Source organism: Euwallacea similis, unplaced genomic scaffold (genome assembly GCF_039881205.1).
Source record: "Euwallacea similis isolate ESF13 unplaced genomic scaffold, ESF131.1 scaffold_49, whole genome shotgun sequence".
Taxonomy (NCBI): domain Eukaryota; kingdom Metazoa; phylum Arthropoda; class Insecta; order Coleoptera; family Curculionidae; genus Euwallacea; species Euwallacea similis.
Genome location: NW_027098674.1, coordinates 149,550 through 221,638, shown reverse-complemented (window position 1 = coordinate 221,638; position 72,089 = coordinate 149,550). Strand labels below are relative to the sequence as shown.

General features: G+C 37.8%; 2 protein-coding genes and 1 long non-coding RNA gene across 3 annotated transcripts; 2 read left to right on the top strand and 1 right to left on the bottom strand.

Moving 5' to 3' along the window:
- The first annotated feature begins 33,943 nt into the window (after window positions 1–33,943).
- On the top strand, window positions 33,944–34,495 carry LOC136418940 (uncharacterized). Its single transcript, XM_066405144.1, has one exon. It carries the CDS (start codon window positions 33,944–33,946, stop codon window positions 34,493–34,495), a length of 552 nt encoding a protein of 183 aa, XP_066261241.1.
- Window positions 34,496–40,346: 5,851 nt separating this feature from the next.
- LOC136418939 (uncharacterized) lies at window positions 40,347–40,874 on the top strand. Its single transcript, XM_066405143.1, has 2 exons — window positions 40,347–40,372; window positions 40,418–40,874. The coding sequence occupies exons 1-2, from the start codon at window positions 40,347–40,349 to the stop codon at window positions 40,872–40,874; spliced, it is 483 nt and encodes a 160-aa protein (XP_066261240.1).
- A 23,074-nt stretch (window positions 40,875–63,948) lies between these two features.
- On the bottom strand, window positions 63,949–69,597 carry LOC136418949 (uncharacterized). Its single transcript, XR_010753012.1, has 5 exons — window positions 69,492–69,597; window positions 69,102–69,429; window positions 68,986–69,045; window positions 65,034–65,122; window positions 63,949–64,977 (listed from the first exon to the last, which is right to left on the bottom strand). It is a non-coding gene; the product is annotated as an uncharacterized lncRNA (long non-coding RNA).
- Between the last annotated feature and the right edge of the window lie 2,492 nt (window positions 69,598–72,089).

Here is a 72,089-nt window from a genome sequence, read left to right as displayed (position 1 = left end):
ACTGACGAAAGTAAATTCAATTTGTTCAATTCAGATGGACGAACAATGGTGTGGAGAAAATCAAATTCAGAGTACGAATTAAAAAATTTAAAAGGAACCGTAAAGCATAGAGGTGGTTCCGTCATGGTGTGGGGTTGTATGTCCGCAAATGGTGTTGGTGATTTGGTTTTTATTGAAGGAATCATGGACAAAACATATTACCTAAATATTTTACGAAATCACTTGGCATCAAGTGCTACAAAATTAGAGTTACAACATAATTATTATTTCCAGCAAGATAATGATCCAAAACACACGGCTCATATTGTGAAAGAATGGATCTTATATAATACGCCACATACCTTGGCAACACCACCCCAAAGTCCCGATATCAATCCTATAGAACATTTATGGTCAGAAATGAAAAGAAGATTAAAAAACTACGAAATTGATAGCAAAAAAACATTAAAAGTAAAACTTTTGGATATTTGGAATAAAATTGAACCAACATATACGAAAAAATTAGTTAGTAGCATGCCTAATCGGCTTAAAAGTATTATAAAATCACGGGGAGGTCCAACAAAATATTAAATAATAGAAAATAAACTGATCTTTTAGTATAGTTTTAGTAGGTACGAATACTCTTGTGGGTGTGATTTTGTTACTTATTATACTTAAAATTATATTTTGTTAATAATACTGTTTATCTTCAATAAAGTTTATAGGAATTGGGCTTTTTACACGCCCATAAAATATTTCTACTAAAAAAAAATTGTTGAAAATTACTTATAAAAAAGTATTTTTATTTTTAAATCTGGAATCAATAGGGTACGAATACTCATGAGACTCACTGTATATCGGCAGCTATCTGCCAACTTATCGACAACTACCTCTAAGATCGCACGGTCGTCGTCCGTGTAGGTGACGTCTTCTTTGCTCCCAGAACACTGGAAGTAGGTGTGCCCCAAGAAGCGGTCTTATCACCACACCTATACACAGTGTATACGAGTGACATTCCTAGAACGGCTAAGACTGCACTAGTACTCTATGTTGACGATACGGCCATTCTCTCCAAACATCAGAAGAAAATGGTCGTACAAAAAGAATCAGCAGCGTGCATTGAACGACTTGCAAAAATGATTAGTTACTTGGTGGATCCAAGTTAATCCAACAAAGTGACAGGCCATACTGTTGGGGAAACTGCGCGATGAGGTACCAGATCTTTTAGAGATCGACGGCATCAAGGTGACGTGGCAGGACTCAGTTCAATATTTGGGAGTAATACTGGATAAAGGACTGATCTGGGGCCCCCACGTAAGGGAAACCGCTGCAAAAGTCAAGGGGGCAATGGCTTCGCTATACCCTCTGTTCAACAGAAGAAGCCACATATCTGTCGATGATAAACTGCGGTTAATAAAGTCCATCATGCGGCTGATCTTCACATACGGATCGACAGCTTGGAGGCATGCTGCGGAATTTCATCTTAGACGGATACTATCAGCTGAAAGCATTTACCTCCGAATGGCGGTGAGTGCGCCAAGATTCATTAGTAACGAAGTAATTTGTTCTGATCTAAATTAGCAGTCAGTACGTGACTTCATGAGAATCAAAGCCGATAAAACCTTTAAAAAGGCAGAAGTACATCTAGACGAATTACTGAAGGCACTGGTGAATTATTCGCCAAAACCCGAAATAAGTCAGTCACGGAAGCGGCCGTGGCACTAGCTGCAGAACTCACAGACGACACAAGTATCCGCCTAGAGAACTAAAGGCCCAAAAACCCGAAAGATAGGTCAAGCCGCAGCTATTAAATTGGGAGCTGTGAGATATTTAAAAAAAGAGAAAGCGAGTCCCAACGACGACTGCCACGGATAGATCAAGGATTTATAAGCACCGGATCCGGAATCCTCAGAAAATACGGGGTTTGTTAGTGGGTAAAAATCCCACACAGGTTGGAGTACAAGCTTCAGTACCTCTTACCGAGAAGATTTATTTTCTCCAGGATAGCGTCTCCAAAAAAAGAGCACTAAGCTAACGTTAATAACATTAACAGGAAGAAACTGGGAAATGTCTTAAACGAACAGAACAAGAGAAGCCCGGAGTACACCGGTAGGTCTGGAACAAGGTTTTGACTCGATATATGGGTATTGAAGAGGGCCAGTAGCGAGGACGGAGAGTATGTGAGGTTTTACACACTCAAAGAAAAATGGTTTGTTGTTATAATAGGTAGAAAGGATAAGATAGGCATAAGATAATGTAAAGTGAACTAGAAAGTACAAAGTTATACCACTATGCCAATACTTAAGGTCCCTGCATGGATCTTTGAAGAATAAGAGGCACGGGAGATATAAGTAACTTGGGCCGAAACTTCCATTCAAAGGTGGAAGATTGCCATAGTTGGCTGCTCATCAATCTACACATTTAGCCCTTATAAAAGGTATATTTAATAGGTAACATGGCACAAGCTTGGAGTTGGAAAAACCTAACCTACCAACAAAAGGTAATTATATGGGTGGAGTGCTTTATTTATTGCCTTCCAGAAAAAAGAACATTGTTTGCGTATATCTACAGGGAAATAATAGAAGGAAACAGGATACTTGTTAGATTTGCTTCGACGAGGAAGGGGTCATAGATGCATATTGAAGTTTGGATTATTGCAATTGAGGAGTTTGTTATGAAATTGATTTTTTACAACAAGGTAAGTTTCCATCAATTTAGGAGGAATAGGAATTTGTTTCGGGTTTCTATGTTTTACGAGTTTAATCATGATACTCTATTAGGAATTTGCTAGGTATTTTCTGGTAGCAAGAAGACATTTCACAATTTTATAAAAAAGAAGTAAAAAATTGTGGAAATAATAAAAAGTGAGGTAAGAATAGATTACATATGACTTTAAAGATTAGGTATTATTCTGGAATTGAACATAAGAATACTTATTGGGAACATCATACTACTGTACACGGTTACTTTATATTGAATTTGTAACTCAATGTAATAGTTTGTTTCCTTTTACAAGTACAGTACAGTGCAAGTTTTTGCAAGTCACAGTGCAGTATCTACCATTTTACAAATGAATATTGGGAATCGCATATTCATTAAATTAGTGGATACTATAATGAATAGGATCATCAATAAGGAATATTTAATAGTTCAAGAACATAAACTTTATAGATTAATTTTTAAGAACAAGTAGATATATTTTTGTAAATATCGACATTTTAATTTTTTAAGAGATTTTTATTTCCAAAGTGGAAAGGTACTATTTTTTCGACATAGATATTGTATAAAATAAAATTGTAAAGCCAAAGTCAGTTGTATTTCTGTTAAGAAATTTTCTCGGAAATTGTACATTTATAGCAAGTAAAAAGAAGGTTAGAGGCCCTTTTAAAATAATTTCCTTTTTAGGAAATAAATTAATATTACTACAAGATTGAGTACAAGTAGGGATACAAAGCTTGAAAAGAACTTGTGATGAGAATGAGAAATGTATCAGATAAGATCCAAAGCTTTAAGGAAGAAGAAAATGAAAACAACATTGTGGGGCATTTATAAAGTAAGGAAATGGGAAGGATTAGGAGTAGATGCACAAGAAAAGGAGATATACAGGGGAGGATAAACAGGAATGCAACGTCGTCATTTACTACACACAAGAAAGGAAGGTAATTCAGTTAGCCATATAAGAGAAGAGATAATTTTCCTAGTATATTATTTATGTACTTTTCTTTATTAACCAAGTAAGGATCATTGTTGATTTCAACAATAAGTGTAAAGAAGAATATAAATTTTAGAGGAAACTAAGAGAACCTTTTAGAAGAAACAAGAGGAGGATCCCTATAAATTAACGTTACTTATATTAATAAACATATCGAGTACAGTTTATGAGAAACACATTAGGAACGATAGAACAACGGAGGTTACTTTATATTTCTTTGTATTTTATCAGTAGAGAATGGTTTATACAGGGTGTTTAAAAATAAAGGGTTTAGGAATGGAGGGTGTGATTCCTTGGCCCATTATAAGAAAAAAGTTCCTATTAACGTGGGTCCGCAAATGCACCGTTTTCGAGATACAAGGTATCAAAAAACAGGTTTATTTTGAGTTTAATAACGATATCTCACGAACCGTTTGCAATACCGATCTCAGATTATGTACACATGTTAACAGTATTATTAGCTACATTTCGAGTGCTAATTAAATTTTTTCTATATGTCAGGGACGGACATTTTATAGTTGCGTGATATTCTTTTAACCAAGCCAGGAAAATTTGTTCTTTTATTATCTAGCATGCATTATACACTGACAATTGATGGAAATAAATCAGAAATAAGAACTTATTACAATAAAACAAAAGGCGGCGTTGATACTTTAGATCAACTTGTACATGAGTACTTGGTAAAAAGAAAATCCAACAGAGGGCCGTTTGCATTTTTTATGAATGGTATTGACTGCTGTGGGTAACTTCCTTTATAATTTGAACAAAAACTTATCCAAAATAGAATGAAAATAAAAAGCACAAGAGAAAACTGTTTTTGACTGAAATTGCAGAAAATTTAGTAAAACCGCATATTCTTAGGCGAACAAATCAAAAACACAGCATGTCTGTCGAAAATGTTATGGGCCATGTGTTGAATGAACGAGAATCTGTAGAAGCAAACTCTGCAAGTTATATGAATTCCGATCTTGCAAAGAAACGGAGATGTCACATTTGTCCCTCTAAGAAATCAAGACTCCAAAAACATTTTTGTTGCAAATGCAATAAATAGTTGAATTAAAATAATTAATGCTTGTTAAAGGTTTTTTAAAGTTAAAAGTATACGAGTTATTTATTTCCAATTATAAATGGTATGAGTCTGTTGGACACATAATATCCGTTTGTGTTATGAACTTTAGGTGACTAGAGTAGGGTTAATATTAATAATACTTTTAGAATTATTACATGGAAATCTGTCAGAAGTGTTTGCAGTTACTATAGTTTACAGACGCTCATAATGTATACTGCGTGACATAGAAAAGAGAATACCCCGTAAAAAATTATTTGATTTAAATAATTTTTGGTGGGCATGTTTGTTTATATGAATAGTAAAAACGATCAAAATTTAATTCTTATTTATCAATGCATTTACGAGTTATTAGGAATTGTAGGTTTTTTTTACTATAAAAATTCCAATAAAATATCAACAGTATGAGTGCAAAATATCATTTATTGGTGCATAATGTGCTTAGAAAGTGCTTAGAGATATATTTAGATGCAGAATACAGCGAAATTTTCATCAATAGAGCGAGTTTGAGAGAGGTCGAATAATGGGTCTACGAGAGGCTGGTCTGCCATTTAGAGAAATTGCCACTATATTGAATCGTAGTGTAAACACTATAGTAAAATGTTGTCAGGCATGGTTCCAAGAAGGGCAAACAGGTAGAAGGACTGGACGATCCCGAAGAACTACAGAACGCCACGATCGCCGCCTTCGAATTATGGCTCTAAGAGATACAGAGATACTAAAAAAAGATTGTAAAATATTTAAAGAGGTAATAGTATGGACTAAAATAAGCAAAAAACTCTTAGTAAACATGGGTCCGCAAAATAACGGTTTCGGAGATATGGAAGGTTATTCTTTTTGGCAAGACATTTCTAATTACTTATTACTTATTTATTATCTACTGTTAGGGAGGTTTTATTTAATTAAACGTACGCACGTGTTCTGAACAACTTTATTTCGCCCTTTTCGGGAATCGAATGACCCATCATACCCAAGATGCATCAGGGTCACCCCCGAGTGCATCTGTTTATCTTTAAAAGAATTAACATACATCATTCCACCTTCTTCCCACGCTCGCAACCCTCAATCATTCTATTCACACTTATGTTAGGACAAACTGATAGGTGAATCGTTTTCTGCATTTTACGTTCCAGCCAAGATGATAAACAGACTCTCTATCTTTACGATTATTGATTTATTCTAATTTAATATAGGGGTAAACAATAAGGGATATAGTATAGTATATGTCGGGGTAATATTAGAAACGTTTTCCATGTTTAACATTATAATAATTTAAGAAAGCAAAAGTAGAAAGGCAAACTAACGAATTCACTACTACTCGATCGCTCTTCTGCCCTTCTATCTCTTCATTGCTTGTTCTTTTTTTCTTCTTAACTTTCCCCGATCGGGTGGTTCTTAAGACCCAAGGGGAGTACCTGCTAATCCCTGTTTGCCATGGACAAATCCCGTACGTGGGCACTTAATTATGTCGGTAGTAGTGACCTCGTTTGACAATGCTTTATCTTCAAGATGGCTTTGTCAGCCTGCCCCTCATCTATTATCGGTTCTAATGGTACAATTCTAACTTAAGAACTAATAAATCTCCGACATATACTTAATTATGAGAACTAGGTATAACACTACAAATAACAAAAAAAGCCTCTTACAAAAACAAAAAATACGGATACATAAGGTGTTCAAAGTGCCCTCCTTCCATTTCCAAGCAAACCCGACATCTTTGTCTGAAGAATATTCGAACCCTTTCTAAAACTCCCTAATTGACTAGGATTTGTTGGCATTTTTTATTAATCTGTAGCTGCAGCTCCTCGAGGCTATTTATAGGAGTACCATAGACCAATGTTTTCAAATATCCCCAAAAAAAGAAATCTAGGGGGTTTAAATCAGGTGATCTTGCAGGCCATAATACAGGTCCGTCCCGTCCTACCTATCTACGTGGAAAAGTTTGGTCTAAATGCTTTCTAACGGCAATCGAAAAATGAGTTGGAGTACCATCATTCTGAAATCACATTTGTTGCCTTTGATCTAAAGGAATGTCGTCAAAAAGATCACCCATTGTGTTTTGCAGAAAGTTTAAGTAAGCAGCGTCTGTTAATCAGTTTGGTAAAATAACAGGACCTAGAAACCTGTCGCCTGCAATACCCATCTAAATGTTTAATAAAAAACGTATCTGATGTCCAGATTCCATTAGAGCATGGGGATTTTCGTCGGCCCAAACATGTGTATTGTGAAAATTAACAACTCCATTTCGTGTGAATCCGACTTCATCAATAAAAAGAATGTTGGCAAGAAAACGGGGGTCTTCAGCATCACTGCGTAGAAACCAGCGGCAAAAAACCAAACGCACTTAGTGACCAAGTGGAATTAAGGTCTGTACTCGTTGTACATGGTAGGTTTTCCAAACAAGAGGAACACTAATTCCTACCGCAACTGATATTCTTCTCACACTCGTTCCTGAATTATGTTCTATCCGTGCTAAAATTTTTTCTTCTACTCTAGGAGTAGATACTGACCTTGATATTCCAGATAAATAGCATTTTTTGTTCAATGAACCAGTATCACACAATCTTTGATGAATTGTTCCAAACATACGATGTAAAGGAATCTGGCGATTTGGATAAGCTTCATCATAAAGATGTCACGCTTTGGTAGCAATACCATTAACATGACCATACATGAAATGAATGTCGGTTAATTCTGCGTTAGAGTAAACAGCCATAGCAAACGAAAACTTGTACACTGACAACAATCAAATACTTAATGTGTATACCATGATAAGAAAATGCAAGTTTTTGCAATATAAAAAAAATTGGGTAAAAAAAGAATAATTTGTTTGTTTATAAATAAATTTCTTTTCCATTTCCTACTGTTCCTATCTTGTGTTACCCCTCACCTTAAATCATCGTCAAAATCGACTGCAGTGGTGCAGAGAACGGATACAGTGGAATCTGGAATGGGATAATATAGTGTTTAGTAACGAATCCAGATTCTGTTTGGGTATGCATGATGGTCGGGCAAGAGTAAGAAGAAGACGGGGTGAAAGATGGGATCTGTTTATTTATGATTCATGGTACCAAAATGTTGATTAGACGTGGTCTAATTCTTGATACGTCTAGTTAGCAATGGACTGAATGCTTGCGAAGGACCATCCTGAGTTCACGGTCTCAGAGACACCGTGTTCGTGCAAATGAAGAAAACAAAAACCCTTTTTAACGGTAACTAAGGTTTATTGTTCACCAGCAATTTCGAGTAATTTAGCAAAGGAGTAACAACTTTTCGTGACTAGTTAACTAGTGTACTAATTAACCGTGTATAGGAACCGTGAGTAAAGTAATCGCGTACGAGTAACGTGCAACGTACGAAATTAAGAGTCGACGGAGACGCACAAGAAGAGGGCGATTTTTCTTCTTGCAAAATCTTAAATACTAAAGTTAATGGTAAGCGTAAATAGGCGTACCAGAAACCAGGAGGTCATCATCGGTACTTATTCTAGATCTGTCCTTGTAACTTGCCTAATTTTAACAATATAATTGGGTTTTATTGGAGGGCGGGTAAGACCAGTCGAGATCGTGTCTAAATTCTAGTACGCACAAAAGGTCGGCGAGAAGTTTTATTACATAGTTAGTCTAAGTTCAAACAAAATGCGTACCAACATCTGGTCATACAGGCAACGTGGCAAAAAAAACGAGTAATGTTCATAGGCGTAGCACGCGGGTTCCTTACATACTAGTCACAGATTTAATACTAGGCTTATGAAGAATACAACTTATCGAACTAATAGATTAAATCAATTATCGGATATTCTATCCTTTACACAAGCCCTAACAGGATCCTCAGTTTAAAATAAAGAGGCATGTCCATCAGACTGTTGAAGCAATGGTTTGGGGTGCTGTTGTATATGGTAGCAGGTTACCTTTACTTTTCGCTAGAGGCAGTATGACAGCCCAACGATACATCAAAGAAGTCCTGGAACCTCATCTCGTACCTTATTTGGAAACTTTTGTTAATCCAGTTTTCCAGCAAGTCAATGCACGGCCATATGTGGCTAGAGTGATTATGGATTTCTTTGAACAAAATGCAATCAATTTGCTATCTTGGCCACCTCGATCTCCAAACCTCTCACCAATTAAACATGTATGGGGTATTGTAGGTAGGAGATTGCATAATTTACCCCATCCCCCGCAAACCCTAGCGGCGCTGTGTCATGCTGTCCAGTTAGCCTGGAATGCGATCTCCCAAGACGACATCAATCACCTCGTTAGATTCACGCCTAGACGTGTACAGGAATGTATAAGATACCGCGGAGGACCGACAAATTATACTTTTTTTTTATTTTTGAAAATTAAATTTGTTCGATTTTTTAATGAAGTATTTGTTTTAACGTAAGAAACATGCCCACCAAAAATTATTGAAATCAAATCATTTCTACGAGATGTTCTCTTTTCTATGTCATGCAGTGTATTTTCTTCATTTACAAAGACTTGATAAGGACGGAAGGACAGGAAAAAATGAATGATACAAATTTTTTTCCAAATTTTTTATGAATAGTTAAATGTAGTTTCTGATGGTCTGAGACTTCCATCTTAAGGTGTTGCTGCAGATTCCACCGAACTGGCACCGGAACTTCTTCCTGAGTCACTATAAGAACAAAATGAACAATTGAATTAGTACAGAAATTCTCAACTTTATAAAATGTAACAATAATTTCTCACCTGCTCGTTATTACTTCAGAAATTTGAGCAACAAACTGTTCCTTGGTTTTAGGACTTGCAAATTGCAGAGTGAGTCTCGGTATTTGGAGAAAAGTTCATTCTAATAGTACAGTATTAACACCAACCTTATCATTATAAGTAATGATACGACTTTGGGTCAACAATAGATCTATCAACTCTGAAGCTTAAGATAAGGTCATCACTTTATTGTTAGTAATTTCTACATCCACGGCATAATAACCTTGCCCAATGTTAGCATACACGTTGAAATGAACGATCACCAAAATTTTGTTCTTCCGACGCTGCTTATAAAGTTGACACAATTCCTCCCCATGCAGGTAGCATCTAGAAAATATGAAAACAGACAAAACAGTCAGCATTTCCCCTTTATATGCAACAAACCGATAACCATGTTCATGCAATAATTTAAATTGGTAATTCAAGATTCTTTAACTTTAACATCTTACTCCATAGGCTTACTATTATTGTAATGTCCACTGGTTAAGAAACGTATTAATTGAATACTATTTTAAATTGATTTCAAATAATGCTCGTACACAGTTTGGAAAATAATAAAACAAACATTGCTCTAAATTGATTTTTCTGTTCAACCGAAGATTCTGGAGTGTCCAATTTCTCAACCAATTCATTCATTATATCTATATACTGTTTTAAAAGTAAGTTTATTATTATTTAATACTAAAATATTAGGTATCTATATGAATTTTACTAAACTACTGAAGACCAAATGCTACTAACGCAGTTCTGAGTTAATATTACTTATTTACCAAGTAATGCTAGCTTAACACGATGTCCATTAAGAATACATGTAACTTGAGAAAAAATGGAAACATTTGGGAACAATCGGGAACAATTGAGAATAAAAATATTACAATTAAATTATAATTATATATATTAATAATTCTGAAAGAACAAGTGCTAAATGCACTAAATCTGAATGATCAAGTTCTGTAAATAGGGTAATTGATATAAATTAAAAATGAATGAAGAAGAAGATAAGTGGTAATAGAATATTTAAACCATCAAAGAGGCAGCAATTTGATTTACAAATATTAAAGAATAGCTACAAATCTTTTTCACAAGACACTAAAATTAATGTACCAAAGAATAATAACGAAATTACACAAATAAAAAATCGTAATTATGCAATTGAATACATATTTAAACTAATTAAAGATTATTCAAGTCTCTTAATGAATGACATTTTTTCAGCGACTCTTGAAATTTAACTTTTTTTAAAAATAATTTTAGTTTTTTTAACTGCACACGTTGTGCTTGCTCCAGAGGAGATATGTAAATTTAAAGTAAACCGTCCACAATTATCTCGGGGTGGTAAATTAACAACTTCTTTTTGATTATAGGATATATTATTAACTTTTAAATATTTTACTATAGTTTTATGATTAACTTTATATTTTTCACAAAAGGAATTAATAGAATTAGATAAAAAATTATAAGATGTTAAAAGTTTAATAAATTTATCAGGTGTAATCGGCCTTGACGGTTTTTTAAATTTATTTAAATTATTTTTTAAATTATTGTAAAGTATTATACTATGGGGGTATTGAATCGTAATGTGAGGTATTGTTGTATTGAATTGTATTAAAGCAGCGAATTATGGTAATATAGCATGGTATTGAGGAATGGTCCCGTGGCGAATAGTAAAGTATTGTGTTGAATGGCATCGCGTGGTAATGTTTAAAAAATAAATCTAATTAAATGGAAAAACAAATCAAATGATTTACCCCCAGTGAGATTGAATTAATAGGATTTGATAATTTAATAACCAATGTACTTGAATTACAAGAATTAAACAAAGAATCGGGATATAATATTCAAACTATCAATACTGGTGTTAAAAACCTAAAACGTCTCCCAAATTCATATAAAGATGATAATAACATTTCTTAGAACATTGAATACGCGATTACTAAAGAAATATATAAATACTCCAATTTTAGAAATCAAGAAATAATTGATGAATTATTAGCCAGAGAACAGAAATATAAAAAAATTATAACAAAACAAACATCTAAACACAATGATGAAAGTGGTATAGGCGAAATGAACAAAATGTTTAGTACAATAATAATAGAAACAAAAGACAATAAGAAGATAAGTAGGTATATGAATAAAACTTTAAAGGACATAAAATTTCAAGATGGTTTTAAACCTATTTTTGAGAAGATTCGAATATTCTAAATAAGAATTATTAGAAATGAAAATTAGTAAAAAAGGTCCAACATTTAAAGATATTGAAAAAAATGTAAATAGTTAATATTCCTGAAGGGAAAAATATTATCAATGGAAAAATAAAATGAGATAATTTTACCCCATCATTAATTCTAAAATTTAAATGAGATTACTTACCATTTAAATATTTAAATATAGCCGACATTGCTACCAATTATCTAAGTTTATTTTATAGCCTACGCAAATAATTGTGATATTTTCATACAACAAAGTGTCAAGGTATTTAATTCAATTTTAAATGAATCAAGTTGTTTCAACCCAGATTAATGAGTATCTGAAGGACCTAAATGCATGTGCTGAATTTCAAAGAAGAGTGAAAGATCTATATAGATCAGAATATTCTGCAACCAATGAATTTGAAAGAATTATAATTAGAAATATGAATGCTCAATTTAAAGAAAATAAAAATAAAATTATAACTTTAACTAAATTAGGTTTATTGAAAATATCTTTTCCTAAATAAATGGATGATATTCGGTGCTCTATTTGTTTACTATTTAAATATCCAGATGAATTTTATAAGTACAAAAATCCTGATAGAAGATGTAAATAATGTAAAATCTATACAAATTGTAAGTATTTGCTATGTGCATGTGGTAGATATTCTACTAAAACGCAATATCAAAGACACTTGCAATCAAATTTACATAAAAAGGGAATAGGTGTTTATTGAAATAATTTTTTTAATAATAAATTGGTTGTCTTAAAATGGAAGAACGTTTAAATGAATATGCATTAAAAGATTTATATATTTTTGTTAAAAAATAGGTATAAAATATGTGAAGAGTTATATTAAAGATGAGTTAATAGGAGAAATTATAAAACAGTTTGAAAAGAAGAAAAAGGAAAGAGAAAATAAGAAAGTAAATTTTTCCATTTGATCAAGATTTAATAGCAGAACCAAGGAAAGGAAGAATAATGAAGAAAAAATACAAAGAACGTGGTGAATGTATTAGAAAAGATCAAACGCTATTACATAAATGAAATAAACTTAAACTACCAGAGTTATATAATATTGCTAAAGAATAAGGATACAATACATTACAAGATAAAAAAAAGCTGAGCTGATAAAACAGATCATCAGGCAACATGAAAAACATAAAAAAAGAAGAAGAAAACAAAATATTGAATTATTTATTTGATGACATACATATAGTTGTACCCCCCAAAAAAAAAGAATAAAACAAATAAATGTAATATTTGTGAAAATTATATTAAAGAAACTAGGCTACAGCTTTATAAAACAAAACATTATTCTGAACTTGATTTTATTTTAGTTGGAGTTTAGTTTTTTAAAGGTAGGTTATTAACTTATCAACATAACAATAAAGAAGGTAATACTGACATATCTTATTATATAGACTCGATTAAAGATAAAGCGAATAATCTTATTAAAAACGCTTTAGATATATATAATAATATTAAAATTAATTTATAGTTGTAATGTGATTTTAAAACTTTAGAACAAGAAATGACACACAAGTTTCAACTACCTAATGTGATAATAAGAAGAGAACATGATTTAATTAATTACTGGGATGTTTAAAGAGATTTATTTATGTTCAGATGTGATGAATTAGAAGCTAAAGGATCAGGCTGGGCTCTAAGCAGAATAGATAATTTAAGAATTAATATTAACAAATATAAACCGTTAAGTAGTAGTTAATATATATTGCACTACCAAAATGGATAGAAGATAAGAAAGCATGTATCAATATAAATAATAAAGATAATGAATATTTTCGATATTCAGTTTCATGTGCGTTAAAAACACCAAAATAAAAATCCACAAAGATGAGCACAATACCTCAAACCAGAATACAAAGATTTATTACATTTTAATGGAATTGAATTACCAATTAAAATTCAAGACATTCTTAAATTTTAAACATAGAATAAAATTAATATCATAGTATTCAGTTCTGAAGATACTGCGTTCTATCCATAATATCACAATAAAAAACAAGAATATGATAAAAATATTGATCTACTTTTGTTGGGAAAAACTCAACATAAATTATCTCAAAGTTTATTGAACCCTATAAACTAGGTATCAATAAAAATAGGCCACTTCTCGTCCTAATGTTATGTGCCGAACAACATTCACAGTAACTAAAAAACGGACATTTGGGTTACTGCACATTTGGTCCGTGACAAAAATAATAGCAATAAGAAATCTTGTAATTTCGAAATTGCACCCCTTGTAAAACAAGGCCAAGAAGTCGAGGGGGCCACAAGAATGGGATTGGTTAAAAAGCAGAACCCTCCCGCCAATATAAGGCCAGGGGGTGTCCCCTTGGTGGTTCCAAGAAGGAAAACCCCCAAGAATCACTCTCTTCCTAAAGAACTCGTCGACTACAAAACATCCAGTGCTGAACTCCGTATTTTTATCGCTCTGTACCAGATCTTGTGCAATCCGCGATTCGCTCTTAAGTGTGACTCTTGTTCATTGTCTCTGTGCTAAATCTAGTTTAACTCGTGTTTAGTTCTGTATTCGTAATTCTTGTATTTTATGCTCTCGTAAATCTATACGAGAACTATCATAGTGATTACAGTTAGTGTTAATTGGAGCGACGGTGTTTTTCTGACCTTTAGAACCTTGAAACCTCTTCAATTAATAACGGTAAACCGTCTGGTCTTTTAATCCTCTAAAGAAATCACGCCAGAGTAAGTGGATTACAACGTGGGTGCCTATTGAGGTGGTCATTATTGTTAGGCAGGATCTCAAGAAGCTCCTGGCCCAAGCAACTTTATTTTCAAAATCATTATTGTTAGATTAAAAGTTTAAGTCGATTATTAAATAACAAATTAGAAATTGATAGATATAACAAATATTTCTGTAGAAAATGTTTAAATTATTGTGCTAGAACTGAAAATGCTGTTAAAAAAAACCAAGTAATACGTAATAATAATGAAACCTGTTTGTCTGTTATACCTACATATAAAATAGAAAATGAAATAGAAATTAAATTAACAATATCGTTTAAAAATATTCAGAGGATGCTTAGACACCCGTATTGAATTTATTGTGATTTTGAATCAATCTTAAAGCCAATTCAGACATGTGAACCAAATCTAGAAAAATCATATACTCAGAAGACTCAGCTACATATTCCTTGCAATTATGGACTTTGTATAAAGAGTGTCTATGGAAATATCCAAAATCCGTTAGAAATTTATAGAGGAGAAAATGCTGATAAAAGATTTAAAGAACGAATCACAGAACATGCGAAAATAATAATATATAAATTATTAAAGGAAAATAAAATTATGACAGATGTAGATCTAAAAGGTTATAGAAAAGCAAAGGAATGCTATCTATGCAAAAAAGATTTTACTGTAAAAACCCAAAAGTCAAGCAGCATGATCACTATACAGGCAAATATGAATTTGTAACATGTACAAACTACAACTTGAAATACAAACAACCACTCTTCATTCCATTTCTATTTCATAATTTGAGTTGATATCATTGTCATTTGTTTATTAAGATTCTCGGTGAGGGCAAACGTAATCTGAAGCTAATTCCAGATAATGAAGAGAAATACATTTCATTCAGTAAAGTTTTAAGAATGGACGACGGTAGTTATATTGAATTAAGATTTATAGATTCATTCAGGTCCTAGCAAGTAGTTTAGACACATTGTCATCTAACTTAGAACATGGACAGGTGAGAGAAACGAAGAAATACTATAGCAATACACAGTTACAAGCATTATTCAGAAAGCAAGTGTCAAAGATAATTAGAAAAGGCATATATTGTTATGAATATATGGACTCATTTGAAATATTTGAAGAAACTTCTCTTCCTCCAATAGATAAATTTTACTCCTCACTAACGAAAGAAAATATAAGTTGATCAGAGTATGATCATGTTTTAACAGTCTCAAAATATTTTGGAATTAAGAATCTAGATGAATGGCATGATCTATATCTAAAATTAGATGATTAGAAGTATAGTGACGTCAGTCTTGACTTATTAACAGATTATGAGATGTATTTGTTTTTCGAAAAAGGAATTCGTGGTGGAATATCTTAATGCAGTAATAGATACGCGCTAGTGAAGCCAGAAATACAAATTAATGGTGAAAAAATTTTTGACTTTACTCAAATTCATTATATTGATTGTAATAACCTTTATGGCCATTTATTATATCAGAAATTACCTTAAAAGGATTTTCAATGGGTGATCACTGATGAATTATATGTATATGTCGGAGAATTATTAGTCCTTAAGTTAGAATTGTACCATTAGAATCGATAATAGATGAGGGGCAGGCTGATAAAGCCATCTTGAAGATAAAGCATTGTCAAACGAGGTCACTACTACCGACATAATTAAATACCCACGTGCGGGATTTGTCTATGGGAAACAGGGACTAACAGGTACTCCCTTTGGGTCTTAAGGACCACTCGAGCAGGGAGAGTTAAGAAAAGAACCGAGAACAAATAGTTAAGAGATAGAAGGGCAGAAGAGCGGTCGAGTATATTAGTGTCAAATTCATTAACCAGGGGATAAGCAGCCTATTTATTTCTGCGCTATGGCGATGTTAGCATAACATTTTTTAATCTTAACTGCTGTAGTGAATAGTGTATTTTATATACATAAACCTAATAACAGTGAAACAGTGTTTATATGTTTTGATAAGTTCAACAACACATGGTCTATGGCATGGAATCGAATGGACCTAGTAAACGGAAAAAAATTCCATCTTTTTCCATTTCCTTCCCAAAGAATGTGACTTAGTACAAAATACAGATTATTTACCCTAACCGGACTCATGGAGACTCAGATTGGAGGAATATATCGATAATCGAGCCCCCCAGAAAATTATCATGTCAGGAGAATAGTTTACAAAATTATAATGTCACAAAGTCTTTCATAATAGGACATAGGACTAAAGAAATATTATTACTTTGGTACAATGCTGCAATTATGTCATTTCTAGTAGCTGTAGATTTGCATAGATATTTAAGAGAAAGGATAAATAAATAAATAAATATATATATATACACACACACACACACACACAATCTTTATTTCGTTAGAAACAAGCTATCGACCGATTGGTCTTTCTGCCTATGTTACAATATCTGTAATATATACTATCGGCCACAAAAGTGGTCGACCACGCTAAGGTTCAAAATCGCTTGACGCGTATTCCGAGCGAAGGCGCCTTACCAGTTCACAAACAATGATCCACAACAAAAACGTTGCGTCGAGCGAATAAATTTAGGATTTTACATTTAATATCAAGTTTGCAAGGATATTTTCAAGCTGCTAATTTCAAATAAATCAATTCGGTTAGTACTTGTACGAAAACATCACTATATAAACATTGAATTTTGTAAATTGCAAAAGTTGATATGACTATATAATTGTTTAAGATGAAAACTAAAAAAGTACATGTTAAATTCAATTATAAGCAAGACCAAAAATTTGCAAAACACTGTAGTACAACTTACTAAACTTCAAGACTATTATTAACAATAATATTTTGCTGGGAATTAGGAATTAACTAGTCCGACTGTTTCCTACCTCTCACTTAACAATCAAGTGATTTCTATGTCGCAAAAGTTCTTTAGACAAAAGATGATATAAACGGCGTTTTTCGTAATGCGTACGTTAAAAGGAAAAATTTCAAGACACATTTTTTTCGGAAATACAGTACGATCGAGAGAAAATAAACTTAAAATTTATATAAGTAAATAACTAAATTAAAAAATAAACAATTCTAATAGCGGGTTACTCTCCCCCATTGGCGTCGATGACGTCTTGTAGCCTCCGGCTCATTGAACCCACAAGGTTTTGACACAAGGGTGAACCTCTAACCCCATTTCATATTTGGTTGCAATATGCCACCAAATCTTTGGTAGTACGTTCATTGTTATTGTGCCACCTTTGAACCATTAGGCCATATAAATTTTCTATGGGGTTTAGGTCTGGTGAATATGCAGGCCAGGGAAGATTATTTATGTCTGGATGCTCGTGATACCAGTCCTTCACGATGTTTGCGTGATATATCCTACAGTTGTCATCAACATAATTGATGACAGGCATTTCTGCCACAGGATACAAAATACGAACAGAAGGAAGTATAACTTCGTCGAGCATCCGAACGTACTCAATAGAATTCGAACTTGTTTCAAAACTTATCAGTTCACCGGGACCATCAGCAGACATCCACCTATAGAAGTTAACCCGTATTCGGCCGGACCTTCTGTTCGATACAATATAGCATTCATCGTACCGAGCAATATGAGGTCGCCATAAATGTAGCCTGCCGTTTTCGCTTGACAAAAAAGTTTTTTCGTCAGCAAAAATAGCATTTGCCCAATCGAAATTTAAATACTCTTGAGCAAATGCTAAGTGGGCCTGTTTATGTTGCTCTGTCAGAGCAAGTTTCGTTGCTGGTCGCCGATTATGAAGACCCTCTTTATGAAGAGTCCTTCCGATGGTCTCCATACTTACATCCCAACGTACAGCGTACTGGAATGTTCGTCGGAAACCACATTCCCGAAAATCGGCGACTAGTTCCTGCCGCTGGTCGTCCGACAACTTAGGGGATCTACCAGGTCTGGGTCGCTCGTCTACGTGATCCTCGACCCCATGACAGGTGATCCAGCGACGGACTGTCTCCCTCTGAAACGAGATCAAAACTGCACGGGCACAAAAATTTTAAAAACCTCTCAAATTTGGGCTTCTGAAAAGCAATTCTTTTTATAGAGAGTGTTCCAAATTCGATGTGTTATTATTGCTATCTCTTAAACGGGAAGAGTGACAGGGTCGATTAAATTGGAAGAAATGTGCCAAATTTAATACTCTTCTAAGAACCGAAAACAATGTTGCCGAATTATTTTTAGTTTCTGAGTTAATGTGAAAAAACTAAAATTAGGTCGAATTTAATTTTCTAAATGAATCGATAACTAAAGGTTTTTCATCAAAACGTTTGATACCAGAACTTCGTAGTTTTCTTATGTCTACAAACCAGTAAATTTCAAAATTTTAAATGTTCCTTAGCTTTTGAGATAATGACAACAACTTGAGTTTTGCAAATATGGACCTGTACATGGTTTGGCGATTTTTAAAAGTTCTTAATAACCTCATTACAACGATGTATCACAAGATAGAATTTTTTATGTTTTAGTTTAAAAAAAGTAATTCTGCATTTTTCTCTCAATAAGCTAGGCCGGTCTTGGAGAGCCAAATAAATAATGCAATTATTATGCCTCAAAAATATTATGCAGGCAAATAAATTATCAATCAAGCCACAGAAAATGAATAATAAATTAGTATTATAATAACATTAACTGGCCAGCACGGTCCTCGGATATAATCCCTATGGATCTCTCCATATGGCGTTTTATCAAAGATAGGGTCTATCAAACAATACCACTGAATGTGGAGGAACTTACACAAGCTAGGCCGGTCTTGGAGTGCGAAGTAAAAAATGCAATTATTATGTCTCAAAAATGTTATGCAGGCAAATAAATTATCAATCAAGCCACAGAAAATGAATAATAAATTAGTATTATAATAACATTAACTGGCCAGCACGGTCCTCGGATATAATCCCTATGGATCTCTCCATATGGCGTTTTATCAAAGATAGGGTCTATCAAACAATACCACTGAATGTGGAGGAACTTACCCAAAAATTCAAACTGTTTGTCAAAAACTAACTCCTCGTATGTAAGAAAATATCCAAAAAAAGTTATAAAAAATGCTCGATACTGTCTTCTTCATAACGAAGGTCATTTTGAACACTTATAATCAGTAAAAAATTATATTGACAATGACTGTTGATTGTATTAGAGTTATTCAGTTCTCCATTTGTTCATTAAAGAATGTTTAGTTTCATTTTAAATTAAGAGTTGGATTATTATTTTTGTTATCGTTGAATAATTTATAATCGTATAGGTTGATTGACAATTCATTTGCCTGCATAACATTTTTGAGACATAATAATTGCATTTTTTACTTCGCACTCCAAGACCGGCCTAGCTTGTGTAAGTTCCTCCACATTCAGTGGTATTGTTTGATAGACCCTATCTTTGATAAAACGCCATATGGAGAGATCCATAGGGATTATATCCGAGGACCGTGCTGGCCAGTTAATGTTATTATAATACTAATTTATTATTCATTTTCTGTGGCTTGATTGATAATTTATTTGCCTGCATAATATTTTTGAGGCATAATAATTGCATTATTTATTTGGCTCTCCAAGACCGGCCTAGCTTATTGAGAGAAAAATGCAGAATTACTTTTTTTAAACTAAAACATAAAAAATTCTATCTTGTGATACATCGTTGTAATGAGGTTATTAAGAACTTTTAAAAATCGCCAAACCATGTACAGGTCCATATTTGCAAAACTCAAGTTGTTGTCATTATCTCAAAAGCTAAGGAACATTTAAAATTTTGAAATTTACTGGTTTGTAGACATAAGAAAACTACGAAGTTCTGGTATCAAACGTTTTGATGAAAAACCTTTAGTTATCGATTCATTTAGAAAATTAAATTCGACCTAATTTTAGTTTTTTCACATTAACTCAGAAACTAAAAATAATTCGGCAACATTGTTTTCGGTTCTTAGAAGAGTATTAAATTTGGCACATTTCTTCCAATTTAATCGACCCTGTCACTCTTCCCGTTTAAGAGATAGCAATAATAACACATCGAATTTGGAACACTCTCTATAAAAAGAATTGCTTTTCAGAAGCCCAAATTTGAGAGGTTTTTAAAATTTTTGTGCCCGTGCAGTTTTGATCTCGTTTCAGAGGGAGACAGTCCGTCGCTGGATCACCTGTCATGGGGTCGAGGATCACGTAGACGAGCGACCCAGACCTGGTAGATCCCCTAAGTTGTCGGACGACCAGCGGCAGGAACTAGTCGCCGATTTTCGGGAATGTGGTTTCCGACGAACATTCCAGTACGCTGTACGTTGGGATGTAAGTATGGAGACCATCGGAAGGACTCTTCATAAAGAGGGTCTTCATAATCGGCGACCAGCAACGAAACTTGCTCTGACAGAGCAACATAAACAGGCCCACTTAGCATTTGCTCAAGAGTATTTAAATTTCGATTGGGCAAATGCTATTTTTGCTGACGAAAAAACTTTTTTGTCAAGCGAAAACGGCAGGCTACATTTATGGCGACCTCATATTGCTCGGTACGATGAATGCTATATTGTATCGAACAGAAGGTCCGGCCGAATACGGGTTAACTTCTATAGGTGGATGTCTGCTGATGGTCCCGGTGAACTGATAAGTTTTGAAACAAGTTCGAATTCTATTGAGTACGTTCGGATGCTCGACGAAGTTATACTTCCTTCTGTTCGTATTTTGTATCCTGTGGCAGAAATGCCTGTCATCAACATAATTGATGACAACTGTAGGATATATCACGCAAACATCGTGAAGGACTGGTATCACGAGCATCCAGACATAAATAATCTTCCCTGGCCTGCATATTCACCAGACCTAAACCCCATAGAAAATTTATATGGCCTAATGGTTCAAAGGTGGCACAATAACAATGAACGTACTACCAAAGATTTGGTGGCATATTGCAACCAAATATGAAATGGGGTTAGAGGTTCACCCTTGTGTCAAAACCTTGTGGGTTCAATGAGCCGGAGGCTACAAGACGTCATCGACGCCAATGGGGGAGAGTAACCCGCTATTAGAATTGTTTATTTTTTAATTTAGTTATTTACTTATATAAATTTTAAGTTTATTTTCTCTCGATCGTACTGTATTTCCGAAAAAAATGTGTCTTGAAATTTTTCCTTTTAACGTACGCATTACAAAAAACGCCGTTTATATCATCTTTTGTCTAAAGAACTTTTGCGACATAGAAATCACTTGATTGTTAAGTGAGAGGTAGGAAACAGTCGGACTAGTTAATTCCTAATTCCCAGCAAAATATTATTGTTAATAATAGTCTTAAAGTTTAGTAAGTTGTACTACAGTGTTTTGCAAATTTTTGGTCTTGCTTATAATTGAATTTAACATGTACTTTTTTAGTTTTCATCTTAAACAATTATATAGTCATATCAACTTTTGCAATTTACAAAATTCAATGTTTATATAGTGATGTTTTCATACAATTACTAACCGAATTGATTTATTTGAAATTAGCAGCTTGAAAATATCCTTGCAAACTTGATATTAAATGTAAAATTCTAAATTTATTCGCTAGACACAACGTTTTTGTTGTGGATCATTGTTTGTGAACTGGTAAGGCGCCTTCGCTCGGAATACGTGTCAAGCGATTTTGAACCTTAGCGTGGTCGACCACTTTTGTGGCCGATAGTACATGAGATAGCTTTCTTATAGTTTCTTCATGGAGTGCACTTGAGACGCCGTTGGCCTAGGCTCATCTATTTACGTTCCCCCTTTATTTATGAATACAATTTTTACGCGGGCTAAGAAATGCATCCTCCTCTACTAGGTCTTCATCGATCAAAATCTTACTATCTATGTATATCTAAATCGATCAGTAACAGTTCCTTCCTCAAAAAGTGTCTTAAACACTTTTTGAAGTGTTATTTTGCTATAATTATATACTAGTTAAGGATATAAATCGTTACGGTGGTGAGGCCCGCTCGTTTAATAGCAGCAATGTTCTCATATGAACTCAAATTTGATTAATTAAAATTTCGCAAAAAAAGGAAAACATCTAACTTCTCTCTAAAATTCGCTCTGAAACTTTTAATCCACGTCCATACCTTCAATAAAGCAACGTTGGTTTGTTTGACAAAATTCACAAATTTAGCGAAGCTACAATACAGGCCTTCTGGGTCACATATACTTAAGGGCTTCAATTTAAATTATTCGACAAGGGGAATACAACAAATGCTTTTCTCCCATCACAGCCTAATAGCTAGTGACGTATGGGACCATTAAGCGCTAATGGGTTAAGTGTACATTTTGTTTTCGAAAGAATATACTTGTGAATAATTATGAAATGTTGAGACGGTTAAAAATTTGTAAACTACGTCCATCCCAATTTCCTCGTAGGAACTTAGCAAAGTGTCACAAAATACAGTCTGCTTCATGATAATAATAGTAGTGATGATAATAATAATACTATTTAATAATAATGATAATCATATGGATAATGATAAGGATAATGGTAATAATAATAACGTCAATAAGAAAGGAGACTACAAACCAAAATCGAAGAACTTCAGCGAAGAATAGGCCAGCTATTAGAGTGTGTAGCTGGAAGAATATTCTGAAGGTTACAAAAAAAAGTGAAAAGTATACTGCAACATGCACGTATCCACTCAAAATAAACCTGAACAACGTCACTGCACAGCAATGTTTGAACATACTTAAATAAAGGCTCTCTGTGCTTTCAGGTAGGCTGCGTAGATATAAAACCAGCAACAAAAAAAAAGAGAACATGCTATTCAAGCGAATAGAAAATATTTCTAAGAAATCTCGAAAAGGACGGGGAAAAACCTGGGAAATGCCTTTCTAGGAGCGATATCTACCAATATGAGAGGGACCAGCTGTCCACGCCGATTTCATGCGGAATCCAATCTGTATAGGTGAATGAGGAAAAGATGGTATATCAGGATTGTAAGGAAATGCCGAGCACCTCACTTTAAACAGTTCCTGAGATATCGTCAAAAGACTGAAAAAAAAAACTTTATTTTTAACATCCTGTATCTTGAAAACGATGCGTTTGTAGATTCATGTCACTAGGAACTTTTTTTTTTGCAATGAGCTAAGGAGTCACACCCTTCATTTACGGACACATTTTTTGAAACACACTGTATAATAAATTAGTTTACTTAGATGGCCACAATCTATTTTATGTTTTGGTTACATTATTAAATTTACATATGGAAGTACGAGGTAAGTTGTAGGTGCTTGGAGTAAAACCGACTTCTGCTGATCTGCGTGCTAATTTATTATCTTTTGAAAGTACATCTATCGCTACTATTACTATTTAGTAGCATCTAAAGCGTGGTATGCATATATTTATTTTTGATTTGAAAATTTGAAGAAGTAACGTTTCCATCATGTATTGGAGACAATCCGTCGTGTCTCAACACATACCTACGCCCACTGTATTATCAATTACGTCAAAATGAGCATCACATATGAATATGTAGTCTTAAGTATCTAAAAATGAGTGAGTTCCATGGGGACCGTACTTACATCAATAAGATCAGTAGATGAAAACTTACAGAGATAAGGGATTCTATCGACATCTTACTAAATGGACCAATTGCGAAAGCAAGAGGTTTCTGAACTCTCATGGTAAAAATCAGAACCATGAATTTGATTTTAGGAGTTTCGTCTGGCCAATTGCTTTCCCAGACTGAATGGGACAATTTCTGACTCTAAAATCAAATAAGAGCAGAGGCTTTTATGAATTCTCGATGATATGTGCTTACCAGAATTAACAGTTCATCGGCATGGTAATAATACAAAGAAAGCCTTAACAACATGCTTATTGAGAAAATGGTTATAGATGTGACTAACATGAAATTAATTTCATTCTAATTAAAAGATAAAGTTAGAGATTATTGTGATGAGAAGGGAAGTTACCAACCCCTGAGACTTGCGTGATAGCGGAGGCAATTTGCATTGAGCTCTGGATAAAATCAAACACCATAGGGTAGGCCATGTTCTTGTTGTGACTGTTAACATATCTAAAAAAGTGGCAATCATCCAAAACTGGGTTAAAGAACGTGTTTGTGACTTACTGAATAATATTCTCATGTCTGACAATGAGGTGTTTAAAAAATAAAAAACCAGCCAATTCCTCATCCTCAATGGCGTTCAAAGTTTGATATTTCCGTTTAAAATCCTGAAAATTCCTGAACAAATGATCTAGCTTTCTTAGCTGTCTGCAAGGATAGAGAATTAAACTAATCATGAGAATATCGATGACCATTACAGAATTAGCTCAAACTAAAGCATCTATAGATTGAAAAATATACGCCATCTAAAACTGATAATATTTTACTTGTTCATATGAGCATGCAATTCAATTGACCTTGTAATGCTCTTGTGCATCAAAAGGAAACCAAGAGGATAGAGGCAATTCTCTTACAATCCGGGTTACATTTCCATATGTTTCTTCAACAGTTCCAACCATAATGGGTTTTAGAAAGTATAACAAACATACGATAAACACGTTGTAAATGTAAATCCTATACTTCCAATTGACGTCTTCAATGTTCTTTTTATCAAGTTTTTGAATCTTAAATTTTGGAATATTATATCATGAAAACTAAACCATCGCTAACCCTACCAATTCATCATCAATAGGGTCTTCGTTTACCTCATCTTCAATAATTGTCTCAATAATTTTCTTGAAACTGGGACTTATTAGTATTATCAATTTTTTACTGATAGTGACAGTGTATAGTAAGGTAATACATAGGTTCAAAGACATCAGATCTTTTTTAATGGGGTTTTCGTTCAGAATCAAGAATAGTTGTATGTATTGTGTGACTATGAATCCGGCCCAATAAGCAAGTATTATGTTGGAATAAAGGTAATAAGCGCTTCGCATCTTTTTGTTTTCTGGAAACATAAACTCCGACGGGAAAATTCCCAACATAGAGCATCCTTTTACGGCTATTCTCAAGTTTTCGCATTTGGGATATATCTAAAAAAAGTTTTTGGGATAGGTAACTAATATCTAAAGAGATTTTTTATAATTAACAGGATTTTTAAGATTGACTTACGATCATATTTTTTGGTAGCTGTATCTGTAGTTATCACCCGGCAGATGCAAATATGTAACTGCCAACAAAGTGGGATAATCAAACTGCGGCGCAAATCATACAGGTAATATAATATTGTATTGTATACAGCATGTCCATTATTCGTATCTTAAAGGAATTTAGTGTTAGTTTAAATGCTCAAAATAGTAAGTAAAGTAGATTCAAATGCCAGATATTTTTTGGAAACGATTTCTTCTATGTTAGTATAATTCAAAGATCGTTTGCAATAACTTCTACCATATGGTATGTGGTAATTACATAACAAAGGCACGTACGGTAATGCATTTTTTTAATAAATATAAAGTAAGTTATATCATGGGATACCTAATGGAACTTACTAGATGCACCGGCGCCAGATAGACGCGTCAGTATTATTTCGCAGACATAAACAACAGACAGCATAGGGAAGTTTCTCGATGTATTGTCCTAACTAGAACGCATAATGTATTTTTCCTAAGCTAAGCATTTATTTTATATAAAGTAGTTAATTAAGAGAAAGGATTATTATTATTATTCTGGTTGTTAGTATAGAAGGTCATTAAGAAGTTTTTGTAATAAATTCGGTCTGTGAAAGTTTGTGTTTTTTTAAAAAGGCTCTATCGCAATATCAAGAACTAGTATCATAGCTGTCCACGCAGTTTCTAGTATAAATAATTTACATATTGATGAAAACCAATTTAATTAAAATTTAGGTACTAATGTACGCTAATGGAATCTAATAAGAATGTTGGCAAATGCTGTAGTGAAACGGCAATTTCATTTGCAACAAAAACCAAAACTTTCCCAAACAATTTATCCCTTTTACCTTTATTTTAACTTATGCGCTTGCATAATGTGGTTTTCTTCCCGAAGAAAAAACCTTCGCTCAAGGGGTGCCTCCAACTGGCGCCTATCTGCAAGACTGTGAATGAAGTTCAACAGCTATAAAAGTTCCCGAGAAGACCTAAATACCCCACCTTCCACCGACTTTCCTTTGGAGGATACCAAAGTGGTAGCCCTCACCCAACCCATCTAAGAAAAGGATTTTTCTGTAGTCATATTGAACTATATTATTTTCCTCTATAACTTTTTTGGGAAAATACTTGAAATAAACAAAATTCATTCACACTGTTAAGGTATTTTGAGTCTCCGTAGAGAACAAGAAACATACACTTCTACAGAGCAGTGAGAATTTTATTGAGTAGGTCCTTATGGTACGAGTGGGAAAAGTGAACTAACTTACAAAAACTAAAAAACCAGGCCAATGCAATTGACCTGCCAACTAAGGTTCTTAGAATTAGACAATATACATGTGCAAGCAATAAGAAAGAACTTTCACCAAGAACTACCCCAGTCTGACATCATTAATAAAGGATTACCAGATGAGTTAGCATATGGCCCTTCTTAGAAAGAACCCATAAAATCTCTAAATTCTTGCAACATGAACAAAAACAAGCAGAAACAAAACATTCAAAGTACAAGCAGTGTCGCATCATAATTTCAACACACACTATTGATAATCACAAGAGATTACGAAGAATCTCAGATCAGGCTCATATTGGTTTCGTGTTTCATGGCACATATTAGACAATCGTGAAGGGAAGGAAAGAAACAGATATAGGATTTGCATCCTTTTAAAAATTTCGCAACTTGAGAAAAATATTCATTGGTAAGGCGACAGTTATTTGCGACATACTGTATAATCGTCTGACGATAATAAATTATAGCATTGTCCTTTTATTTAGTTAATATTTTAATTCTTACATATATATAATTATATACAAATTATATTGGTATGTAAGTAAATGCCTAGTTACTAATTCATGACTCTATTATAACTTTAGTCTATAATTACTATTACTTTGGTCACATTGCAACAATAGGTTTTCATCCTTGATAAGAAAATCTATTCGATTTTGATATCTATATATTTTATAATTTAATTTACTTATATTGTATTAATGACTGACCTCGGAACACAACTATTCCTTGAAACCAAGGGACACTTAATGGCAATACAAAATCACATTGTGCCGACCCAGAACTATCTGAAACAAGTCATTCGGAACGTAACGGTGACAAACGATGAATGCAGATATGGACGTAATACATCTGAAACTATTTAACACACTACCGGAGGCTATCAAGTGTTTGCAGAAATGAAGTATAAGGAGCGACAGGCCTTACACACATTACATCGGTAAGTAGCTGGTAAGCTGGGGCTTCTTCAAGTGGGCAGGATCCCCTACTATAAATACGTACTGGAGTCTGTTTTGGAGAGTGAAAGCTATAGGCTGTACTGGGACCATACAGTTCTTACAGACCGCATGGTAGGTCACAATAGACCAGACATAATACTTGTGAATAAGACTCTTAGACATGCCGTCCTGATTTACGTAGTCATCTCGAACAACAATCTATGGACAAAGCAAAATGAAAAAATCCATAAATAAAAAGATTTGCAGGAGTAGATCGGGGAACAATGAAGAATGTCGACATATATTTCCGAAAAAAAATCTGACTAATCTGAAAGATCTGGGAGTTGGCAAAAATTTAACGCTATGCAGAGGGTGGTGCTCTTAGCAACAGCGCGTACTGTGCACATATTTTTAGAAAAGAAGGCACGGCACAGTCCCATCTAAGACCTACTATCACCATGCAAGCCCTATCTTATATTAATCATCCTTTTGATAGTTATGGTATCTGGGACGAGGCAATTCCCTCCCTGCCTTCGCGCGTAAGGGGAATGAAAAAGCATATTCTTGTAACATGATAGTTAAAAATAATTCATTAATTTCAATTTATAATTTAATAATATACAGGGTATTTAAAAACTGCGCGACACTATTTCAGATAAGTATTTTCTAGTGCAAAATAAAAAAAATAGTTCATATAAACATGGGTCCTATCTCAATCAGCGGCGGAGTTACAGGGTGTCAAAGTGTAAGAAAATATTAGGTTTTTTGTTATTTTGATTAACCTATTACAGATAGAATTTTTAAATTTTATACGCGTACTAGGTAATGGGTGCTGCTTAAAACAAGACTAAATTACCTACAACTACTATAGAGGGTATTGCATTTTCTGAGGTCTTGCTCCATAAAATCCTTTAGAAAAATTTGCTACTACGTCGCTGACGTATTCTAATATTTTTCTTTAATTCTCTAATCTATTACCTAAATTTTATCTCTCTTGAGTTTTGGTCGAATTATGTTCAGTTTCTTCATAAATTAATTATTTACTGAACTTTTACCTAGTATGCGTATAAAATTTAAAAGCTCTATCTGTAATAGGTCAAGCATAATAAAAAAAAACCTACTATTTTCTTACACTTTAACACCTTGCAACTCCGCCACTGATTAAGATAGGACCTATGTTCATATGAACTTTTGACTTTATTTTACACTAGAGAATATGTACCTGAAATAGTGCCGTACAGTTTTGAAACACACTATTTACAGGGTGTTTCTAAAAATGTGGGCAATATCTCGGATATGAAAAGTATTCGTGAAAAGATTGTGTTTACGCTTATAAGTTGATTTTCAAAAACTTACCCCTACGGAAAAACAACCCTTCAAAATTTTATGGCGAAAATGTTATTTTCTAAATAACTTTTCTTCCAATACATGAATTGTAATGAACTTTGGGTCACTTGTGTATCATACCAAGATTAATAAGATAGGATCTAACATTTCTTTCTACATGTTCAGGGGGGTGGATGGGAGGCTACGCTCAACTTCTTTACCACTAAACTTTTAAGATCTTGGGTTTTTTTAACCGTAACGTGGTTTATTAGATTTCTGGCGTATCTAAGAAAAAAAAGGTACTTTTGGTTGATGCACGTAAACTGAACCGTTGTCCTGAAAAACAGCATTTTGTAAAATGATGTATTTTACAAAAATAATAGAATTTTGCGTGCATTTTTTACTCTATCACCTAGATATTAAAATAAACAACATTTTTTTGTGACAAAACTGTGAAAAATAAATTTATTAGTTTGATTTTGTACTTCAGAGAGATATTTCTTGTGGCGATAAACTTGAAATTTAAAAATCATTATTTATTGAAAATGGATTACATATTTAGTCAATATGTCAATATGTATTTAATGTATGGTCTTGCGGAATGTAACGGTTTAGAAGCCAGAAGACTGTACCAGGAAAGGTTTTTTAATCGTAGAATTCCAGATAGAAAAACATTTGAACGTGTTGACAAACGTTTACGAAAGACTGGTAATTTTTTTATATGATTCAATGAATAGTTATTTATTGCAATGTATTATAGGAAAAGTTGCTGAAGTTGCTACTAACGCCGGAGTCCAAAGAACTGTTCGTATACCGGCGTTGGAAGAAAACATATTAGATGCCGTATCTGAAAATTCTTCAACTAGCGTTAGAAAATTAGCAAGCCAATTTGTTACCTCTGAGAAAACGGTATTTAAATTTTAATATTCTTAAAGAGCAACTGTTGCATTCGTATCATGTTCAAAAAGGTCATGATGATCATGATGATCTTCCACGTCGATTAGAATTCGCAAACTGGATGTTACAACAACACACGAATAACAATAACTTTATCGGAAATATTTTGTGCACTAATGAAGCAAGATTTACCAGAAACGGTATCATTAATTCGCACAACTTACACACTTGGTCAGCTTAAAACCCTTATTCGACTGTAATTGGCAAATATCAGCATCAATTTAATTCAATTAATATACTATATATAACATCTTTATTTCATTATGAAACAGGCTATCGACCATTGTGGTCTTTCCGCCCGTGCCATAGATTAATTTTATAATTAATTGTATTATATAGCTTAATTATACCTATGCTACATGTTTGTCATAATATGTGTGTTAATTTAGCCAGTATCAACATAAGAAAGAGGCAAAAACCCAAAGGAGTCAATTCCTTTAATTATTAACATATTCCAGTCATGTGGATTCTGGAAAGGTACATATATCGGGAATGTCTATCTGATCTTATGAGTGAAAGAGGACTTAGTATAGTTCAGTTGTGTGAATTGTTTTTCCATTTTGTTTGTAGCAGCGTCAGTCTCAGTTATTTGTGTCATTTATATCTTTTCGTACAGGTATTCGTTTGAAGGGTTGTGTAGGGAGTTATGGCGGTGTCTAATTTCTATTATTAGTCGAAGTGCAATTTGTTCTGTGGTTTGTATGTGCTTTTTCGTCTTGTTAGGAGCATTTGCCCTCAAAATATGTCCGTAGTCGAGAAGCGGTCTACAAAATGGATTTGTATATTTTGGTTGCTGTTCCAGTACGTATTCCTCTGTCTTTGTACGTAAGTGCTTTGAAGTATTTAGTTCTTTTAATGATTTCGGTTCTTATGTTCTGTGCCTGTTTTGTAAATTTCAGTTTCTGGTCTAGTATTTTTCTTAAGTATTTTACGTCTTGTTTTGGTGCCGTTCTGTGTCCGTCCATTAGAATTGTTGGGGAGTTATCTTTAATTCGCTGATGTGGTAGTAATAATTGATTCTTTGTGGCGTTCGGTGTTAGTCTCCATCTGTCAAAACATTCTATCGTTTTGTCTGTTATTGTTTGAAGTTTGGCTGCGGCTTTTTTGTGTTTCTATCGTGTACGAGTGCCGTGTCGTCCGCATATTGTAGCACATACGCAGTTTTATCAAAGTATTTTTTGTCCCATCTGTTTTCATTGTATTTGTCATGGCAGTATATGTTGTAAAGGAAAGGTGAAAGTGGCGACCCTTGTGGGGTCCTTGTTCGGGAAAGAAAGGAAAGGATAGAGTGTTATCAATTCGTACTTCCAATTGTCTGTTTTCCAGTAGGTTCTTAATTGTGTATAGTAAGTATTTTGGTATTTTAAGTTGGTGCAATTTGTATAGGAGTCCTTTGTGCCAGACACTGTCATATGCTTTGTTTATGTCCATAATCAAACAGGTTGATTTATTGTTAGAGAGGTGTGTTGTTTGTATATTGTTAATTAGTACAAAGAGTTGGTGTATTGTCGAATACTTCCGTTTAAAGCCAAATTGATAAGTCGGTATGTGTTGTCCGATCAGTTTTTAAAGTCTGTTCTTTATAATATGTTCGAATACTTTACTCAACACTGGCAGTAATGTGATTGGTCTGTAGTTTTTTTTAGCGTATTGTCCAATCCGCTTTTTGGAATTGGAATAATAATTCCCCTTATCCATGTCTCTGGAATTGTGTTTGTCGCAATGCAGTTGTTGAGCAAGTCCAGTATGGTTTCATGGGTCTGTGGAGTCAGGATTTTTAATACTTTAATTTTAATATTGTCTTTGCCTGATGCTATATTTTTCATGTGTGTAAGTGCTTCGTCATATTCTACATTCGTAATTGGTTGATATGTACATTTTGCCTCGTTGATAAAGTAACTATCGTACCAGTCATTTATTTTCATCCAGTTGTGTATATCAAAGTTAGGGTTATTTGAGGTTGAAAATGCTTTCTGAAAATGTCTGGCAAATGCGTCGGCTTTGTCCTGGTCCGTGTGCTGTTCTGTCCCGTTTTCCTTTATTGTACCATTGTTATTAGTTTTTTTGTAATGTGATAGTTTTTTTTGCCAGTATGTTTTCCCTTTGTCCCGTTCAATTTCCTGACAGGTCTCTAACCATTTCTCCTATCTAAATTGATATATCAGATATTTAATATTTTGGTTAAGACTGTTGAGTTCCTTTTTTAGTTCATGGTTTTGAGTTGTTGTGTAAAGTCTATATAATTCTCTTTTGTTTTTGATCAGTCTTAAGATAAATTTGAGTAATGAGTGTTGGTAGAAGAAATTTTGTTGTCGTGGGGTAAATTTTTCTATTGCTAGTGAGATATGATTTTGTACATTTTCTATTGAGGTGAGTTCTGTTTGTGATTGTATGTGTTCGTGTATGAGTTTCCGTACTTTATCTGTGTCTGTTTTGTTGAGGTCTAGTTTATGTGCTTTGTTCTTCTGAGGAATTGTTTGAGTCTGCTTAAGCTCGATGTTAAATGTTATTGCTAAGTGATCCGAAACAAGTTCGTTTGTTAGTTGTACGTTGTTTATGTATTTGTAAGGTTACTTGTATGAAGAAGTACGTCTGGTGTTAAGTCTAGATTCCTCGGCATAAGGAATGTGGGGGATGTATGTTGTTTTACAAAATCCGAATTTGTTGAAATAAGACGTTTTGTTTTAGTTAAGGTTGAAGTCTCCTATAATTATCGAATATTTGTATAGGCATGTCTTCGTTAGTATATTTTGTTCTATGTGAGAGTGGGGGTGTATGTATACTAAGAAAATATGGATGAAGTCATTCAGGTAGGGAACGATGAAGTGTAGGCAGTCATTCAGGGGATTATTAGGGGCTGGGGGGTTTGCTTTACCCAGTTTTATTTTCCGATGCATCAGGGTTAAGGTACCACCTCTGGCGTTGTTAATAGTATTCCCATGCTTACATATACATATAAAGATAATATGAAATTAGATGCAGATGATATTACTGTAGTTCAATATACAGGGTGATTCAAAAATTCATCACGAAACTTAAGGAGGTGATTCTACATGATAAAATAATGGTAGAGTCTCATATAATTTTTATTCGAAACGTGATTGGTTTTCGAGTTACAGTCCGTTAAATTTAAATTTTTTATGTTTGTTATTTTAAATTATTTGCTCATGCAAAATCCGATATGACTAATATTTGCAGCATAGACTAAGTCGATTGCTCCCCATTCTTTTAGTAAAAATTCCATTCGATTGTGTGCCACTAGAGAGCACTTTACCTACATGGAAAATTATTTTTCTGCCATATTTTTTGACTTTTGATAGCTACACTCGTTTTTAACAAGTTATCCAAAAGAAACATACAAAACCTTTGAAAAACGTACTCTTTATTTAACTCGTTAAATCTAACCGTTTAGATGTAAATCGTCTTTAAAAATTATTTCGCAAGTCAATTTTGCCCAATCGATTACCACCAGCTACCAATTTAGTAGGTATCAAATTATACTAAAGCTGTCAGTTTAAAATAAAACATCAATACGAAACTAAACAAGATTCTCAAAATGTCCTCCATTTTCTTCAATACATTTCCTAACACTTCCAAAAATGCTGCCTAACTCGATAAAATATTCCCGGTATTTACCCAAAAAGTTTAGCACTCCTCTGTTATCCGTAAACGAAGATCCTCGACGTCAACGACCAGAGTAGCATACACCAATCGCTTTAAATGGCCCCAGAAGAAGAAATCCATAAGATTAAGGTCTGGAGACCTCGCTGCCCATGCCAATGGCCCATTACGTCCAATCCATCGCTCTGGATACGCTGCATTCAAATACTCACGTACAGGAACAGTAAAGTGGGCGGGGATCCATCTTGGAGAAGCCACATGTCGGCCCTTATATCCAATGGTACATCTTCCAGATACAATGGGAGTCGATTTTGAAGTGTTTGGTCCAAATTTGGCCAAAGAGGGGTGACGGCATTGGCGGGAATGGCTCCTGTGGATGTTTTAGTGAAGAGAAGGACGGAGACTTACAGCAAGGGACCACAGATGGAGACGGAGGCAACAGAGAGAAGGTATAAAGAATGGCAGGAAAGGTGGAGAAATTACAGGGGGTGGACGACAAATTTTGTAGTGAATGTTAGAAAGTGGGCAGAGAGTGGATTTGGAAACTTCGATTATTTCGCGATGCAGGCAATGACTGGTCATGGGGTGTTTGGAGTATATTTGAAGAAAATAGGGAAAGCAAAGCAGGGTGTCTGTTGGTTCTGTTCTGACAGGGATGCAGTGAAGCATACAATGTTTGAATATGCTGTATTCCGGGAACATACACAAATGGCGAAAGAAAAGTGTGAGGAGCGATTAACGGTGGAGAATATAGGGAAGATTATAGTTCGAAGCGAGGGGGATTGGAGTGCCGTGACCAATATGTTGAGAAGTATTATGAAGAAGAAGAAGGAAGAAGAGAGACGAAGAGAGAGAGGGGGAGAACAGGCAGAGGGGAGAGGCCGTGATAGGGGAAAAAGGAGAGAGGGAAACTGAAGAAATGCCCGGAAGGGCGGTTCCAGTGAAGAGGCGGAGTTTTTTTAGTGGATATTGTATCACTGAGTCCCACACAACCCGATTGGCCAAACAACACAACCGGGAGTGCGTAATATGTATTTTTCTCTGGCAAAAAAAAAAGGTTAGTTCAGGTTAGTTCAGGTTTCCCCTTCTAGTGTCTCCACCTTGTCGTGGTGGGGGGCATATGTGACCCGGGGGCCTGACAGCTCTTTCCGGGGACGGGGAGAGTTGGCGGACCGGCGAGGCACAACAAAGAGAGACACAAAAACGTAGAAATGGAAAGTGAGGACAAAACTCTGTACCCCAGGCGGGTAAAAATCCCACCACCGGTTCCGACCGGGTGCAAACCCCGGTGGCCGGTGCTGGCCCCAAGGATTCTGGGGGGGGAGCCAAACTCCCTGGGGAATCCCACGAAGAGTCTACATGGAGAGGCGTCCCTCAGAGCCCTCCATGAAATTCTTCGATGGGCATGGAAGGGGACTGGACGACACAACACTGATAGGACATGATGGGATGATGGGAGCGGGGGGAACAAAAAGAAAGCTGGGGGATGTGACGGTTATTCAGGGAGAGGAGGCGTATAAACGAAAGGAGTGCGCGGAGGTGTTTATCCTACGGGACGCCATGGATAGAATGGTCGACTTGATCAGACAGTTGGATGGGAAGACAGGCTGTCCGATGCGCTGAAGGAGCGGTGGGACGCAGGCGCGTATTCTGCCACCGAGATTTGCCAAGGGGATCCGTTACAACACGGGTACGGGGCGGACCTTGGTGTCATTGTGGGGGCGGAGTCTAGCCCTTTCACGGGGAGGGTCTTGGAACTCTTTCCGGAACTGGGAGAGCTCCACGACGCCGAGTGTGAAGAGGGGGGAGGACGTTCCCTTCTTGTGCCAATCGTGCAGGATGCGAAGGAAGGGGGCGCTCGAAACTAAGGAGAGGCACGTGTTCTTCACGCAAGTGAAGAGCACGGGCCCCAGAGAAGTGCTCGGAGCTCTCCGGGCACTTTTTATAACAATGGAAAGGGAGGGGAGAACATGGGTCATCATCCCGCTGGTTCCCGGGGCGAACCCCTGGGAATTTAGACGTCTGGTCGAAATAGCGGCCATGGATGGGAATGAAGGCTTGATGGCTATTTATATACGGGGAAGTCAGAGGGGGGTGCCGTTCCTCGTGCGCCCGCCCAAAGGGGCGGAGACAGAAGGGATGAAGAGGTGGTGTTCGTCTCGAAAGAGAAGGGCGCCACCTATGGGGAAACCCAAAAAAAGGTGCGCGCTTCAGGAAGACCCGCATCAGCGAGCTCCTCCTGGTGCTTCCACAAGGGCGGGGGGGGGTAGGTAGAAGAGATCCGCTCCATCCTCGACCACGGGTTAGGGGCGAGGCGAACTCGAACGGAGCTTGGGTCTAGGTCCTTAACCTTCCAGGTGACGAACTTGGACGTCATTGCGACCGAAGTTGAGGTGGTAGAGGCGGTAGCTTCCGCGGCCGCGCTTGCGCCGGGTCAGGTCAAACCGATCGGCTTGCGCAAAAGCTTCGGAGGCTGCTAAACTGCCACCCTTCGAATCAGTGGGGGGGATGAAACGGTGGGCAGGGCCCGGAGGGTCACGGAGGTCCGGGTCGGCATCAGCAAATGCCGACTGAGGGAGATAAGGGACTCCGGGCGCTGCTACCGATGTTGGGGCGAGAGCCATAAGGCCGGTGCATGCAAAGGCCTGGACAAGACATGCCTGTGCGCTAGATACGCCAAAGAGGGGAACAGGGCCGCGGAGTGTAAGAACTCCTTGTACTGCCCCCTGTGCGATGCGGACGGCCACAACGCGGGTGGTCCAAGTTGTGGGGTAGGAGCCAAAACGGCTCCCAAGTCTGCGCCCTTGCAGGCAAAAGTAAAAGGGAAGGACGACCGCTCTCCCTCTCCGCCCAAAGGCGGGGGCGGGGAGAAGGGCCCCAAGAAGAAAAATAAGCGCGACATACTAGCCTCCGACCCTCCCCCCTCGGGAGGAGGGAGGGAAAGTGAAGGAGAAAGAGATGGGCGGGTTGCCCGATCTCCCTCTCCGCCCAAAGGCGGGGAGGAGGAGAGGGAAAGTGTGAGTGCGGACACGCATTCCCTCCCTCCTCTCGAGAGGGGGAGGGATCGCAGCGCGGAAAGTGGTTGCCGCTCCCCAATATTCACCGAGGAAAGGATGGAGACCGAGGAAGAGGCAGACGGCGCCGACCAGCCTGGATCCCGGAGCCTCCGGAGATCAGGGAACTCAGATGCCTCCAAATCAACCTGGACAGGAAGAGGGTGGCTACCGATTTACTGCATCAGATGATCAGAGACAGAGGCGTCAACGTTGTACTGGGACAAGAACCGAACAAAGTGGCGGGAAATGAAATTCAGGATCGGTGCGACGACGCCTTCATATGGCTAGCCAACCATGTAGAGGTGAAGTCAATCTATAGGGGGCGGGGGTTTGTAGCCGTGGAGCTGGAATGACTTACGCTGATTTCGGCGTATTTCTCGCCGAACAAGGGGACGGCACAATTTGAGGTCTTTCTCAGTAGGTTAGAGGAGTACGTGCGGGGTCTGGACGGCAGGAGAGTTCTCATTGCTGGGGACCTAAATGCTAAGAGTGGGCGGTTCGGCTCCCGGGCACAAAATGCCTATGGCCTGTTACTGGATGAGTTTCTAGACGCGGGGGAGTTCGCCCTCCTTAATCACGAAGGGGAGTGGACCTTCGGGAACCTGAACGGGAGATCACTGATTGACATAACTATAGCTGTTGCGATTACGTCAGGCATAGTAGAAGAGTGGCAAGTGGAGAGCGAAACAGAGAGTGGGAGCAGGCACCGGTACGTCTCCTTCTCTATATGAAGAGGGGGAGAGGCATCAAGGGCCAATTTACATAGGGAAAGTAAGAAAGGCTGGTTAGTGAACGCGAGTGGACTGGAAAAAGTGCGGCAGTACGTGGCGGAGAGCATGGGCACGGACGTGGCTGATGATCCTGAACGAATATAGTGACGTCTATGATGTATGTCTTCGCAAGAAGAAGGTTGGTGGAAGTGGTACGCGAAAGGCTGCGTAATGGTGGAATGAAGGGATTGCACAAAAGAGAAAAGAGTGTGTGAGGGCCCGGAGACGAGTTATGAGAGAGAGAGGTAGGTGTTTGGTCCAAATTTGGCACGTGTACGTGATTGGGTCGACTCACCCCTTTCGATACGATAACCGTGAACTACGTAGATCGTGGACTGGATTGATCGATTATGAAGGATCACCCTGGGTTCGCAGTCTCAGAGACACTGTTTTCGCGTATAAAATAAACTAAACCTTCTTAACTTAACAAAGGTTTATTGGTAACATTAACAACTATACAATATCGAGAAATGCGTTATTTAAAGAATGTTGACGAGAATCTAGCGCGTACGAGTCCGTGATGAAGTAGCGAGAAAAGAGAGCTTCTTCAGTTTCGCATCCTCCTTAAGTACTGATACGGAGGTGTAACACCCATAGACGTACTCCCGATAAGGCCCCATTAGTGGCTTCTAGGCTACCTTGTCGCGTTAAAGCATAACACTTAGAGGCATGATCGCTGGGCTTTTATTGGAGCCCAACCATTGTATTCGTTTGGCGGCACCTTTAATTTAGATTCACAATGTTACTCCGACAAAGAATAGTGCTGGAAATCCCAAAATCACAAAATAACTTCCCTCAACCGAAGATGGGTGTTAAGCGCTGGGAATTCCAACAGTATTACCCAATGGCTGGGGTTGTCTATGAGCGTAATATCAGTTTCTTAAACTCACTTTGAACATTTAAACTAATAAATAACCCAACCATAATCCGTGATAAAACAATATGTCGCAAGTCCTAACAGTAGGCGCGATGCAAGCGAATGGGAAAGGGGAGAGGATGAGCTGAAAGAGGCAAGAGTAGCCCTCAAGGTGTCCATAAGGAATGCCAAAAGGGAGTCGTGGAAGAGGTTCTGTGCTGACCTGGAGTCGGACGTCTGGGGTCTCGGGTACAAGATTATGGCCGGGAAACATGGACACCTCAGGAAAAGCCACCTCTCAGAGGCAGAAATGCTTCAGAAGGTGGACGAGCTATTCCCGACGAAGGAAAAAGTCTGATGAGCTATAAGAGAACCTGGAGGCGAGGACGTTGAATGGGTCTTAATGGAGGAAATTCAGCAGGCGGTCGGGAGTCTCAAGAGCCGCAAGGTTCCAGAGTTGGACGGGATACCCAACGAGGTCTTGAAGCTATATCTTGGGGCAGTGCCCCAGGATATGGTTGGCTGCGTTAACCGCATCTTGACCTCGGGCGTGTTTCCCAAGGTCTGGAAGAGGACTCGACTGGTCCTGGTGGAGAAACCGAAGCGAGACCCGGACGCGGAGCCCAGCTACCGGCCCATCTGTCTTATTGACGGACTGGGGAAGGTGGTCGAAAAGGTGGTCAAAACCAGACTGCTGGAAGAAGCGACTGCACGCGGCATGATTTGCGAGCGGCAGTTTGGGTTTCTGAAAGGTAGGAGCACCATGGACGCCATAAAGACGGTCATGCGGATAGTTGAGGCGATCAGGGGGAAAAGTTACACGCACGCGGGCTTCTGCGTTATGGTAACTATCGATGTTAAGAACGCGTTCAATATAGCATCGTGGGACCTCACCATCGAACTGATGAGGAGGTCACATGTGAGCAGGTACCTGATTGACCTGGTGCAATCGTACTTGTAAGACCGATTTCTGGAGTTGCCTAACGGGGAGGTTCGCGAGCTGTCGTGTGAGGTTCCTCAGGAGTCCGTTCTGGGTCCCGTTTTGTGGAATCTGTTCTATGGCGAAATGCTGACGGTGGGGTATCCAAAGGGTGTCACTCCGGTAGCATACGCGGATGACCTGGCGTTAGTCGTGGAGGCGTAGAACGGAGAAATCCTGGAAGCGAGTGTCAGGCGGGCTATGGAACCGGTCGCCGCTACGTTCCGTAGGAAAGGCCTTAGTATGGCGACCGATAAAATCGAGATGGTGCTCTTGGCCGGACGGTGCAAGCTTTTTTTTTTGTGCCCGAGGACGTGGAAATCTTCCAAAGACACCCGACCTAGTAGTCCCGCGGCCGGGCAGTGTGGGATTCAACCGACCATTACGTCGCCCGCCTACTCACTAAAACCACCTCCTCTCTTCTTATGGCCCCGGTATCGTCTGGTCAGCATTCCTTCGGGGCGCCTGGTCCTTCAATCTGTAGTCCGCTCCTCCAGCCTTTTTCTCCTGATGCGCTCCCTCTCATTCTTCCTGCACATAATCTTATATAACATACATTCAAACGCTTTCCACTTACTCTCCTTTTCCACAAGTTCGCTGCCAATTGTCCCTCAGTCCAGGTTGAATCCAGCCCCCCTATCCTCGGTTTGCTCAGCCTCTCACTCCGGACATCCCCAGAGTGTGTGCTCCGGGGTATTCGCGACTCCCGGCTCCTCGCAGAACCAGCAGCCGTCACTCTCTTCAACATCTATTCTGTGCAGGTATTTCCCGAACATACCGTGTCCAGTAAACACCTGCGTCAGTTCATACCCGGTCCTTGTCCATTCACATTCGACCCAACGTCTTATGCTCGGAACAAGGACCTTCATCCACCCATCATACATAGCCCATTCATTCATCACCCATTCTCTGGCCTCATTTCTGATACCTTTTCCTCTTTCCCACACCATTCTCCTTTCTTCCCCACGCAATCTGATTGGCGGGATCTTGGCCAGTGCCAACACCGCCGCACACGGGACCGTTCGATACGCGCAGGCCACCTTGATGCCACACTGGTGCAGCGTACAACAGCGCCGACGATGCCGGACGGCGCAAGCTGGGAAGTATGGGTCTGATTGTAGATGGAGTGAGGTATGATACGGCGAAATGCGTGAAGTACCTAGGGGTGTGATTCAGCAGGAACGCTCGTTTCGGAGAGCACGTCCGCCGAACTGCCAACAAGGTGGGGAGGATCGTCCAGAAATTGGAAGGAATTCTCCCCCGTGTGGACGGGCTCAGTTATGAGAGGCGGAGGGTCATGGTTATGGCGGCATCGTTGGTTCTGCTTTACGCCGCTCCGATCTGGCAATCGGAGTTGGCTTACCGGAAATACAACGGCATCCTGGAGAGGGCAAACTGCTTGCTCGCTCTTAGAGTGGCTTGTGCTGACAAGACGGCACTGAGTACGGCGGTGATGGCACTGGTCAAAATCCCGCCGATCACAGTGAGAGTGAGACAAAGGTGCATGAAAGCAGAAAGTGAAAGTGTGAGTAAAGTGGCAGAGTGGGTTATGAGCGAGTGGGAGAAAAACTGGGCGCTTTACGATGGGTGGATGAAGGTCTTCGTCCCCAGCATTAGGAAGTTATCCGGGTGAGCATGGGCGAGGTACGGGTATACGGTGTCGCAGGTGCTAACTGGGCACGGAGTGTTCGGGAAGTATCTGCGGCGCATAGGCATGGAGCGTAGTGGCCACTGCTAGTTCTACGGAAACGAGACAGAGGTTGTGTATGACACTCCTGCGTATACGTTCTAGGAGTGTCCTAAATGGGAGAACGATCGCGTGACGGCCGGTGAGGCAGGCCTCAACCTGGACCGAGACGCGATCGGCAGGGAGATAGTGGCGAGTGAGTACAAATGAAACTCATTCGCAAGATTGTGTGAGCAAGTCATGGAGGCGAAGCGCGTGAAAGAGAATGGAAAAAGGGAGAATGGAGGCTTGGTCCCCCGCGTCGGCGTTGAAGGAGAAGGGGTCGGATAAGGGCCCGGGAATAAATTCCGACCGCTCCCCCGAAGTAATACCGAAAGGTGGTTCCGGGAGGGTAAAATACGTTGGAAGAGAGGATTGAGGGTTTTAGTGGGTAGTCGGCATTTTCACTTTCAACCGGAGCCCCACACAGCCAGGCCGATTTACCATCAGACCATCAACGGCCTGGCGGAAGTGCGTAAATGCATTTCCCCTACCTCTATAAAAAAAAAGGTTAGTTCAGATTAGTTCAGGTTCCCGTGGATTGAGCAATTTATCGGATGCGTCCCCCGGGTGACGGATAGGGGAACGGCCAGGACTTCTTGCGAGGTCACTGGTTAGTGAGAGTAATAAGTGATGGCTTCAGCCTAAAAACTGCAAGTCCGAAACGAAAACTTCCACCGTGGACCAGCTTAACAAACCGTAAACAACTGATGGATTTCGGCAACGGGGGCAAGGATGTTTTCGGGGCCGGAGTGGATCAGATGAACGAGGATCCCTTCGTGGATCAAGTGGTGAGGCTACTATAACTCCTCCCAATTCTCGTGGCATGGTGCGCGCCCAAGGGATGCAAGTATGGGGGAAGCCCAATCCTCGGAGACCTCGAAGGAGTTCACATTGTGGACACGGGCTTGGCGAGCTCGCGGTACTTTAGATGAAATTATATTTCCCTCACAGAGTACACCTTCTCCTAACTTACCTGCCATCCTTTGAAATTTCCACTCGTCGGAGTATCCTGTTTTTTCCCCCGCTTTTTCAAGGAGCAAACCGTAAACAGCTGATGGGTCTTGGTGGGAATTGCAGTGATGTGGTCAACATCCGAGATAATTAGGTGCGCGAGGATCCTTAGAGGTCGTGTGGTGAAGCCACTATAAATACCTCCCAAATCCTAAAGTGGGGTGCGCGCCGAAAGGATACATGGCTGGATGGGAGTCCAGTTCCGAGAGGCTCCGTTGGGGTTCACCTTCATCCAGTGAATATAGGCGTGGCAAACCTGCGGTACTCAAGCTGAAATTGTACTTCAATCCCAAAGTGCGCTTTGTACATGTCGGAATAACGTTTGATGCGTTTTCCATTTTCGCGGAAAGGTATCTCTTTTAAAAGTCAAAAAATGAAAAGACAGACTAGCGAATTCACTACCCCACGACCGCTCTTCTGCTCGTCAATCTATTAACTACCAGTTCTTTGTCCCTGTTGTCTTAACTTTCCCAGTTGTGGTGAGTCCTTCAGAACTGTGGAAAAAGTACTTGCTAGTCCCTATTACAAAGGAACCAATAGTTTAGTGTCACCCAAATAATTAGCACACATGGCCACTTAAGAGCGTCGTGGTATTAGTGACCTCGCTCGATAATGCTTTTTCTTAAGAAGGCTGTCAGCCTGCCCTTCATTTTATTGACTTTACTAATATTCCATGTACAGAACTTAAAAACAAATAAATCTCTGTCACACACTTACCTTATCCTTGTTGAGAAACCACCTCTCCGGAGTGTCTTGAAATTTAACCAAAATACTAGTCTATTCCTATCCTAAATAACCTATACTTACCTAATAGTTACCTGTATGATGTGAAGTCCGTATGTGTGTAAAATTTTCTGATACTTACGTAATGATGAGTGACTTAAAGAAACAAGTACCCCAGGCGGGTGGTAATCCTGCTATCGGCTCCGACCGGGTGAAAGCCCCGGTGGCCGGTGCTGGCCCCAAAAATTCTAGGGGGGGTCGAAGCCACTTTAGAAAAAGTAGCCTGCCTGACAGGATGGAGAGAATGAAGCTGAGGGAAGGGTTCGCGAGGAGTTGCAAGCTTAAGAGAATACCACCGAAGGAGGAAAGAGGAGCGACAGAAAGGGCATAGGCGATGGATGTAACAGGAGACAGGGAGGAGACGGGATCGAGGAAGCAGGTAAGGAGGGCGAGTAAGGGGGCGTTGAGAGAGGAACTCTCCTTCGTCTTATCGGAGGAGATGCCTCCTCCTGCGAGTACCTCGCAGAGAGGAAAGCGGAGGAGGGCATAGGAGATCTTCTCTCTCTTCTTTACAGGGACGGCGCTGGAGGAGGCGATCGCGAGGGTGGAGGACCTCGATCGTCTCTTCATGAATGGGTACAGGCCGAGATAGGACTTTCTCAATGCCGTGTCGAGCGTGAGATGTGCGCTGCGCAGGGTGGCGCGGTCTGATCGCATGGCCACGACAGAGACAGGAGCAGAGGAAGAGGAAAAGAACAGACTCCGGGAGGAGAACAGGGCCCTCAAAGAGAGGATCACGGCGCTGGAGAGGGAGGGAAGGATGGTGGCCCTGACCAACACATGTACCGTCCAAACTGAGACGGATGAAGAAAGAAGGGTGGCGGAGCAGGGCGAGCGGATCCGCAGCCTAATGGCGTCCAGGGAGCTGCGTGCAGCGATCCGGGAGCGCTGGGAGGCGGGTCTGTTCAGGCAGACGGAAGTTTCTCACGGGAACCCCCTTTCAGAGGGCTACCGGAACGACCTCTGCGTGGTGGTGGGAGAGGAGACAAACCCCTTTAAGGAGAGGGTTCTGGCCCTGTGGCCGGAGCTGAAGGAGGTTGGGGACAACCACAAGGCAGAGAACGGAGACGCGGGAACGCTTCGTTTTCTACCGCAACTGCGCGGTGAGCTGAATCCCGAGGCGGTCTTTGGAGTGCTGAGGGAATTGGTGAGAACTGCGCAGGGGGAGGGGAGGACGAGGGTGGTCGTCCTTTAAGTGCTGGGGTCGGACCCCGTATGACTGAGGAAGTTGGGCGAGTTAGCGACGGATCGGAGCGGAGTAATACTCCGCTTCTATCTGCCAGGAAATAGGGAGAGCGGGGGGAAGAAGTCATCTTCGTGGCGAGGGAAGAGGGGACTACCTACTTGGATGCCCTGAAAAGGGTACGTCAGGTGGGGGCGACTAGGGGAGCGGAAATGAAGGTAGGCGCGGTCAGGGAGACCAAAAAAACAAAGTATTCAGGGTATGTTTCGAAAGAGGTTTCTGGAACTGGGTGATCTTGAACAGCAGTTTGAAATTTTGGAACAAATTACCAAGACGAGAACAAGGGAACAAATACAAAAAGTTATAAAAATAAAAGTAAGCGATGTAAAGGAGGGCTTATGGCGAGATATGAAGAATCTAAAAGAAGAGACAAAAAAATATTATTGGGTGGCTATATATCATGTAAAAGGACTAACGGTTTTAAAGTTAAGGAAAATGGTAGAGTCAATATTCCATGGGACAGATACCAGAGTATTTATTTACACAACGGAAAATAACTTAAAGCAGGAAGAAGAAAATATGACAAAGAGAAAACGAAGAAACGGGAGAGATACTTATGCGCTTATTGTGGAAGAAAACGGAATAAATAACAAGGAGGTATTGAGGAGAGAACATATCCAGACGATTACAACGACAAGAACAGGGAAACTTCTTATTAAAACAGACAAAAGTGAAGGATTTAACAAACTGAAAGGGGCGATTCAAGGGACATCTAAACAAATTAAGATGGCTCAAAGAACCGGGGGGGAATCGATAACCATGCACATAAAGGGTAAGGAGGAAGTTACTGAGCTGGAGGAGGTGGAAAAAGCACTGCAGGAAGAAGTAAGAACATTAGAGGGGCCATATAGAATCGGAAACTAGAGGCCATATGGACAGAACAATCAATCTGTGACGGTGACAATAGGTAGAATGCAGGCGGAAAAGTTAATTAGCAAAGAAAAAATCAGAATAAGGTTGGTGAATTGTCAAGTCAAGCAGCATTATGAGGTAAGAAGATGTTATAGGTGCTGGGCTTATGGGCATGAAAGGTGGAGTTGTCAGGGGCCGGATAGAACAAATTTGTATCGTAGATGCGGAAAGGAGGGCCATATGGCAAAGAGTTGTCAAAATGAGGAGAATTGTATATTGTGTGAAAAACGGCATAGAACGGGAACAGCAAGATGTGTCGAATTTAAAAAGGCATTGTATGAGGTTCGAAAGAGAGAAAGACAGGAGAAGATATATAGGCGGAAAAGTAAGGGAGCGCATAGAAAAAGAAAAAGAAAAAGTAAAGGAAAAACCAAGAACATAAGAACAAAAGGAACAAAAAATAACAAACACAAGAATGAAAATAAAGTTAATACAACTAAATTTCAATAGGTGCAAGGCGGTGCACGATTTAATGGAAAGAATTATTGAGGAGACTTATAATTCTTCACTCGTTGGGAGCAATAAAAAAAATCTATTTATTCTTAAAATTATACAAGTACGAAATAAAGGCAAAAATTACAATACACTATCAGTTACGAGCTTCAATCACGACAATTACACAAAGAATCCCGTTAACTTAAATCTACGCCTTTTATATAAAATAAAGTTTATAGTCAGCACTATTGTATCCGGGCTTTGCGCTTCCCGCGGTGGTTCGTGGAATCCGTGGATGGTAATTCCTCCCCCCTAAGAGTGAACTTCGATGGCATCATGGAAGTTGCACGTCCTGCCCTGTGGTTTCGGTGGGTGGATCCTGGTTTCTCTTTAATCTCTTCTGTCTCCATTTCCAAAGGGTTGATAGGCAACAGAAAGCTGCGAGGGTGTATAGTAAGATGGTCCCCATACTGGGGTAGGTGACAAGTTCCGTGTAGGTGATTGGTTGAAGCGGGCTATTCATGGCGATCTTTTCTTGTTGGTCGTGGAGGTCGTCTAACTTCAAGTCTGGTAGGTGCAGGCTTAAGTTTAGATATGGCAGTTGCGCTTCTTTTTCGGCTAAGTCCGGAAATAGTATTGGCTCAGGAGTGATTTTCGTAACTTTTTCTATGTTTTCGGCAATAACTTTTCTCACTGTGATCCGGCATCCTAAAGGAATTCAGCAGATAAAAGTACCCATTAAGTTGCGTTTTTCGTTTTGTGAATTGGGGCAAAACATTTGGACAGCTTCCCTTTTTGGCAATACCATGATCCACTTATGTATCTCGTCTAGTCGATTGAGGATTGGTTCCGTGACTTTGGCCTCTATTTGGTGGCAATTTGAGGTCTCTCCATCTCTCTGGAGTATCTGGACTTCGCATGGCGAGTTGCTTCCTATTTCCTCTAACCGAGAATTTGGACAAAGATATCTTTCTGGCATTAGTTTTTGACAGTTTTCCCTGGTGTGCATGTAGTACAATCTGTCCGTGATCAGATACTTATTTCGGGACATTATAAACTTGAACTGACCTTGGTGTTGGACTGGGACTGCGTATAGGTGAAAAATGTCAAAGGATCGGTTGTGGGTGATGGGAACATGTAATATATGGATGATTTGTAGTTGCGACATGAAACTTTCTGGTTTAATGGTTTTGGCTATTATCGGTATGTTACTTTGTATGGCCTCTAAGGGTAATTGACCTTCATCCAACTGGTTTCGTAATAATTGTAATTCAGTATAAAGTTCGTAATTATGGCTGGATGTAGGACTCCCAATTGTGAAAATACCATTGAATTTTCGATGTCCTGCAAAATCGAGTCAACTACTTCAGACATGTTTATAAAATCATTATTAAGTTCCACGAATAACATAAAGTTCGTCCCTGAGTTTATTTTGTTTAAATAAGGCCGTATTTGGTTAATTTTTTCTCTGATCATTTTGTCATTTTTATAAAGTTGCTGCAGGGTTTGATTAAATCGCTCGATCACTGATTTCGATAGTGTCCCTTGATTCATTACTTTTGTCTGGAGTATTTGTTGGTTTGTCTCTAAGTTTTTTTATCAGGTTATTGTATCGGTCTCTGTCAGCTGAATCCAAATTTCCCGAGATTAGTTTAAATGCTGTATCTAATGCATTTACTAATCCTCGTTTTTGTCTAGAATTTTGGGGTAGAATAATTTCGTTTTAATCGTCTTTCAACCTTTTCTCTTAGGAATTTTAACATTTCAAGAGAGTTTCGAATTTTAATGGTATATTTTTCAAAGGGATCCGATACGTTAGCGTGAGTCAGGAGATTAACTGTCTGTAAATGAAGTCATTTTACCTGGTTTACTATTGGTTGCATGTCGTAGTAGTGAATCAAGGTATGTACGTGCTGAATAACTGAAGCTTTCCCTATCCTTATCGGGATTATATCAGGATTGTCCGTTAGTTCTCTTGTTTCGATTGTTTCTGGAGATGCTAGCATGCTCATGCTGCTACTGAAATCAATCAAAATTTCCTTTTATCGGCCGTTCGTATACACACATATTCTTAAAACTATATCTATTTCTATATGTTAATCTATAATTTATATACATTTTTACTTAGTTTTTATCTTTAGTTTTGTTAAAACTATAACGTTTCCGGAGGGGTCTTTTCAGATTACTCATATGAACCTTGCCCTGGTTCTGTATTGAAACTACCTTCTTATCTGGGTTTATTGCATCTATTTTCACGGGGCCTTTAATGGATCCCGTAACTTTTCTCTTCCTCGAGTCGCTACGTAAGCTGAGGTTTCTTCTTCAAACATGTTGGGTTCTTCCAAATTTTCATTTAGTTTACCAGTTCTCTTTTCTTTTTCGTCGCTAAGCGTTTGATTTAGTTTTTTGTATAAAATTTTGGTTCTATCTTTATGTTCGGCGACGTAGTTCGTCATTAATGCCTGGTCCAAGTCGATGTTGAAGGGGTCCTCTTCGTTAAGGTGTCCTGTGAATACGTCGATTGGTTTGAATTTGGTAACTGAGTGTATCGTGTGGTTATACGCCATTATTGCTTGCGTGACCTTTCTTGTTATTGGTGAATCCTTTTGCCCTTGGTTGTTTAGTAGTCGAACGTGTTCTGTCAATGTCGAATGTAGCCTTTCCACCATTCCATTAGATTGAGGGTGTCCCGGTGAGCAAAAATGAATGTCCACCTTGTGGAGTTGCAGTAATTCCGTTACGACTGTGTTTTTGAATTCCGTTCCGTTGTCCGTGATTGCTTTTGTGGGGATTCCATGATGTGAAAAGAACGTGATTAGACTGTCTGCTATTTCCGGAGCAGTTGTTGAATTTAATTGGTAGGCTTGAGCATATTTGGAAAAGCTATCAATGATCGTCAAAAATTTTGTTTTTTCTAGGGTGTAGGTGTCCAAATGAATGATTTCGAATGGTCTGCTGGCCGTGGGTGTGATGTTCATTTTTACTTTAATTGGATTTCGGGCATATTTGCTCTTTTGGCATATTTCGCAGTGGTTAATGTACGTTTGTATGGAGGTTTTAATATTGGGCCAATAATATTTGTTCTTTATTCTTTGTTCTGTTTCATCTATGCCTCTGTGGTTGGTCTTCCCTTCGTGATATGCCTGTATTGTTTCTTGTATTTCTATTTCGTCTATTACATCAATTAATTTGGTCATGCAGCGTTTAAATTTCAGTGAGGGGTGCTTGAAATTTTTCGTTATTACCTTACTGAACTCAGGGTATAGGTTTGGATCTTCACAGTACAGGGAGTATAATTTTTGTGGGTCCACGCATTCCTTAATAAATTTCATTATGTCGTACTCTAAATGGTTCTCGGATAGTTGTAACAGAAACTTTTTCTTTTTTCCAAATAATGTTATTTGTTTCGTTTTAGCTGGCGAGTGGTAGACACGTGATATTACGACTTGATGGGCGCCGTAATTTAACGCTGTCTCTTGCACTGATATTCCCACGACGGGATATTGTTCGTCGTTGGAATGTACGGTATTTCGATCGTCAGCATTTCCGGCGTTCATCACCTCTGGAATTTCATTATTGTCACGTTCCGTGTCTGGCTGGGCTATAACTGAAACCTGATCTACATCCATTTCCTCTGGTTGTGCTCGACTCGTGGATTCCTCGAATTTACTTGTTCTTAGTGATTCGTTGAATTCTTCCATGTATTGTACAAGGTTGCTGATATAGTCTGTTTCCTTCACGTATATCTCGACTCGACTTAAGGCGTCAGCGTTCGTATTTAGTTTGCCTTTCTTAAAAACGATTTCGTAGTCGAATTCCTCTAGTTTGATACGCCATCTAAGAAGTTTTGACAACGGGTCCTTCAGATTAAACAGACATTGGAGAGGTTTATGATCTGTTATTATCCGGAATTTCCTACCGAATAGGTATGGTCTAAAATATTTGGTCGCCCATACCAAGCATAAGCACTCTTTTTCAATGGTGGAATAGTTTTGTTCCGACTCATTGAGCGTTCTAGATGCGTACGCTATTGGCAAGTCCTGCCCTATTGGGCCCTGTGATAGTACAGCGCCAAGGGCCACATTGCTTGCTTCGCATGTTAAATTAAAGGGTTTATCTAAATTAGGATATTGCAGTATTGGTTCATTAGTCAGCAAATCTTTACACAGTTCGAAGCATTCTATAAATTCTTTGTTGTGTTCGATCTTTGCTCCTTTTTTCAGACACTTAGTTAATGGTTTGGTCACTTTAGCAAAGTTCTTTATGAATTTCCTGTAATAGCCCAATAGTCCTAGAAAACCTTTAATTTGTTTGGTGGTTGTTGGTATGGGGTATTTCCTTACGGCTTTGATCTTGTCCGGGTTTGGTTTCACTCCCTCTGGCGTCACGATGTGTCCTAGGTAAGCAACCTCCCTTCTGAGGAATTCGCTCTTATCGAGTTGGATTTTAAAGTTAGACTCTCTAAGTCTTTTGAATACTGCCCTTAGTCTCTCCATGTGTTCTTGTAGAGACGTGGAAAAGATTATTATATCGTCCAGGTACACAAGACATTTCTCGTTTTGAATGCCCCTTAAAATGTTATCCATTACGTGCTGGAAGGTAGCTGGAGCATTTTTCAACCCAAACGGCATTCGGGTGTATTCAAAGTGCCCATACTCCGTGCTGAAAGCGGTCTTCTGGACGTCTTCTTCTTCCATCTCGATTTGGTGGAATCCACTAGCTAAGTCCAGGGTTGTGAAGTATTGGCACTTCCCGAGCTTATCTAGTAGATCCGTTATATTCGGGAGTGGGTATCTGTCATCGATGGTATTTTCGTTCAGCTTCCTGAAGTCTACACATGCTCTCCACTTTTGTTTTCCCGAAGCATCCTGTTTCTTTGGTACGACCCAAATCGGAGCTGACCACGGTAAGTTGCTGGGTCGGATAATATTCTGTTCGAGCATTTTATCGATCTGATTTTTCACTTCTTGCTTGTGAACAAATGGATAACGATATGTCTTTGCTTACACTGGCTGTTCGTTCCTTGTATTAATTTTATGTTTAATTTTATTAGTAAAAGTCAGAGGTTCTCCCTCTTTATAGAAAATATCAGAGAATTCATTGCATAGCTCTATTATTTTCCTTTTTTCTTCTTGGTTCATATGTTCCGTTCTGATTAGAGATGAAACGGGCAAATCCGTTAATTCGTTATTACTTTCTATGTGATTAATACTAATTTCTGTTAGATTACTAAATTTTTCAACCGCGATTGGTTCTAAAATATCTAAAGTAATCGGTTCACACGTATTATTTAATATTGTGGTGATGGCTTCACCATTTCTAGCTACGGATATCGAATTTGGTATCTCGCAGTTACCTATCCTAGTATAAGGGATTATTATTTCACCCTTTTTAATATTTGTTCTTATCCTTATAACTGGTTCGGTACGCGGACTTACAGTAACAAAATTATTTTGTGGTTTTACCTTATAATATTTTAAGGGTATGTGTGCATACGGGGTAATTAAGTATCCCGTATCGTAATCCAATTTTGCCTATAATAATTTCAAATTATCTATCCCGATCAGCCCATCAAAGATATGATGGAACTTGAAGAGATAGAATTTCATTAGTGATTCTTCCGGTAGATTGAAAATTTTTGATGCCGGTACATTAGTACTGTACTTATGGGCTGATTGCTGAAATACCGTTGATACGATGAATGGTTCTGGTTTAATGAAATTTTGAAAATATTTGTTTGCTAACTCTGGGTTGATGAATGATTTAGTTGAACCACTATCGATCAAAAATTTTAAATTGTATTGCGGGAATATTATATAAGATAATTCACTGGCTGCTAAATTATTTAATTGAATGGTTTCCGGTGTTATTTGCCGTCGCCGTCGAGGCTCGTCGCATAAAAATTTCCGTCCACATGCTCCGTGAAGGAATGTGTTGACGCTGCATTCTCGAAGTTGCGAGAACTATGCGGCGAACATTCGCACGGGAGTGTCATGTTACAACGGCGTGTGCGGTTCATCGCTTTGACGTTGGTGTCGTCTTCACACTCTTCCGTTATGTGATATAATTCTTCAACTACAAAATTTGGATTGCGATTCGACTTAAATGGCCTTTGTTGAAAATTTAATTGGAGTCGAAAATTTTTAGATGTATTACGGGTTGACACGCTCATACGGATAGGCTTTGGCAATAGCCTATTTTGATTGGGTCTAAATACGTTTGTGGGTGGTCTTTGCGTAGAATTTTGGGCATCGGCGAAATTGTTAGCTCTGAATGGGGTGATTGTTGGCTTTGAAAGCTAGTGGGTCTGAATGGGGATTGTTGTGGGAATGAAAAATTGTTTGGTCTAGAAAAAGGTTGCTGTTGGAAATTTGAAAAATTATTTGAATTGAAATTAGAATGATTGTTTTGAGATCTCCTAGAGGTTTGGTTATTTTGTCCCCTGGGATATTGGGGTCTTGTATGGGTCTGAAAATAGTGGATGTTGTCCTCTTCGGTTACGAATTGCAAAGCCGTAGGGAGATTCGGGAGTCGCATACACCTAATTGTGGTACCTAAGGGTTCCTTAAGTCCCGATAGAAATGTCTTCAGTGCCAATTCATTATATAGATCCCTTTTCAGATTTTTCCCTGCTTCAGTTAATTCATGCGCACTGACGTAAGAGCAAAGTAGATTTAATATATGCAAAATTCTGTCGTAAAATTGACTCGGCGATTCGGAATTTAGTTGGCGGAGCATAATCAAATCCCTATTCAAACATGCCTCATCTCTCTGGTCGGCAAAGTGCCTGCTTAAGATATTTTTTAATTCTGCCCAGTTCGATACCTTCTGGATTCCCAACACTAATTTTGCATTACCCGTGAGTTTGCCAATTATACAATTTAAAAGATGCACATTTTGGAAGTGATTTGGTTGCTGAGCCAAGTAAAATGAGTCAATGACCGAATCACATATCGATAGATATCTTCCTAAATCATTGGGGTTACCGTCAAATTCAGGGATGCACTTCAAATATTCGGGTTTGAAATCGGCCATGATTGAATGCACACTTGTGTTAGATTTTAACGTACGTGAGACTTTGGAATTGTCGGGATTAGATTCAGTTAAAGTTTCTACTAAGGTCAGGGTTTCAAACTGATTAAGTAACTGATCTACACTTGACATCGATTGTACTTACAGTATCAGGATGATGCCTCTCAGGAACATATGGTTGCTTTCTATGCCTTGATTGGATCTGGTTCTGGTCCACTGGTCCAAGCTTCTTCTTCGAATTTCTTTCTTCTTCGCTGGTTCGGTAGTTCGCGGTTAGTTCTTTAACGTTGATTCGTTAATAAGCCCGAAAACTTATCCGTTACGACTGCGCCACTTATAATTCTTCACTCGTTGGGAGCAATAAAAAAAAATTATTTATTCTTAAAATTATACAAGTACGAAATAAAGGCAAAAAGTACATTACACTATCAGTTACGAGCTTCAATCACGACAATTACACAAAGAATGCCGTTAACTTAAATCTACGCCTTTTATATAAAATAAAGTTTATAGTCAGCACTATTGTATCCGGGCTTTGCGCTTCCCGCGGTGGTTCGTGGAATCCGTGGATGGTAATTTACTCTTTATTCAGTAAATTGCAAAGAACGTTATCTTATTGCTTGAGATTTATGGAGAACTCAAAATCACATGAGTCAGCTAGAAAGACAGGTTCATTGGCGGTAATAGAATTAGCTAATGCGCTCACGGTAATCGTAAGGCATTTGCAAAACAAACACTTTTCAAAGGAAATCTTGCAATTAACAGAATCTAAAATGATTAAGAACAAGGCTATTTTATCATTAAACCCCTTTTTGGATGAAAATGGCATTCTACGGGTAGAAAGCAGACTTGCAAATGCCAATGTTTGCTATGACCAAAGGCATCCTATTTTATTACCCTCGAACAGCCACGTAGTTATGTTAATGCTGAAACTTGAACACATAAAACTGTATCATGGCGGTCCAAATACGGTCTTATCGAATTTTAGGTTACGATATTGGCCGTTAAACGGATTAAGAGAATTTAAACGCATGAAAAAAAATTGCGTAACATGCTATTGGTTCAAGTGTCAGTCCGCTTAGCAAATTATGGCCGACCTACAACGGATAGGGTACTATCAACCCAGGCCTTTCAAAAGATAAGGATTGACTTCGGCGGTCCTTTTTTAATAAACACTTCCAAAACACGATGAGCTTCACTCATAAAATCATATATTGCTATGTTCGTGTGCGTGGTTACATGCGATAATTTTACGACGACTTTTTTAAGGGTAAGAAAAACAAGGATGCCATCGTTGAATTCCTATCGACCACAAACATACAGTGGAAATTTATTCCGCCACGGCCACCTCACTTGGGGGGGGGTTATGGAAAGCTGCCATAAAAAGCACGAAGCACCATATTTTGCGGGTAATTAGGGAAACTCGTTTAACATTCGAGGATTTCAGCACTATATTACCTTAAATCGAGACAATTCTAAATTCTCGGCCGACGTCCCCCTTGTCCAATGACCCAGCAGATTTGTTTTAACACCGGATCACTTTCTAATTGGAGACAGTCTAGGGGCGTATCCCGAACTGGAGGTTATCGACATCTCTGACAATCGTCTATCTATTTGGCAGAAATGTTCCAAAATGCACCAATATTTTTGGAAGCGGTGGTCAGTGGAGTACCTAAATTAGTTACAAAATCGTCCAAAATGATTGAAATCCTGTGAAAATCTAAAATTAAACCAAATCGTTCTAATCCGGGACGATAACAGTCCACCTAGGTCGACGACCACAGTCACATAGGTGGGCAATGGGTAGAGTTACGGAACTACTTCCTGGAGCTGACGGAAGGGTTAGGCTAGTAAAATAAAAAACAAAGGGAGGAACGTTAACTAGACCAATCAGGAAGGTATCACCCCTTCTCAATGACGGCTAATCTGTAACTTGTATTTATATAATTATCGCTAACATATGTATCGTGGTTAGTAGTAAGGATTTCGACTTTTAAAGTTTGGTTAGTTCAATGCAATTTCCTTTTTTTAATTTAATTTGCACGCTATTGTTAGTATTCCAAGGCACAAGGTCGGTGGCGCATCAATGTGTCAGAGGATTTATTTTCATTCATAGTAATGTGGATGTATGTACTAGTTAAGCCTTTGTTAAGTTTCTGAGAAGGATATTACTTGAAGCGAAGGAATCACTTCAAGGAGGGGAGTATGATCGGACTTCTTGCACGTAGGAAATCATTGCCCATCTCCCGTTGTAAATCATTGCCAAGGGAAAGAATATTCTTTGTTGGAAAGGAGACACACGGGCCCACTTGTACCGTTTAGTGGACAACGGCTAGGAAACATGTGTGCTGCACATGGAGTGCAGCTGACCAAGGACCAGGGAGACAGCCAATGGTGATATACAACAAGAAGGCAGAACACCTTTGGAAAGTAATCGAAACGGGCGCACTTGATATCCTTCGGGAATTTATCGTTATCACTATCCCGGTTGTTATCTTCGTTACTTGTTAAAATAAATACTTTGAAAGGCATCACAACTAAAAAGTTAATTCCTCATGCGTACGTCATTCACGAACCCCTATTTACCACTAAGTAAATCGAGATGATATGACGATAGTCAGCATTATCCGACATTGTCTGAAGCCATCTATCGGTAAATTGCTTGATTCTACGTTGATACCATTCCTTGTCCTTAGAATTGAAAAACTTGCGACACTTTACTTCGATTTGCTCTAAGTTATCAAAGCTGCGACCTCACAGAAAGTGTGCTATTGAAGAAAAAAGGTGATAGTCGGATGGCACAAGGTAGTATACTGAATATGGTAGAAGTTCAATCGCGTCGAGTCCTTTGATGTTTTTCTTGATTTATCTGGCGGTGTGCCATTTAGTGTTATCTTGCTATAGAAATACTTGCTTTCAATTGACCAATACTGGGTACTTCTGACCTAACTCTGTGTACATTCGGTCGAGTTGAGCATAATAAAGGTCTGCGTCGACGGTACGATTGTTTGGAACAAGCTCAAATTGAATTACACTTTCAAAATTCCACCAGATGCACAATAAAGTCTTCCTAGAAAACTGGTCTCGTTATGTTACCGATTTCGCTATTTGTCCGGGATTCAGTCACTAATTTTGCTTATCTGGGTTGCTGAAGTAAATCCACTTCTCATCACAAGTAACAATTCGGAGGATAAAACGATTGTCATGCAGATTTTCCAACAATTTTCAACATGTGTCTACACGATTTTGAGCTTGATTTTCCGTTAAATCATGGGGCACTTCTCGACAGTGTCTGTTGACCTTTCCAATAACGTTAAGATGTCGGACACTTGATGTTTGTGGAATATTGAGTTCAGCCGACAATCTGCGGACACTGGTTGATGGATTGGCTTCGACGACTTCACGAATGGCTTCAGTATACACAGTCATAGGGCGACCCGAGCGTGGCTCACCTCTGAGGTCTCTGTGTCTTTCCTTGAGCCTTTTGAACCATTTTTGCACTGTACGAACTGAAACTATATCTTCTCCTTCCACTTCATATATTTTCCTTGCTGCTTCAGTAGCTTTATACTTTTGCTTCCAGTAATGACGTAAAAATACTCGAATTTCAAAATTTTCTACGTTTTTACTATAACGAAAATAAATTAAAAAATCTTTAAATTAATTGTAGCTAACAAATAAATATAAAAGAGCTTTTCAAATGCTACAAAATAATATATAACACTTGCATATAATGTATTATAATTTTATTGATTTCAAAAAATTATACAAACTGAAACAAGGCAAAAAACTCACGAACTTTTGGTTCACTCTAGTTAGTATGTTAGTTAGTAAGCATTAGTTATATCCTTTTCAAACTCACATAACATAAATGTGTGTAGTTTTAATTTGGTTGGCTTACCGCCATGTAGGTTATTATTTTGAATTATTATTTGATCCAAATTTCGCAACTCAGTTATAGAAGGCGATAAAATAATTTGTACACAAATTGAGTCTTGAGGTTAATTTGTGTTTTATCTTCAAAAATTCCAATGTGCACATTTGTGGGCAAATTATATATTCTATAAAAAAGTAAAGAACAAAAGAAATAATAAAATTAAATTAAGCCCTTTTTAATCAGAAATATGTTATAAATGATTATTTTTATTTCTTAACGATGAAACTCGACATAACAATCGCGATCCTTCACAATACATAAAAAAATATTTTAAGAAACGCATTTGACTTGTGTACGCCTCGTACAAGTGGGATTTTTGCATTTCTGAGCCTCTTTTATCTCCATGGCTTTTGGTAAGTGTAGGGCTTTTCACTTGGAAAATTCAGGTGGAGGTAATGGCACTCTTCCAGATCGACCCGGTGTTTTTCTTTGTACTGGAGGTTCAAAAGTTTCATGATCTGATTCTGATTGGGTAGTTAATATCCCCTTAATTAAGGCTTCTGTTACGCGCATCTTAAATCCAATTAAATCTAAAATATCGTTCTTTTTTACTTTTAAAATTTGGCAATCTTTCTTATATTGATTTCATGAATTGACTATTGCACAGTTCATAAAGTGTTCAAACAGTAACTGGCCATTTATTTGTTTTACGATAGCTTCTGTAAGTTGCAATTTGTCGATTTAGTAAATCAACGCCTCCCATGAATTTATTATAGCGCCTTACTACATCTAATTGGTGGATATTCAAATAACGTTGATCAGACTTTGAATATATTCTACATTGATGTATTGGATTAACGGTGTGTGCTAATGAAGCCATTGTTATTGTCTTACTGTCCACTCATCTACACTAGTCTAAACAATTACGGGATACTTCAAAATATTGTCTTAAAAGTTTTTTGTACCACATGAAACGTATCAAAACAAATTATACACTATGTCCGTAAAGTCACGTATAAATTCTATTAAAAATCAGGTATTTGTTTTCTGGAAAAACGCTGCGACACGTCGATTTTTATTTTTTAATGCGATTTTTTCATGCTAAATTCATGTATACAGGGTGATCCAAAAACAAGTTACCACAGTGAACTTCATTTTTTCAAATGGAAACCCCTATTTTTTATTCCATTTTTGGATTCTACATTGAATTCTAAATAAGTTTCATGTACCTTGTCTTAATACCTAAACTCAATTGTTATTGAGAAATTTACGTGTAAAGAGATTTTCCAATAAAATTAGATTATCGTTAATCATAATTCATTAAAATTTCCCAAAACCTTATTCTTCGATCAGCAGTCTCTACGGTGCATTATTTATTGAATAAAAATACTGCATGTAACAAAAAGGATTGTAAACAATAACAATTTTTTGTGTAAATTATGGAAAATAATTATTGTAGATAAACATAGATATTATTTTATTTCTAGTATAGTAGAGATTTACATTGTCAAACGACTATTTTCTTTATTGCCAAAAATGAATTTAACTGTTACCCAAAGAATTAAAATTTTAATGATGATAGGGTACGGTGATAGAAGTCGAACGCAACAAAAAGTATGTGCGCTATTCAACAATAAATACCCGGAAAGACTGATAACCCAATCAACAGTTAGTAGATTGGAAAAAAAATTTCGAGAAACTGGATAAGTTAACGATCGACCTAAATGGACGTCCTAAAGTTGACGAACAACTAAAATTAAATGTTCTTCTGAGCATGCAAGAAAATCCACACAACAGCCTTTGTCAGGTTAGCCGTGATATTTTCACTATGTGTACCACGGTGCATAAAATACTGAAATTAGAAAAATAGCATCCTTTCAAATTTCATCCAATACAAGAATTAACTGAAGACGACCCAGATCGAAGAATATAGTTTTGTGAAGTGTTAATGAATATGATCAACAATAATCAACTTCTATTGGAAAATGTCCTCTTCTCGGACGAGTCTACTTTTACATTACATGAGGAAGTGAATCGTCAGAATTGTAGGTACTGGGTAATAGAAAATCCTCGATGGATTAGAGAAACTCATACGCAACATTCAGAAAAAATTAACGTATGGGCCGGTATATTAAGAAATCAAATTATAGGACCTTACTTTTTCGATGGAAATTTAGATGGCCCAAAATATCTTCAATTTTTACAAGAATATTTGATTTCTATGCTGATAAATTTATTTCCGGATATAAACAATCCAAGAGTAATCAACGCAAACCTGTGATTTCAACAAGATGGAGCTCCACCCCATTATTCTGTCATTGTTCGCGAATATCTCGATCAGATATTTACGAATAAATGGATTGGAAGACGTAGTACCATCGAGTGGCCGCCGAGGTCATCAGACCTCACCCTGTTGGATTTTTTTCTCTGAGGATATCTTAAAAATGTAGTGTATAAAAGTAAACCCGACAACATTGAAGACCTGAAACACAGAATAAGAATCGAGTGCAACAACATTTCACTAGATATTTTACAGAGGGTCCAACAGGAATTTACTGACCGTTTAGGATACTGTCAAATTCAAAATGGTTTTCAGTTTGAATATTTAATAAAATAAACGAAGTAATAAATCTTTAGTATTCAGTCTCAGTTATTGATGCGTAAATTTCTCAAGAATAATTGAGTTTAGGTATTAAGACAAGGTACATGAAACATATTTAGAATTCAATGTAGAATCCAAAAATGAAATAAAAAAGGGGTTTCCATTTGAAAAAATGAAGTTGGCTGTGGTAACTTATTTTTGGATCACCCTGTATACGTGAATTTATCATGAAAAAAATCTCAATAACAAATAAAAATCGACATGTTTCAACGTTTTTCCAGAAAACAAACACCTGATTTTGAATAAAATTTATGCGTGACTTTATAGACACAGTATATACAGGGTGGCCCATTGAAAACGAAACAGAGGCATTTGCGGGTACTTAGAAATGTATATTTGAAAAATGCTCGGACACGTAAACTTTATATTCGAGGGGGACACATTATAAACGTATACTCGCTCCTTTCACTTCAACACCCTAGCCGGGGTGAGTTAAACCCTTAAAATCTTAAATGGAAAGTATGGTCGAGTAGCACCTTGTTTGAAAGGTCTTTCGATTCTCGTTATAATGATACCCAAATTAACTAACTTTTATTCAGTAGTTTTCGAGAAATTTGGAAAAATGTGATTAAATTGCCAACAAGTGGAATGCTCTGTTAAAATCGTAAATTAGGAAAATTAATAGTAAAACATTAACAAAAGTTCTTTTAATTGATAAGATACTCAAACTGTTCACCATTAGCTTCCATACAGTAATACAAGTTCTGTTCAAAACGAGTCCTAACATTTTGAAGCATCTGTGGAGTTATCAGACGGCATTCATTAACAATTCGTCGTCGCAATTCTTCCAGAGACTGCGGTTCTGTTGCGTAGATCTTGCTTTTCAAATGGCCCCATAAGAAGAAGTCTAACGGAGTCAAGTCTGGAGACCTAGCCGGCCACTCTATAGGACCTCTTCGCCCAATCCATTGTTCTGGAAACTCTCTGTTCAAAAACTCCCTAAAACGTCGTGCATAATGTGGAGGAGCTCCGTCTTGTTGGAACACTAATTGGTTGTCTTGATAGCGATCATCATGTTCAACAATGTCAATGAGTAAGGGATAAACAGTATTCCCCAGTAATTCCACATACGTCTCCCCTGTCAGATTGTCATCAAGAAAGATTGGTCCAACCAAACGGTCCCCAAAAATACCTGCCCAAACATTTAATTTTTGGGGAGTTTGAGTGTGGACAGCGTGAAAAATTCTGGAATTATTATCTGCCCAATAGCGACAATTATGACGATTGACAATAGAGTTTAGAAAAAAAGTACATTCATCCGAAAAGCAGATATTGAATAAAAAATTTCCGTTAGCAGCTATCCTTGCAGTCATACGTTCGCAAAACTCCATCCGCCGATCAAAATCATCTTCATTCAATTGATGCATTAGATGAATCTTGTATGGATGATATTTATGATGTTTCAAAATTCGTTGAATAGTTGTTCTAGCGATGTTACTAACTGTAGCTAATTTCTTCGTGCTCGAAGTTGGGTCTGCAGCTATTTGTCCTAAGATTTCAATTTCGGCAGCTTCATTTCTAATTGTAAATTCACGTTCAGGATCCCGTTTTTTGTTGAGTACTGATCTGGTTAGTCGAAATTTTGCAACTAGCTCTAAAATGTACTTTCTACCAACATGTCTGTTTGGATATTGTTCATTGAACAAACCCGCAGTGCGATTAGCACTCTCGTCGTTTTTGAAATAAAGAGAAATTATTTCCACTCTTTCCTCTACAGAATACACCATTGTAAAATTTTTCCTATTTTCAAATTTAATTCACTTAAACTCGATGCTGAAGTTTATTCGGTATCTAACATTTGAATACTTCACTGCAATAGCTGCGGTGATATTTTATCTCTCTTTTTTTTAAATGTATTCAAAGTTTAAATTCCATTCGCCTTTTTCTACTTCCTCTGCCTCCTCTACCTACCTGATAAGATGTAGTAGATTTTTTTTTATTATTCGAAAGCAATAACAATTGGTGAAATAGTACAACTAAACTTAATCTGGTCAGTTTACAATTAATAGTCACTACTGATTATTTTCCTAATTTACGATTTTAACAGAGCATTCCACTTGTTGGCAATTTAATCACATTTTTCCAAATTTCTCGAAAACTACTGAATAAAAGTTAGTTAATTTGGGTATCATTATAACGAGAATCGAAAGACCTTTCAAACAAGGTGCTACTCGACCATACTTTCCATTTAAGATTTTAAGTGTTTAACTCACCCCGGCTAGGGTGTTGAAGTGAAAGGAGCGAGTATACGTTTATAATGTGTCCCCTTCGAATATAAAGTTTACGTGTCCGAGCATTTTTCAAATATACATTTCTAAGTACCCGCAAATGCCTCTGTTTCGTTTTCAATGGGCCACCCTGTATATCTAATCAAATAGAGGGGTGATTACAAAACTAATTACTATGCAATGTCTATTGGAAAATTCTGGACCTTGGCTTAATTACTTTATCTGTAGGGCCAAGTTTAAGTTAGTATTATTGGTTGGGCCGAAGGCCGAGTTAGTACAGAACAAATACAATTCTTCATGAGAAATACAAATAAGCTCAAATATCAGTTAATTTATTCTAATTCATAAGAGAGGTACATTACAAATGTATCAATAAAAATTTGATTTTAACAGTATATATTTAACAGTAACAATAAATGCTTTATAAGTAATTAACTAATCATATGATAATAGAACTTAAAAAATATTGTTATTGACTAATATAACATTAAATAATATCAAATATCGGATAAAAAAAGTATTTGCACACTATATCCAACTCAGAAAAATGCAGTCGTTGATTGTGTCTTTATGGAACGAAAATTTATTTTATAACAACACGAGCAAGTCAAAACTTGAGTTAAGTTTTCATTCAAGGAAAACTTCTTTTTAAAAAATTATTTATTTCAAATAAAAATAACAAGAGTTAAAATTAAATTTGTACTCGATGTACTTGCAACTAGACTAACGGATGATTATGACAATAATAATAATCCTATGCTAAACACCTGGCTTTATATAATAAAAAGATGCTGAAGGTGCTGAATTCTGGAGCGTGCTATGGCTTTTGTTTATACACGTGGTACATGTGTTATAGGTTCATATGGGAAATGACCATATAATTCTTGTATGATGCGTATGTAATCGTGCATTAGTCGACAAAGGTTTATTTGTAAAAATGTTTCCGAAGATAGCTAAATTATCTGAAAGTGTGCGCGCTCAAATTATTTTATTGCGATCTCAACAAAAAAACTACAGGGAAATAGGCGATTTGCTGAAAATTGGGTTTTCTACAGTACGGTATGTGATAAAAAAAATATGAAGAGACAGGTTCTACCGAAAATAAGCCGCGATCAGGACGACCAACTGTCCTCACTACTAGAGAATGGAGTCAAGTTTTAAAAGAAATCTCCAAAAATCCATTTTTTTCTACTCAAAGTCTGGCCAATAATATTGCTACAACATCTAACAAAATTGTCAGTGCTCAAACTATAAGGAATATTCTGCATGGCTCCCAGGTTTTTGGTAGATCTAGAAAGAAGCCCTTTATTCAAAGCAAATCGCCAAAAACGTTTAACATTTGCAAAAAAATACATCAATGAACCAATAGAATTTTGGAAGAATGTTATATTTTCCGATGAATCAAAGTTTAATCTATTTGGTTCCGACAGAAAAATATTTGTATGGCGTAAATTAAACAAGGAATTGGATATCAAGAATCTACATCCTACTGTCAAACATGGCGGAGGAAACGTTATGCTTTGGAGATGCATGGCATACAGGGAAGTTGGTAAAATTGAATTTATTGAGGACAAAATGAATGCTGTATACTATATAGGCGTGTTGTGTCGTAATTTGTTAACAAGCGCAGCAAGACAATGGCCCAAAGCATACGGCTAGAAAAACTAAAGAATGGCTGTTGTATAATGCAAGACGTCGACTTCTCACACCCCTACAATCACCAGACGTCAACCCTATAGAAAATGTGTGGCATCATTTAAATACTCAAATTCGAAAAAAAAAATTACCAACAAAACAAGTTTGAAGAATGTGATAACTGAAGAGTGGGACAAAATACCCGAGAATCTTATTAAAAAATTAGTGGAGCCCATGCCCAAAAGGTTACAAGCAATTATTGATGTGTAATGTACCCTCCGATTATCATAATTCTCAAGGAATAATTTTAAAGTAACTAAACATATTATAGAACAATTAGGTTGTTTGCTACATTAGATTGTTATTTCTTTGTTCAGTATAAGTAATTAACTGGGTTAAAAGTCCGGATTCCGTTGCAAACCACTTTTAATGACATGATAAACAGTAGTATTTAAATAACTTAGAACCCCTTAGTCGGCAGTTCCTGTTCGGCAGTCCTTCCTCATCAACCAGGTTGAGAAGAAACCTGAACTAGTACTTAGTGTTTTCTTGTTCTTGTGTAATAGAGAAGTTGAATAAAAGTGTTGTATCCAAAAATCGCGTATAGTTCCACACGGCCACATTACAGATGCAAATGAATTACATACCAAATATTAAATTAATATTATTATACTTTTTTAATATTTTTTTGACATTCACTTTGCTTAGGCTACCTACTGTGCAAATACTTTTTTGTTGGATATTTAATATTATTTAATGTTATATGAGTTAATTGTTATATTTTTCCAATGTTGTTGTACGATTAGTAGATTATATATAAATAATTTATTAATATAATATTAAAACTGAAGTATTCAAGATTAATTGAAATTGTCACAAAATCATGAGTGTGCAAATACTTATTTTACCCACTGTATGTATTTAATTATGAGAACTAGGGATAACATTTGGCAGTTAAGACTTTCCCTCTAGAGACATAGATCAGATTCATTTAAACTCTCGACTTGTTAATATCGTTATAATAAAAGTCTATAATCCAAGAATTTTGAGTCACTAACTCACATCACCAACCAAGACCCATACTAGTAGTCCTAATAAAACATAACTTTTATACGTATTGTTTTACCTACAGGCTTTATGATGTATTAGCATTGTGGATAATTAATTCGGCGTAAGGTACCAAAAGTGTGTGTGACCTTTCTCGTAGGGCCGAAGTGTCATAATTCCGCAAAGTGACCGCTAAGTTAGTTATGGACTAGATAATCACATTCGGATCCTCCCTGAGGTAGCAGTCTCAGAGATGCCGTTTCGCACAAAAATAACTAACAATCTTCCTAACTACAGCTAAAATTTATTGATAAAAATAAATTATTTAACAGCTAAACAAGTTGATAAAAATACCAGCAAAAATATGGTGGCAGTTAAAAAAAAGGGTATCTGACATCATACATGAATAAAAATATAATAACAATAACGTTCCACGAAAGATGGTCTAATTATTACGTCGACTTAAATCTAATGAGACACATGTCTTAACAAACACAATGCGTTTAATTACATCATTTGTAACCTTAATTTTGAGAAATATCTATCCAGTTTATTCGGGATTTTACAACATGTTTTTATTGCAGCTAATTAAACGGTGTTGGGACCGTTTAATTAGTTGATTGGTCAAATATCATACATGTAGATAAGAATTTTACTGTTTATAAAAGATCTTACTAAGGTTTTTACTTTCATAAACATAATTTCTGTGTGCTTATTTGAAAACGTTGTAATCAGTAAAAATTATTTTTTCATAAAAAAACAAATTTGTGTATTATATAATGTAATTAGGTACTTGTGTGATTTTACCTATTTTATGGGTGTTTTCCTTTAAGAATCACTGAAATTGCTGTTCATTAAAAATAGTCATGAATGATAAAAATGGCACAATGAAATTTTCCCTAAAGTATTAACAAATAATGATCCCACGAAATATACTCTTAAATCACTAAATCATCATTAAATTATAGTTACACAAATTTGCCTTCTAATTTATTCTTAAAGAACTACTAGTTTAAAATCACCTGGGCGCCGAAGTCCAAGCTGCACCTCCTCGTGGTGGCTCCTAGACGTTCCTCGCGCTCTGGATTGGGAATTAATCCTGATCCAGAGCGCCAGGGACAACTGACGCAGCGGGCAAGAACCTGGGGGAAGGTATAAAACGCAAGTTGCAGGATGTTGAATGACAAAATATACTTACCTCAGGCGGGTACCATCGACGATGGGGAATCCCGACCTACTTCGGCAGGCCGCCCCGTGGATTCTGAGGAGGCCAATCACTCAACGGATCTGAAACAAAAAAAAGAAGATGAAAAGAAAGAAAGTGAAAGGGAAAGAAACGAAGTGCCTGTTCTGCAAAAGGTGAGGTATTTGGATAATGTATTAATAAGGAGAAACTCAATTGGTGACCCGCAAAGCAAAAAAAGAAAGAAAATGGATACTTCAATGACAACGGAAGAAAATGAACCCTATAAGAAAATAGAAAGTAAAGATTATTTAATTTTAATGGAGGCTTTGCAGGACACCAAGAATTTAATTAAACAACTGGAGGGAAAAATTGAAAGAAACACAAGTAGGGAAATAAAGGACATTGCAATAAAAAATGAGGAAACAGGCGGGGATACTGGAAAGGGAATCAATGATGGCATGGCTGGGGAAATTTAAGTATGAACCGTTACAAAGAATAACTTTCGACCAGGATGTTCAGGTGGACATAGGAAAACAGGAAAAATGCACGGTGGATCAAGGAACACAAACGCCGGAGGATTGGACGAACAAAAAGCAGGAAACGGTAATGGATTTAGGTGTGGCATTAAACTACGAAGAGTGGGAAAAAATAGCGGATAAGGAGTGGACAGAAAATTTATATAAAAACACGGAAATTGTTGTCGGGAATCCTCTGGGAACAAAAGATAGTACGGTGAAGGTAATTTTTACGGAAAAGGAGGACAGGGGTATGAATTATGGAATACAAGGAATGTACAGGAGGAGATTTCCAGACCTAATTGACTTGGATGAAGACTTTGAAGTGATGCAACAAATGACAAGTACTAGAATTGGGATGATGAAACAAAAAGTGGTAAAAATAAATGCGACGGATACGGGAAAGAAATTGTGGCGAAGTATAAAGTTGCTTAAAAATCAAACTGAAAAGGACTTATGGATAGCAATGCATCACATACACGGATTAAAGATAGCAAAACTAAGAAAATTAGTGGAAGCGGTATTTCATGACTCGGACACAAATGTTACAATATTTACAACGAAGAATTATTTAAAACAAGAATCAAATATAAACAATAAGGGGAAAATAGAAAGGAAAACCTACGCTTTAATAGTGGAAGACAGTGAAAGGAACAACAAGGAGTTATTAAAAAACATAAAAGATAATATTCGACAAAATGAGGTAAGTAAAATAATAAAATCAATATCGACAACAAAAAAATGGAAGTTGCTGATTAAGACAGACAAGGACGACAATATTAAGGACTTACAGAAGGAAATAGAAAATACATCAAAACAAATAAAAGTGACCGTAAAAAAGAGGAATGAATGAAGACGATATATATTAGAGGGATGGAAGCTACTACTGATAAAGAGGAGGTAAAAGATGCAGTAGAGGCGGAGGTAGAGAAACTGCAGGAGGGGACGTATAGAATGGGAGAATTGAGACCATATTGACGAGATAATCAGGCGATAACAATGACATTAGGTGGGAGACAAGCAGACTTGTTGATAAAGAAGAGACATCTGAGAGTTGGATTGGTGAATTGTACAGTGGAGGAACATGTTAATGTGAAGAGATGTTATAGGTGTTGGGCATATGACCACGGAGTAAAAGATTACAAAGGACCGGATAGAAATTCTCAATGTAGAAAATGCGGAAAGGAAGGACATATAATTAAGGATTGCAAGGAGGAAAAAATGTGTGTGCTGTGTGATGAAAAACATAAAATGGGAACCAACAAGTGTAGGGAATTTAGAACAGCATTATCTGTTTTGCGAAAAGGGGGAGAAATTAATAAATAAATAAATGACTCAATGTATATGAAAAAAAAAAGAACAAAAAAGTACATAAATAAATAAATTATTGGACTAATAAATAAATAAATAAAATCAATGGAAGAACGAATGGAGCAGACTAACAAATTAATAAGACGACAGGGGAAATAAGAAAAAATGGGAAGGAAAGAAACATACTATACCCCCCCCCCCTGAAGTAATGCCTAACGGCGGTTCCGGGGGGAATCAAGGGTGAAGAGAGGAAAGCAAAGGGTTTTTAGTGGGTATTGCGCATGCGCACGCCGAGTCCCACATACCCAGGTCACACAACAATGGGCCATCGCGACCTGGGATGCGTAAATGCATTTTTTGCCCTAAACCTCTATAAAAAAAAAAAGTTTTAAATCACCTTGCCTAATAAATAAATAATAGCGTTATGTCTACTTTTCTCAGATTTTATGTATTTATTTGTTGTCATAAAGCAACGTAATAACCAGCATTTTGCAGCAAAAAATACAGGATATTCCAGCTTTTGTGACAATAATTTTCTCAAAACTATAAAATTATTTTTTATTCCTGCAATTTCCCTCAAAATCAATACGTCTATGATTTTTGCCAGAACCTCAGGTCATGTTATGTAGGGACGCCATCTTTCTTTGTTATGATCGAAAACAGCATTCTGAAAATTGCCCAATCAAAAATGCGTATCTCATCCTTGAATTGTCACAGCTCTGTCACCACGTCTGTCATTTTTCACGCATAAGATTCAAAATTATCTTCTGTAGAGGGATGCGTCACTTGGTTGTGTCAGCTCCATTGGCGTATCGCATATTGGAACTTAATAAAATTAGAAAAATTACTCATACATAAATGTAAAGCCGTTTATTGCAAAATTGAGATTTTTACGTTATTGCATTTGTAAAAGTAATCCATACAACGTATCAGAATAGCGAAAGTGTTAAGTTAAAAATGGCGGGTATTTTAAAGACGTATGCACCAATTGTTCTGGTAGTATCATAAAGGCGTATGGGTTTTTATGTCCCCAGTAAATCCTTTAAATTATATCAGCACTAAGTATCATAAGGGCGAATAACATGATAGACGATGGTGTGATAGTGTTGTTTTTCTTTGACTGCTATTCCGGCCAGAACAGAAACTCAATTGTAGCTGCAGCTATGATGTTGATTATCCAGAACCATCCAACTTGAATTGCATAAATTTGAAATTTCTTGAACCAGGTCACAAGCACATGAAGTGTGACTTCATACACGCAACGATTGAAAATGTCAGTCATCGCGTAAAAATTTTTGTGTCAAATGATTGGCAAAGAAAAATGGCCTTCCTTATCAAATGAATATCCTTAAGCATGATAACTTTACATACTTCAAGCAGTTTAAAGATATTCATTTCAGAAATTTTCACATTTCTTTGGATAATTCACTTCTCAATTGGAAAAGTGTAAAATGTTTAAGAGTAGAAAAGGAAAGAACTTCATTATTACTTTAAAAAAAAATGAAATATGGGAGGATTTTCATAAGCTTGATATAAAAAATCACTTTAAAAGGACAAATCTAAGCAACAATATGTATGAATATTCCATAAACTTGCATGATTATCCTGCATATTGAAAGATTGTGTGTGTGTGATTGATTGTGTAAGTGAACTTTAAAGATTTAAGTGAGTTATGCCAAACTGACATAATCGAAGATGTGTATAAACCATTTTACTTGCAACTAAAGCACACTTTGGGCAACGAAGAATCTGCTTCTCCTGACTGATGAAATACCACTCTCTGTCATGAAAGAGGATATGAGAAAAAGAAAACGGATTTAGTTTCACTTTTTATGCTATTATTTTAAATTGACATATTTAGGAAGTGCAGTTGATACTAATTATAATTGGAAGTAATAAATTGATAATAAAAATGTCATAAAATATACACAGATATTTGCCCCTTTACTTAGCAAATAAATTATCAAGACTGTCAATTATCAAAATTTTAAAATTTGTAGCAAAAACTGAAAACACTAACAAAATCTTTTCTACAGCAAAACTAGAAAAATGGTGCATCTACCTTTCTGATATAATACTCTTGATATGTTTTTTTTGACTTAAATATGCAATAATAAAATTTTCATCTACTTGCTTACCCTGAAAATGTATATCAGTCACTATCGTTACTGCTAGGTGGCGTCAGGCCCAATTCTTCTCTGATACAAATTTAAATAATTAGTACACAATAAACTGCAAAACTCTCGCTGATTACCTTTCGAATACTAGGTAAGCTTCCAGTGCTGCGTTCTGAAGTGCTTCAGTCGGAAAATGAGCCGTTACAAATCTTTCTTCCGTTAAGGTGAATCTTATCATAGAGTTTTCCGGAATATTTCCTAATATATCACGTAATAATAAATTATATGTCATGGATGTACCAGGATCACGACATTCTATCCGGCGTTCTTCTCCTGAGGTAATAAAAGACAAGTTTCCAGAAAAAATATTTTGGCTAAAAGAAAAGATGAGAGTACATGAGTAGCTATTTGCCATTTTCAGTTTATATTTCTGATAATCTTTCCAAGCTTGTAGAACATTCTTTACTGAAAATTAAAAAAAAATTTACACTTTAAAAGTATAAAAACCAAGTTAAACATATACATACAATCCATGGTGATTTTTTCTTTTGCCTGTGGTCGTGTGCGAAATAAACATTTGTATTAGGTTAGGAGAGTTCAACGTGTGGCGGAGACAGCAGCACTGTGTGGCGGAGACAGCAGCACTGTAATGGATTACGTACTCTACAGCTATGGATTCCGGGAACATGCACCGACGAGTGACACTCACTCGAGCGACACTGGACAGGTGACAGTACCCGGAAGTGTAGAAAGGGTTGGTTGCCTTTAAAAGGAGCAACAGCCCTGTGGAACCCCTCTTCTCTTCTTCCTCAGACTCTTGACCCGACCTTCGTGCTATACACGTCGCTGCTGAACGCTTACTATTCTGATTGATTTAGACAGTTATCTTTATTATTTCAATATATTTATTTTCGTTATAAAATAAGTGAACGATCCTGTGTCGTGTGTTTTGATCGCCCTAGCCACTCCTAGACAGCCGATCTGAAAACCCCACGTAGACAACCAGGACATTGGTGACCCCTCTGAAAGAACCCCCTGAAGGAGAACTCGAATCAGGGGAACTGCAAAAACCATGGCGACGTCCCAACCAGCTACAGTCCCGGACCCCGAAGAAGAGAGCAGCATAACGTCGCAGGTAAGCAGGCTTTCCATACGGGCCCCCCCGTTTTGGAAAACGAACCCAAAAACCTGGTTCAGGACCCTTGAGGCACAGTTCGCTCTGGCGCACATAACGGTGGATCTGACGAAGTACCACCATGTGATCGCCACGATCGACTCAGAGATCTTGGATCAGGTCTCTGACTTCATGGACAACCCGCCTTCCAACGGCAAATATGAGGGTATCAAGCATAGGCTCATCTCCCTATTTGCTGAGTCAGACGAGAAAAGACTCAGGAAGCTTCTATCGCAAGTGGAGTTAGGCGACAAGAAACCATCTCATTTGTTAAATGAGATGAGGAGCCTAGGAGGAGCAGCGGTATCCCCAGAGATCCTAAAGACCCTATGGATGCAACACCTACCCACGTCCATACAGCCCATCCTAGCTGGAAGCAGCGAGCCTCTAGACAAGATGGCGAACCTCGCAGACAAAATCCACGAGATCGTGCAGCCTCAAACCTATAGTGTCCAAGTCTCCGGTAAGGAAGCACAAGCCCCCCAATTGATCGAAAGGATCAGCAGACTGGAGCAATCAATGGAGCGACTGAAACCGATAAGGAGAAGCAGGAGCAAGTCCAGGACGCGGAGGACTGAAACCAGATCGCCATCGGCGGATCCCGGAGTGTGCTGGTACCACCAGAGGTTCAGAGACAAGGCTAGGCGGTGCGCTAAACCCTGCAGCTACCAGCAGGAAAACTAATCTCCACGTCATCCTCGGCGATCAGAGACGTGGGGACACCGGATCGCCATAGCAGCCAGGCGCAATCACCCCCGCATATCGTAAGCTTAGTTAGTCGTAGAGTAGTGATTAGGGATGACGTAACAGGCATAAATTTTCTTATCGACTCTGGTTCCGATGTGTCATTAGTACCTAAAACAATCAGAGACCAAAATATTGAAACATCCCGCGTTTTATATGCAGCCAACAACACACAGATACCTACTTTTGGTACCAAGCGGTTGTCGGTAAGCCTCGGGTTGCGAAGGAAATTTACATGGGATTTCATTATAGCTAAAACTGATCACGCGATTATAGGAGCCGATTTCCTACACCGTTTCAACATATTGGTCGATGTAGGTCACAGCAGAATCACTGACGGCACCACTAACCTGAATAGAGTCGGTACAACTAAATCCTGTAGCGTCCACTCAATCCGCAACATCCCTTCATCCTGCAAATACAACGACATCCTTAAGCAATATCCAAAAATCACTACATTCTCTCCTACCCCGAGCAACATTAAACATAGCTCGATGCACGTAATTCAGACGAACGGCCCCCCCGTCGCAGCCAGGGCAAGACGTTTAGCCCCTGATAAGCTTAAAATAGCCAAACAGGAGTTCCAATACCTCTGCGATATGGGTATTTGCCGACCCTCCAAAAGCCCTTGGGCCAGCCCCTTACATATGGTTACCAAGAAAGCCCCGGGTGAGTGGAGACCGGTGGGCGACTACCGCCGATTAAACGCAGCCACAGTGCCTGACAAGTACCCCATCCCCAATCTCCATGATTTTTCGCATTTCCTAGAAGGGAAAACGGTCTTTAGTACCTTAGATCTGGTACGAGCCTATCACCAAATCCCAGTCGCAGAAGAGTCAATCCCCAAAACAGCAATTATAACCCCATTCGGTTTATTTGAGTTCACCAGGATGCAATTTGGTCTGAGAAACGCAGCCCAGTCCTTTCAAAGATTCATTCACGAAGTACTCGGAGAACTAGACTTCTGTTTTCCGTACATCGATGATATTCTTATCGCTTCTAAGGACGAGGCACAACACCAGGAACATCTCAAATCAGTCTTCTCCCGTTTGCAACAATTTGGGTTAACTATCAACCTTGACAAGTGCGTATTCGGTGAGAAACAAGTCAAATTCCTTGGTTACTTAGTTTCTTCGGAAGGTTCCACACCTCTTCCCGAAAAAGTAGCTGTCATCTCCGACTTTCCTGTCCCCCAAACGGTTTCACA

What these genes read in the sequence shown, in the direction of transcription:
- LOC136418940 (XM_066405144.1), top strand. Translation starts at nt 33,944, where the DNA reads ATGGCTCCTGTGGATGTTTTAGTGAAGAGAAGGACGGAGACTTACAGC.
- LOC136418939 (XM_066405143.1), top strand. Translation starts at nt 40,347, where the DNA reads ATGGGTCTGATTGTAGATGGAGTGAG. An exon ending in CTGATTGTAGATGGAGTGAG is followed by an intron (nt 40,373 to 40,417) that starts GTATGATACGGC and finishes GGTGTGATTCAG; the next exon opens with CAGGAACGCTCGTTTCGGAG.